At 47.1% G+C, this 71,235-nt stretch overlaps 2 protein-coding genes and 1 pseudogene across 6 annotated transcripts; 2 read left to right on the top strand and 1 right to left on the bottom strand.

Annotated features, from left to right (window-relative positions):
- Positions 1 to 16,744: 16,744 nt before the first annotated feature.
- On the top strand, positions 16,745 to 37,191 carry LOC123142339 (myosin-17). Of its 4 annotated transcripts, none has more exons than XR_006470569.1 (49): positions 16,745 to 17,243; positions 18,027 to 18,155; positions 18,534 to 18,677; positions 18,769 to 18,914; positions 19,024 to 19,180; positions 19,330 to 19,388; positions 23,610 to 23,769; positions 23,844 to 23,993; positions 24,071 to 24,207; positions 24,290 to 24,436; positions 24,514 to 24,615; positions 24,707 to 24,764; positions 24,860 to 24,961; positions 25,432 to 25,469; positions 25,604 to 25,730; positions 25,819 to 25,986; positions 26,561 to 26,692; positions 26,821 to 26,930; positions 27,038 to 27,098; positions 27,584 to 27,761; positions 27,869 to 28,074; positions 28,565 to 28,684; positions 28,779 to 28,877; positions 28,981 to 29,169; positions 29,419 to 29,558; positions 30,027 to 30,194; positions 30,351 to 30,518; positions 30,662 to 30,829; positions 31,432 to 31,599; positions 31,716 to 31,883; positions 32,053 to 32,199; positions 32,291 to 32,458; positions 32,582 to 32,749; positions 32,864 to 33,028; positions 33,779 to 33,946; positions 34,059 to 34,247; positions 34,350 to 34,470; positions 34,549 to 34,641; positions 34,726 to 34,809; positions 34,887 to 35,066; positions 35,243 to 35,581; positions 35,664 to 35,792; positions 35,911 to 35,981; positions 36,073 to 36,172; positions 36,251 to 36,300; positions 36,419 to 36,475; positions 36,558 to 36,638; positions 36,723 to 36,805; positions 36,915 to 36,932. XR_006470569.1 is itself a non-coding variant. In XM_044561299.1 (49 exons), the coding sequence occupies exons 1-49, from the start codon at positions 17,241 to 17,243 to the stop codon at positions 37,039 to 37,041; spliced, it is 6,429 nt and encodes a 2,142-aa protein (XP_044417234.1). In that variant the 5' UTR covers positions 16,746 to 17,240; the 3' UTR covers positions 37,042 to 37,191. The 4 variants fall into 4 exon arrangements, 3 of the variants coding, with proteins under 3 accessions (XP_044417234.1, XP_044417237.1, XP_044417240.1); XM_044561299.1 differs by having other exon boundaries at positions 16,746 to 17,243; positions 36,244 to 36,300; positions 36,915 to 37,191; XM_044561302.1 differs by having other exon boundaries at positions 16,746 to 17,243; positions 34,890 to 35,066; positions 36,244 to 36,300; positions 36,915 to 37,191.
- A 205-nt stretch (positions 37,192 to 37,396) lies between these two features.
- LOC123142367 (protein phosphatase 2C 50) lies at positions 37,397 to 40,254 on the bottom strand. Of its 2 annotated transcripts, XM_044561317.1 has the most exons (5): positions 40,076 to 40,254; positions 39,466 to 39,863; positions 39,006 to 39,344; positions 38,813 to 38,918; positions 37,397 to 37,914 (listed from the first exon to the last, which is right to left on the bottom strand). In XM_044561317.1, exons 2-5 carry the CDS (start codon positions 39,823 to 39,825, stop codon positions 37,574 to 37,576), a joined length of 1,146 nt encoding a protein of 381 aa, XP_044417252.1. In that variant the 5' UTR covers positions 39,826 to 39,863; positions 40,076 to 40,254; the 3' UTR covers positions 37,397 to 37,573. The 2 variants fall into 2 exon arrangements, with proteins under 2 accessions (XP_044417252.1, XP_044417248.1); XM_044561313.1 differs by lacking the exon at positions 40,076 to 40,254 and having other exon boundaries at positions 39,466 to 40,034.
- Positions 40,255 to 42,590: 2,336 nt separating this feature from the next.
- Positions 42,591 to 43,521, top strand: LOC123142385 (protein kinase PINOID-like; annotated as a pseudogene).
- Positions 43,522 to 71,235: the final 27,714 nt, after the last annotated feature.

Genomic DNA, 71,235 nt, shown 5'->3' on the forward strand with positions numbered 1-71,235 from the left:
GATCGAGCAGAAAGGATAACTTTGAGGTGGGTCGTACCCTACCATAATCTCTTCGTTTGTTCTCCACCATTAGTGGCTTTGGAGTGACTCTTTGTTGCATGTTGAGGGATAGTTATATGATCCAATTATGTTATTATTGTTGAGAGAAATTGCACTAGTGAAAGTATGAACCTTAGGCCTTGTTTCCTACCATTGCAATACCATTTATGCTCACTTTTACCACTTGTTACCTTGCTGTTTTTATATTTTCAGATTACAAAAACCTACATCTACCATCCATATTGCACTTGTATCACCATCTCTTCGCCGAACTAGTGCACCTATACAATTCACCATTGTATTGGGTGTGTTGGGGACACAAGAGACTCTTTGTTATTTGGTTGTAGGGTTGTTTGAGAGAGACCATCTTCATCCTACGCCTCCCACAGATTGATAAACCTTAGGTCATCCACTTGAGGGAAATTTGCTACTGTCCTACAAACCTCTACACTTGGAGGCCCAACAACGTCTACAAGAAGAAGGTTGGGTAGTAGACATCAATTCCCCCTTGATGTTATGAACACATGGTTACCTGAACTTTACTTGAGACCATTGTTTAAGTCGAGTCGGCCCTGAGGGGTACCCGCGAGTTGATGTGAAAGTCGGGCGGGCCCAGATTGCACCCACGAGATAATTACGAGGCACAACCGGGGCAGGCAGGCCGCCCCCAAGTGGGCTGGGCTAGCCCTTACCGTATTTCCTCAAGATGGGACGAAGGGGTCACATGATCGCGAGTCTGCTCGTCTCCGCGAGCTCCAAATACACTAAGGGTTTGGGTATTTGATCTGAGTTGGCCACTGGCCTATACGCACTAACCACCACGCGGGAATAGTTATGGGCACTCGACATCGTAGTATTAGACGAAGCTTTGTCAAACGTCCAGTTCAGCATTGCGGCACGGTCTGGTCGACGCCCTAGAGGAGGTGGCCTGGATCGCCCTGCGTGCAACGACCCAAAGTGCAATGGGCGATGGGCCCAAGACCCTGGAGGCTTAGGATGTAACCCGGCGGGGACTGATGGGGTTATGTACCTAGGGTAGGGTCATGGACCTGATCCAAGTAACTTACCCCAGGACATCCTAAGAAGAGGTCGCCTTCCAGTCGACCAACGAGGATTCACTCGACTGACCTGAAGGACTCGACCACGAAGACTCACTCGACCACCAGGAGGTCAAGAGGCACTCTGCACTGCAACGGCCTGTAATCAAGTAGACTTTATGATAGTAAAGGCACTTTATGTGGGGCGTTACCAGTAACGCCCCAGACTTAACTCACCTTAAACCCTCTCCTACGTGGGCTGGCTGGGGTCCTGGCGCACTCTATATAAGCCACCTCCCTCCACAGGCAGAAGGGTTCGGCACCTTGTAATTCATACATTCATAATCCACTCGACCGCCTCCGGGCTCCGAGACGTAGGGCTGTTACTTCTTCCGAGAAGGGCCTGAACTCGTACATCCTTTGTGCTTACAACCTCTCCATAGCTAGGACCTTGCCTCTCCATACCTACCCCCCACTCTACTGTCAAGCTTAGAACCACGACAGTTGGCGCCCACCGTGGGGCAGGTGTTTTAGCGATTTTGTGGAGAAGTTGCGATTCTTCCGAGTACTCTCATCATGGTGTCTGCTGGAGTTTTGGTCAAGGGTCAAGAGATCCGTCTCGGCACTCTCACCTTCATCGCCGACGACTCCGCATGGCTCCAGGAGGCTCCACTCGACGTAGATGCACTCCCCGTCCGCGGTGCGACGCATTTTCGCGCATGTGTCCGCGGCGTTCTGCTGCCGCAACCGTCGACCCAATATCGGTTGGCTCCTCCATCGTCCACCCTCCCGGTCTCCCGCCAGCGCAAGCGCTCAGGCCGGTCGAGGCTTCAGCGATGGGTGAGTCACGCGGTGGCTCGCCAGTCGGCCACTACACAAGTTGCGGCAATCGAGCCCAACGAATCTCTCTACGGCTTGTTCGATCAGTCGACTGGCTCCGGAGAGACTGCATCCGAGTGCGGAAGCAGTGATCCAGCGGCGGAAATCTTGATGGTCGACGGGCCCCACAGCCCTCCTGGCTTCGCCCGTGGTGGTGGAGCAGGTGACGGCGGTGACCCTGCACGGGACTACGAAGAGTACCAGCCCGAGCCACTCGACTCTCTGCAAAGAGAAGAGCTTCGCCGCAGGAACGAGGATCCCCTGCGTATTCCCATCGCAGGAGAAACCCCCGAGGCTCGTGCCTTGGAGGAGGCGCGTCTGGCCAATTTGGCCGAGCGCACTCGACTGGAGAACCTTCAGCGAGCACTCGACGAGCGCGCACGGCAACGAGTTCCCGACATCAGTCGACGTCAACTCTTCTCGCCGACTCAGGTATATCGAACCCCAATTCAGAATTTAGCAGCTGCGACCCGTATAGCAGAGTCCATTCAGCCTTCGCAGTCGGAAGCTGGCAGAGGTTTGCTGCAGATCAGGGATCTGCTCCGGGCAGCAGGAGATCAGAATTCAGCCGTGTCTCAGTCGCGCAACAGAATTCACAGTCGATCTGTCACTGTGAATACGGTTCAGTCGGCTCACAGCCCCAGATCGCCTCCGCGGCGCGAAGGGCGTGAGAATCGGCGAGATCAATATGGCGACAGACTCGACCGAGATGATAGGCGTCGAGTGCCCTATTCCCCTCCGAGGGGTGGGTCTTATGCTCCTCGGCAGCCAGATGATAGGCGTCAGTACAGTACAGGGCGTAGGGTTCCAGTTGACCCCAGAGAGCCAGGCTTCGACGCGCGATCCATTATCATGCAAGGGTTGGTCGACCGGAACAGAGCCCATCGAGGCGCACTCGACAGAGATGTACCCACGAACAGTCGAGTACATGTTTCTGGTCCTGAATGTTTCAGCAGAGCCATCAGAGCCGCAGTTATCCCCCCCAATTTCAGGTTGGCAACAGGAGTCAGCAAGTTTACTGGTGAGTCTAAGCCTGAAACTTGGCTTGAAGACTACTGAGTGGCAGTTCAGATCGGTGGTGGGAACGACGAGGTGGCCATGAAGCATTTGCCCCTCATGTTGGAAGGTTCTGCCAGGGCATGGTTGACTCAATTACCTCCTAGCAGCATTTACACTTGGGAAGATCTGTCCCGAGTGTTCGTCAGAACGTTTGAAGGGACTTGCAAGCGACCAGCAGGATTGATAGAGTTGCAAGTCTGCGTGCAGAAAACTAATGAGACTCTCAGAGAGTATATTCAGAGGTGGATCACTTTGCACCACACTGTGGAAAATGTCTCTGATCATCAGGCAGTATGCGCCTTCAAAGACGGCGTCAAGAACAGAGAACTGAGTTTGAAATTTGGTCGAACCGGTGACATGACCTTGAGTCGGATGATGGAGATTGCTACCAAGTACGCCAACGGCGAAGAAGAAGACCGACTCCGAAGCGGCAAGCACAAGCCGAGTCAGTCGGAAAAAGGAAACACCAGTCGGAAACAGAAGCGGAAGGCTGAACCGGCAGCTCCTGGAGAGGCTCTGGCCGTGACTCAAGGAAAGTTTAAGGGGAAGCCAAAAGGATCCTGGAACCCCAAGAAGGTAAAGGATAAAGAAGGGAACGACGTGATGGATATGCCGTGTCACATTCACACAAAGAAAGATGAAGAGGGGAATATCATTTACCCAAAGCACACCACTCGCCAATGTCGACTCCTGATCCAGCAGTTTCAGGGAAAACAGTCTAAGGACAAGGAGAAGGAGTCGGACAAGGCCGAAGACAAAGAGGACAGTGAGGGAGGATATCCGCATATCAACTCCACTCTGATGATCTTTGCAGATGTGGAAAGCAGAAGTCGACTGAAAGTGATTAACCGAGAGGTGAACATGGTTGCCCCAGCAAAGGCAAATTATCTGAAGTGGTCTCAAACACCCATCACATTCGACCAATCTGATCACCCGACTCATATTGCCACCCCTGGGAGGCAAGCTTTGGTGGTCGATCCAGTTGTCGAAGGCACTCGACTGACAAAGGTGCTGATGGATGGTGGAAGTGGGCTGAACTTATTGTATGCAGACACATTGAAAGGTATGGGCATTCCGATGTCCCGACTGAGCACTAGTAACATGAGCTTCCATGGAGTTATACCAGGGAAGAAGGCCGAGTCACTCGGCCAGATAGCTTTGGACGTGGTGTTTGGTGATTCGAAGCATTTTCGCAAAGAAAAGTTGACGTTTGAGGTCGTGGATTTTCAAAGTGCATATCATGCCATTTTGGGGAGACCAGCCTATGCACGGTTCATGGCTCGACCATGTTACGTGTACCTCAAATTGAAGATGCCCGGTCCCAAAGGTGTGATCACTGTCACCGGTGATAGGAAAAAGGCAGAGGAGTGCTTTCAGAAGGGCTCCAAGATTGCCGATTCCCAAGTGACAGCGGTCGAGTTCGAAGAATACAAGCAAAACGCAGATCCAAGTGACTTGCTGCGATCCAAGAAGCTCGCCACAGAGTCTGCATTCCAGTCGTCCGGTGAGACGAAGCCTGTTCACATTCACCCGACCGACCCCGAAGCAGCTCCGACCCGCATCTCCACAACACTCGACCCAAAATAGGAAGAAGCGCTCATCCAGTTCCTCCGTGAGAACTGGGACATTTTTGCATGGAAGCCCGCTGACATGCCAGGTGTTCCCAGGGGACTGGCTGAGCATCGCCTAAGAGTTGACTCGTCTGCAAAACCAGTCAAAGAGCATCTTCGGCGGTCCGCCGTCCAGAAGAGAAAGGCCATCGGTGAAGAAGTGGCTCGACTGTTGGCGGCAGGATTTATCCGAGAGATATACCACTCCGAGTGGCTCGCTAATGTCGTCATGGTTCCTAAGAAGGACAAGTCGCTCCGAATGTGCATTGATTTCAAGCACATCAACCGGGCCTGTCCGAAAGATCACTTTCCTCTCCCTCGCATAGATCAAATTGTTGACTCGACCGCGGGATGCGAGAGGTTGTCTTTTTTAGATGCTTACTCCGGGTACCACCAGATCCGTCTGTACGGGCCCGATGAGGTAAAAACAGCTTTCATCACTCCATTCGGGTGCTTCTGCTATATCACCATGCCATTCGGCCTCAAGAATGCCGGAGCCACATTTATGTGAATGATTCAGAAGTGTCTACTCACCCAAATCAGTCGGAATGTGGAAGCTTATATGGATGATATTGTTGTCAAGTCACGAAAAGGTTCCGACCTGCTCGCTGACCTCGCTGAAACATTTGCCAACCTCAGAAGGTATGATATCAAGCTCAATCCATCAAAGTGCACATTTGGAGTTCCTGGTGGCAAGTTACTCGGTTTTCTCGTTTCCGAACGGGGAATCGATGCTAACCCAGAGAAGATTGGCACTATTCTCCGAATGAAACGCCCTGTGCGAGTGCACGATGTCCAGAAGCTTACTGGATGCTTGGCCGCATTAAGTCGATTCATCTCACGACTCGGTGAAAAGGCACTGCCTCTTTACCGACTGATGAAGAAGGCTGACAAGTTCGAGTGGACTCCAGAAGCTGATGCAGCGTTTGCCGAGCTAAAAGCTTTGCTCTCCACCCAGCCGGTGCTTGCTGCTCCAATCAGCAAAGAGCCTCTGTTGCTCTACATCGCAGCCACAGGACAAGTCGTCAGTACTGTGCTAACGGTCGAGCGGGAAGAAGAAGGAAAAGCTCTCAAAGTTCAGCGCCCAGTGTATTATTTGTCTGAAGTCTTGACTCCATCCAAGCAGAGATATCCTCATTATCAGAAGCTTGTGTATGGAATATACATGACCACAAAGAAGGTTGCTCATTATTTCTCTGACCATTCCATCACAGTCGTCAGCGACGCTCCACTATCAGAGATTTTGCACAACAGAGATGCAACTGGTCGAGTGGCCAAATGGGCGATTGAACTTCTTCCCCTTGATATCAAGTTTGAGGCAAAGAAAGCCATTAAGTCCCAGGCGATAGCAGATTTCCTCGCCGAGTGGATTGAACAACAGCAGCCGACTGAAGTTCACTCGGAGCATTGGACCATGTTTTTCGATGGCTCTAAGATGTTGAAGGGTTCCGGTGCTGGGGTTGTCCTGGTTTCCCCCAGAGGAGATAAGCTAAGATATGTGCTCCAGATTCACTTTGATTCCTCCAACAATGAGGCAGAATATGAGGCCCTCCTATATGGGTTGCGCATCGCCATTTCACTCGGCGTCCGTCGCCTAATGGTCTATGGCGACTCGGATTTAGTGGTCAATCAGGTGATGAAAGAGTGGGACGTGAGAAGCCCAGCCATGACTGGATACTGCAGTGCAGTGAGGAAGCTGGAGAAGAAGTTCGAGGGGTTGGAGCTCCATCATATACCCCGACTGAAAAATCAAGCAGCTGATGATCTAGCAAAGATAGGTTCCAAGAGAGAAGCCATTCCGAGTGGTGTGTTCTTGGAGCATATACACACTCCGTCAGTCAAAGAAGATCCTTTCACCGAAGAAACTCCGCAGCCCAAGAGCGCCACAGATCCGACTGAAGTTGAAGTCCCAGCGGTGGTCGACTTGATCATGGAGGTTTTGGTGGCCATTCCCGACTGGACGATTCCGTATGTCGCATATATCTTGAGGAAAGAGCTTCCGGAGGATGAGGAAGAGGCTCGACAGATCGTCCGTTGATCTAAGGACTTTACCGTAATCAAAGGACAATTATACAGAGAAAGCGCGACCGGAGTCGGCCAGAAGTGCATAACACCAGAAGAAGGTCGACTCATCCTCAATGATATTCACTCGGGGACCTGTGGTCATCATGCGTCCTCTCGGACCATCGTGGCCAAAGCATACCGAGCCGGATTTTACTGGCCCAAGGCGAATGAGATGGCAAAAGAGATAGTAGATAAGTGCGAGGGATGTCAGTTCTACTCGAATATGTCGCACAAGCCTGCGTCAGCTTTGAAGACCATCCCACTCGTCTGGCCTTTTGCAGTTTGGGGGTTGGACATGGTCGGCCCTTTGAGAACAGGACGAAGTGGCTTCACGCATGTACTGGTGGCAGTCGACAAGTTCACCAAGTGGATCGAGGCTAAACCAATCAAGAGCCTTGACACCGGTACTGCTGTTAGCTTCATCAGGGAACTAATATTCAGATATGGAGTCCCGCACAGCATCATTACGGATAATGGGTCAAACTTTGACTCAGAGGAATTCAGAACCTTCTGCAACTCCCAGGGCACACGAGTCGACTACGCATCAGTCGCTCATCCGCAGTCGAATGGACAAGCAGAGCGAGCTAATGGGCTGATTCTTAAGGGATTGAAGCCTCGATTGATGCGTGATCTCAAACACGCAGCTGGAGCTTGGGTCGACGAACTTCCCTCAGTTCTTTGGGGACTGCGGACCACACCTAATCGGTCGACCGGAAGAACTCCATTCTTCTTGGTCTACGGAGCTGAAGCAGTCTTGCCGAGTGATCTTCTCCACAATGCTCCTCGAGTTGAAATCTACAACGAAGCAGAAGCTGAACAAGCGCGGCAGGACGCAGTCGACCTTTTAGAGGAAGAAAGGGAGATGGCTCTGATCCGGTCGACCATCTACCAACAAGATCTGCGCCGTTTCCACGCCCGAAATGTGAGAGGTCGAGCCTTCCAGGAAGGGGATTTGGTTCTCCGAGTGGATCAGCACAAACCACACAAGCTTGCTCCTTCTTGGGAAGGCCCCTTCATCGTCACCAAGGTTCTCCACAACGGGGCGTACCGTCTTTACAACGTCGAGCATAATATCGACGAGCCCCGAGCTTGGAACGTGGAGCTACTCCGCCCATTTTACACTTAAGTTTTATCACTCGGATGAGTTGCAATAAAGTACTTCTGTAGTTCATGGGTTTAGAAATAATAGTGTCATCACTTTTTATTTTTGTCCACATAAAAACTCCCCCTCAGTGGGTGACTTAGCCGCGAATCCGTTTCGCCTAAGTTTGTAAAAATCCTACCGAGTGGTGAGCCAGACTCTCACTCGGAGGCTTAGCTGCGAATCCGTTTCGCCTAAGTTTGTAAAAATCCCACCGAGTGGTAAGCCAGACTTTCACTCGGGGGCTTAGCTGCAGTCCAAGGACTCGCCTAAGTTTATCAAAATCCTACCGAGTGAAGAGCAACCCTCTCACTCGGGGGCTTAGCTGCAGCCATGCGCTCGCCTAAGTTATAAAAATCCTACCGAGTGAAGAGCAACCCTCTCACTCGGAGGCTTAGCTGCAGCCCCGTGCTCGCCTAAGTTATAAAAATCCTACCGAGTGAAGAGCAACCCTCTCACTCGGGGGCTTAGCAAAATCCTACCGAGTGGTAAGCCAGCCTTCCACTCGGAGGCTTAGCTGCAGCTTCGTGCTCGCCTAAGTTATAAAAATCCTACCGAGTGAAGAGCAACCCTCTCACTCGGGGGCTTAGCTGCAGTCCAAGCACTCGCCTAAGTTGTGAAAATCCTACCGAGTGAAGAGCAACCCTCTCACTCGGGGGCTTAGCTGCAGCCTCGTGCTCGCCTAAGTTGTGAAAATCCTACCGAGTGAAGAGCAACCCTCTCACTCGGGGGCTTAGCTGTAGTCCAAGCACTCGCCTAAGTTGTGAAAATCCTACCGAGTGGTAAGCCAGCCTTCCACTCGGAGGCTTAGCTGCAGCTTTGTGCTCGCCTAAGTTATAAAAATCCTACCGAGTGAAGAGCAACCCTCTCACTCGGGGGCTTAGCTGCAGTCCAAGCACTCGCCTAAGTTGTGAAAATCCTACCGAGTGAAGAGCAACCCTCTCACTCGGGGGCTTAGCTGCAGTCCAAGCACTCGCCTAAATTGTGAAAATCCTACCGAGTGAAGAGCAACCCTCTCACTCGGGGGCTTAGCTGCAGCCTCGTGCTCGCCTAAGTTATCAAAATCCTACCGAGTGGTAAGCCAGCCTTCCACTCGGAGGCTTAGCTGCAGCCTCGTGCTCGCCTAAGTTATAAAAATCCTACCGAGTGAAAAGCAACCCTCTCACTCGGGGGCTTAGCTGCAGTCCAAGCACTCGCCTAAGTTGTGAAAATCCTACCGAGTGAAGAGCAATCCTCTCACTCGGGGGCTTAGCTGCAGCCCTGTGCTCGCCTAAGTTGCAAAAATCCTACCGAGTGAAGAGCAACCCTCTCACTCGGGGGCTTAGCTGCAGCCCAGTGCTCGCCTAAGTGGACCAAAGAATAAGTCGATTGCAGTACAGGCACCTTGCTTTGAACCTGCAAAAGACATTCCGAGCCGAAGGCAATCATATTCAAGCGCTAAATTCAAGTTTGAATCGACATCTAAAGGAACCGAAAGTGCTCAGGTGTCAAGCCTGTTAAGGTTTGTCGGTTACAATTTCACTCGGCATACCGAGGCAAATTTAAAGCGTCGAGCCAGAAGAAGTTTTTTACCCCTCCTGTGGAGGGCTAGAAGGTGCAACAAATTCATCAAGGTCAATCCCGTCGGCGATCCGAGTGGCAGCTGCAAGGAAAGTTTCCATAAAGGATCTGAAGTCATGCTTCTTGGTATTGGCCACCCGAAGGGCCGCCAGCTTCTCTTCTCGCGCATCTTTGCAGTCGACTCGGGCCAGACACAGAGCGACATCTGCACCACACCGAGCCGAGGACTTCTTCCACTCCTGCACTCGACCAGGGATCGTGTTCAAGCGGGCCATCAGCGACTCAAGGTCATTCTGAAGTGTCTCCTCAGGCCAGAGCGTCGAGTCGATGCGAGATGTGGCGGCCTTCAGCCTTGCGAGATAGTCCACGACAGCTGCAACACGAGACTCCAGTCGGAAAACATCCATGGCAACTTCGTCGTTCACCGGAGAACTGACGGGGTCAAGGTTTGGCTCCAGTCGGCTGGTTTCTTCTTCAAAGTTTTGACAAAATTCTGCAAGGGTGGTCACTAAGTCAAGAGGATGGTCGAATGGAAAAATCACAATTGGAAATGTCTGCCAAGCATAGAGGTCTACCTTCAAGCATAAGAAATAGCTTCTTGGCAAGTCCACTCAGGAAGGCCTCCAGATCAGTTTTCTTCCCAGTCAATTTGCTGACTTGGTCGGTCAGTGCAGCTTTATCAGTTTTCAGTCGACTGACCTCCTTGTTGGCAATCCCAAGAGCAGTTTTCAGATTGGTATTGTCTTGTTCAAGCTTGGTGACTGAAGCTAACTTCTCGTCGGCAAGCTTGATCTTCTCAGCTAGCTCAAGGTCTTTCTTCTGCTGGGCCTCCCTTACCTTACCTACAAGTTACAGCAAGATCAGATTTTGAAACAAGCAAGGGGAAAAGCAGTCGTCAGGGTCTCACCAAACATACCTTCGGTCTCCTCCTTTGCCTTTGTCAGCTTCTCCTGAACCAGCTTCAAGCTCAGCTCGACTTGAGTATGCTTGTGTTCCAGCTCTGAGTAGCGAGCCACAAGATCACAAGAGTTCTGCGAAGAACCAATCGACTAAATGTCAAATATAATTCACTTCCGAGTGAAAAAAGGGAAAAACACACGTTTCTAAGACTACAGCCGAATACAAGCATTCGACCGTAGTCTCGGGGACTACACCCAGTGGGTGCACTCAGCGTGCCCCCACTAATCCTGTTGAAGACAAAGTCGACCAGTCGACCTCAAAAAAAAAGTGTGCGAGATGCATTCTCTAAGGCTGTGATCAACTGCAAGCAGTCGACCACAGTCTCGGGGACTACACCCAGTGGGTGCACTCAGCGTGCCCCCACCGGTTTGTGAAATCCAGTCGACCAGTCGACTGACAGAAAGATTGACATTATAAAGCCTAAGGCCGACTGCCAGCAGTCGGCCTTAGCCTTGGGGACTACACCCAGCGGGTGCACTCAGCGTGCCCCCGCTAACACGGAGTTTATTCGACACACCCAGTGGGTGACTGCTATAAATTCCGGAAAAGAAAAGTTTTTGGTAGCATATCCAACAGAACAAACAGCGGTCGACTGACCTGGACATTGCTTTGGAGGGCAGAACTGGCGTCATAAGCTGCCTGGCTCGCGTCCTGGATGGCCTTCAGCTGCTCCATCATGAGTCCCGCCTGGCGTATCGCCTCCTTCGCTGCGCCAGCTTGGTCCTCTGGGACGTGGTGCGTCGTGAAGAGGGAGGGCTGCTGAGCACTCGTCAGTGGATTTGCGAAGGACACCGTGTGTCGAGTGGTGTTCTCTTCCTCCACAGTCAGAGTCTCAGGCGCCGTCACATCCTGAGGCACCTTACTGGCGGGCGTTTTCCGACTCTTCCTGCGTGCCAGTGGTTCTTCATCCTCGTCGTCGTCAGGAAGATTGATAACAGTATTGGGCGGAGCTGCGAAGAAGAATCAGGATCAGGGGTCGCGAGTCAGTCGACTAAAAACGGTGTTAAGAATACAGTACCTGGGTTCGAAGTTGCCGCATCCTCCATCTCGTGGTCATCGGCCCGGGCCGAGGTCTCAGAAGTAGCAGCACTGCAACTCCAAAGGATCAGTCGACTAACTTCAGCGTCGACCAGAAATAAAGTTCGCACAGAATAAGAAAATATGAGCAGCACGGTTACCCTGATATGGTAGGGATGGACACCTTCATCTTCGGCAAGAGTTTGATCGGCTTCGACGAGGCCGCCCTGGGCTGCTTCGGCGCCTTTTCAGTCGGCGCTGGAGAGGTGGTCCTAGGGCGTTTGGTTGACTGCGTCGCAACCCCCTTGCCACGTTCAGTCGAAGGGTCGTGGACGAGCTTCGACCGCCTTTCCGAGCGCGGTGGCACGACCTCCTCCTCCTCCTCTTCCTCGTCCTCGACGTCGTCTTCATCATCGACATCATCATCATCGTCGTCATCGTCCTCTGCGACATCCGAGTCCCATTCCTCCTCTTCCTGGCTCTCGCCTCCGCTCGCCTCGCCCTCCTCAGTCGAAGCTTGTGCCCCATTGGGCATCGAGTACAGCTCGGTGAGGGCCTAACAAATGCCCAGACAAGAATCAGTCGACCAGTCGGCAGGATTAACAGGAATGAATACGACGAGGGCGCAGTGGAGAGCAGAGCAAGTGTACCTTGTTTGAGTCGCTGTTGTGGTCGAGTGGAGGAACCCTTCTGGCTCCGCGCGGGTTGTCCTTGTTTCCGGTGACGGCCGCCATCCATCTTTCCAGAGTGACATCGTCGACTGCTTCTGGATGGACTCTAGTCTCGTCTTCGGTCCCACAGTACAACCACATGCAGTGGCTCCGGAACTGGAGAGGCTGGATGCGACGCCTGAGGAAAACCTCCAAGAGGTCCATGCCTGTCACTCCCTCCCGAACCAACTGCACCACGCGCTCCATCAACATCTTCACGTCGGCTCTCTCCTCCGGAATCAGCTTCAGAGGGGAAGGCTTGCTCACTCGGTCCATGGTGAACGGAGGGATTCCACTCGACTGCCCTGGCGTCGACTGGACCTGGCAGTAGAACCAAGTCGACTGCCAGCCTCTAACGGACTCGGGAAAGGTCATGGGCGGGAAGGTGCTCTTATTCCTCACCTGAATCCCCAGGCCCCCGCACATTTGGACGACTCGGGTTCTCTCATCACCGGGGCTCGCCTTCTTCACAGTCTGAGATCGACACGTGAATATATGTTTGAACAAACCCCAGTGCGGTCGACAGCCCAAGAAACCCTCACACATGGACACGAACGCAGCAAGATAGGCAATGGAGTTTGGGGTAAAGTGGTGGAGCTGCGCTCCGAAGAAGTTCAAAAAGCCACAAAAGAAAACACTCGGCGGCAAGGAAAACCCGCGATCAACATGGGTGGCCAAAAGCACACACTCACCCTCTTCTGGCTGGGGCTGCCACTCCTTCCCCGGAAGCCTCGCAGCTCCGTGGGGGATCAAGCCCTCGTTGGCCATGTCGAGAATGTCATTCTCAGTGATGGTCGACTGGATCCAGTCTCCTTGGACCCAGCCTTTCGGCAGGCAGGATCTGGACGAGGACCCTCCGCGGCTGGTGGATCTCCCCTTCGCCTTCTCCGACACCGACGCCTTCTTTGCATGCTCCAGCGCCGCCGTCTTCTCCTTGGCCATGGTCACCGGCGAGATGCGCGAAGGGAAGTGGTGCGGGGACGAGAGCGAGCACGCTGAGCAGGAAGGAAGGAAGCAGAGAGAGGGGGAGAATGCTAAGGCGCAGCACAGAAATCCTCGCCGGGCACATTTATAAGGTCCCTTCCGAGTGGATGACAGGTGGGCCCGGTCTATCTAATCATATCTAGAACAGTTATGCAGACGGGATACGTGGCGAGAAAGGCGGCGCGGAGATCGAGGCGTCCATGCCCCGTCCCATCCGAACGCCGCGGTCCGCCCCGCTTCGCGCGCGCCCCAAAATTTCGTATCCCGCGGAATCCGCGAGCAACAAATCAGTCTGTCAGGCGCGGTGTTTCCGGCGATCCGTCGCTCGGAGATCGTCGAAGCCTGAAAGATCACTCGACGCAAAAACAGAATGGATCAAGTCGACTGAAGGTAAGTTGTTTCCTGTCGACAAGGGGATTCTTTGGTCCAGAACAGCGCACAACCGGAGCACAAAGATTAATCGGGAACGACATCAACTCCTTCTTCACTCGAAGCCTCAATCCATTCGGGGGCTAATGATGGGGTTATGTACCTAGGGTAGGGTCATGGACCTGATCCAAGTAACTTACCCCAGGACATCCTAAGAAGAGGTCGCCTTCCAGTCGACCAACGAGGATTCACTCGACTGACCTGAAGGACTCGACCACGAAGACTCACTCGACCACCAGGAGGTCAAGAGGCACTCTGCACTGCAACGGCCTGTAATCAAGTAGACTTTATGATAGTAAAGGCACTTTATGTGGGGCGTTACCAGTAACGCCCCAGACTTAACTCACCTTAAACCCTCTCCTACGTGGGCTGGCTGGGGTCCTGGCGCACTCTATATAAGCCACCCCCCCTCCACAGGCAGAAGGGTTCGGCACCTTGTAATTCATACATTCATAATCCACTCGACCGCATCCGGGCTCCGAGACGTAGGGCTGTTACTTCTTCCGAGAAGGGCCTGAACTCGTACATCCTTTGTGCTTACAACCTCTCCATAGCTAGGACCTTGCCTCTCCATACCTACCCCCCACTCTACTGTCAGGCTTAGAACCACGACAGGGACCTCTCGTTTCCCAACACGCTTGATTACTCTAAGCCTAGGTAGGGCTACGACGTGTTGATCTTCCGAGGCAGGGCATTGACCCAGAAAAGTGTGTCCGGCCAGAGTAATCAAGCGTCTTGGGTAATGTGGTGCACCCCTGCTGGGAAGATTATCTATTCGAATAGCCGTGTCCATGGTAATGGACATTCAGACTTGTATCCTGATCTATTACAACAAGAAATGGATACTTGAGATATGTGATGTGGCTCTGAGATTGCTTTCTTGCAGGGAGTCGAGGAAGGATCTCTGGGCGTTAACACTACAACATGTTTGTTAAATATAAACTGCTATTCTATACTCTTCTGAATGTTGCAAGATGCATGGAGCTGCTTGAAGGTGCTAGTCTTCGATAGGCTAGGCCTTCCCCTCTATTCTGGCATTCTGCAGTTCAGTCCACAGATGAAACCCTTCCATTTGATACCAATGCATATTTAGTATAGATCTGGTACTTGCGAGTACTTTGGATGAGTACTCATGGTTGCTTTGTTACCCTTTTTCCCCTTTCTTTCTTCTTTTCGGTTGTTGCAACCAAATGGTGGATCCCAGGAGCCAGAAGCCACCCCGTCGACTACTACTACTGCCCTCGAGGGTGTCTACTACTACATGGAGACCACCGACGACCAGGAGTAGTTAGGAGGTCCCAGGCAGGAGGCCTTGCCTCTTCGATCGTTGTTGCTTTTGTGTTTGCCTTCTTAAGGCCTACTTGTTTAACTTATGTCTATACTCGGATATTGTTGCTTCCGCTGACCCGCTTGTGTATCGAGCTTCTGTATTCGAGCCCTCGAGGCCCCTGGCTTGTAATATGAAGCTTGTATGTCTTTTATTTGTGTTTAGAGTTGTGTTGTGATATCTTCCCGTGAGTCCTTGATCTTGATCGTACACGTTTGTGTGTATGATTTGTGTATGATTGAATCGGTGGTGTCACACCTTGGAACAATGACGAGCAAATCCCCCCCCCCCCCCCCGGAGACCATCGTGGTGAGGCCTTATGTGCGGACAACCAAGTCTTCAACCATGATTCGACATAAAAGAGGAGAAAACCATGGCTATCAAGTTGGGTCTGCGTTAACTATCTACATTTTGGATACCACAATTTTAGTTGAACTTGACTTGGCTACGATGGTGAACACACTCAACTTATGATAGTGCAAATTTCTCTAGGAAGTGACAAAATTGCATACACATTTTTCATCTCATCAATATTCATTCTGACATTGTAAACGACTTCGTTTACTTGCAATGTGTTTGGTAACTTTTGGGAAGGAGAATGAGAATTTAGAGTCGGGAGTTGTGACTTGGAAATGGAATATATTATTTTATTCCTAATCCCTTGTCCGGTATTGGGTGAGTATTACATATGAATTTTTAAGAGGAGCGTTTATTCCCTCGTTTGATTATTGAGAAATGGGCACTTAGCCGAGAGATGGCAACATAAGTTATGATGAAGAGATGCGATGTTATGTGTAAATCAATTCCCACCCCCTCTCCTGTTAATAAAATGATGAAAATTGGCCTCTAAACCCATTTAAAGTCATATTCCTTCCAACCACTGTCTAATTACTCCTGACCAAAGAGGTTGTTAAGGAAATGGGGGTCATGTGGCATCTCTCGTTGTAGAAGGACAAAAACGTTATTGCGCGTGGTATAGCAGGTTTGACGCGCCATTTGGGTATCAACAATATGTGATTGCCTCCGACATCGTTCCTTGTATGTGACTTGATTTGTAAAGACTTTGTAATCTTGAAACAGGCTCGCGCCTCGATAAAGTAACAACCAAAGTACAAGGCCGAATGATACAAAATAAAGAGGTAGCCCTCTTACAAATCATATCTTGAGATGTCAGTACCATGCAGAGCCTATGCTGCCGAAGAAGAACAAGGGGATGTCAGAGTAGAATGCCACGCCTTGCCCTAGCACACCTAGATTCCACGACAACGTCCTGAAGAGGACGAACAACGCAGCGTCGCCGCTGCCGAGTCCGGAATGGACAAGGGTCTTCTTCCGGAGCCCGGACACAGGAGCTTTGCTACATCAACGAACAATTACAGGGTTGTTACAGGGTGAGGTTGAGTTGTCAAACTGTAATTGGATTAAGGGGGGTGGGAGGAAGGGACCCACCCACCCGAAAATCGGAGGAGGGGGGGCAAGATTAGTTAGTTGGAATGGTCTGTTGCAACTCCGTACTCAACCCGTGCGTGCAACATTTTTGCCGGACACAGAGAGGAGAACCACAACGACGTCTTTAGCAAGATAGCGGCCCCGCAGGCGTCGCTGTCATTGACGCCAAAGCGCGGAGATTTCGCTGAGCAGCTCACCCATGTCACACGGTATACCCAGGACAACACTGGGAGATTCAAAGACTTTGTAATCCACGGCTAAAAGTTCACAACAGCTTTCTCAGAGCTTAGAACAGTTTTTTTAGAATCTACAGCTCAACCAAATACAACCTATTGTTGCAAGATTTTTCTTTAGGTCTGTTATTAATCAATGCCAAACTGAAATCGTAGTTACTTGACCGTCGGATCTCATCTCAAGCTAAACGCAGCATTTCAAATTTGGTGCGTCCCGTTCCCTCGGGTCACACTGCTACAGTACACCATCGGCGCCATTCTCCCCCACCTGACCACCTCCCATGGATTTTGGCGAAGGCGCCATTGGTGGCGCTGCGGGTGGCGGGCGCGCCCAGAATCGCACGTTCGCCCGGGCGGCCAGACTCGTCCTCCTCCCCCTCCTCCTCCTCTCCCTCCCCCTTCCCCCACCCCATGGTGCCAAAAATAGATGGGCCTCGCCTCGCCTCTGGTCCGCGCCCCACGTTCCCGCTCCCCTCCCGGCTCCGGCTCCGGCTCGCCTCCCCCCGCCCGCCCGCGCGCTCACCGCCGGTGCCGGCATCGCGCGTCTCCCCGCACGCGCGCGCTCGATCCACGCGGAACGCACCGGGCTCGGGCTGTTCCCTCCGCCTCCGCGGCCGCGAGGCGACCGGCGAGCGGCCCAAGGGAGGGAGACACCGCCGCCGCCCCGCCTCCGGCCGCCGCCGCCGCCGCCGCCGACGGCTCGATTCGATCGTAGCATTCCGGCTCCCCCGCGCGTGACCCCATGGTGAGTTGTTTGCCCCGCTGCTGTCCGACGAATATCGGACGGTGAGATCCCCTTGTTTTGGTCTGGTTTGCACGGCGTGCGCGCGCCCCTCGCTTCCCGCAGTTTCGCATCGCCGTGAATGTGTTTATTGGGCTCGAATTGTGCGTTAATGGTGCGAGGAAAACTCAGTACATTCAGGTCAGCACGCGCGCGGCGGGCGTGTCCCATGCGGTCTGATGCACGCGAGACCGCTCTGATTATGTTTGCTAAGTATGGGCGATGATCGATTTTGTGTTGCTGTTTAGGATAACTCAAGTGTTTGATCTGTGGGGGACAGTTCAAAGCTGAAGGACGCAGAGTCTTGTGCTAAAATGCACTTTTAGTTAATTAGCTAGGTTCATTTTGCTCTACGAGTGTATGTCAGAAGAAGGCCTCTTGTTTTTACATGGGAAAATTGGCTGAATTTGATTAAGCAACCTTGCTTTTCTGGTTCCGTTGTGCGAGACAAATACTTATTTCTAGTCATTATCATGTTAGGCTGGGCTTAAGCATGCTGAAATCTAGTTTGTTAAATTATTGACAACGCTGTCTTCTACTCCTGACAACGCTGTTAGTGTACTAGATCGAGTGCGTTAGTTTCAGTTTCATCATTTGACAGGCCATTCTTAGGTTTACTGCACCTATCTGCTTTTCATAAACTATGTCCCTAATGATGTTTTGAGCCTTCTTGCCAATACATTTACCTATAAACTTGTAGAATTTTTTCTGACTTGTTTTTTTCTCTCCTACTCGCCACATGTGCAGGCTGGGACATTAAACATTGTTGTAGGCTCCCATGTATGGCTGGAGGATAAAGATTTAGCTTGGATTGATGGTGAGGTCTTCCGAATTGAAGGCCTAAATGCCCATGTACGCACTACTAACGGAAAGACGGTATGTGTGGGCGTGTGGTTGATGTCGGTTACAAACTACATGCATCAGTAATGGTTCTCTGTGTTGTCCAAATGTGCACTTTCCTTGTTCATGATGGGCTACATTTTTAGTTTTATTACCTAAGGCACTCGTTGATTTTTAGGTATTATAGCTGTTTTAGATATCCTTATACAACACTTGTACCTATAGTATATATTGGGCTAGATGCCTATGTATTCAGTAACAATTATAAGAGCTAGGAGTATAATACATACTATATCTGTACATACCTAAAACACCTAAATACATATCTTTAGTGTGCCCTTTAAATTGCAGTTTGGTATTATGATATATATTGATATGCTTCTGGTCCTGAAAACTTTAATTTCGCGAAACCAGGTTACTGCAAGCATATCAAACATTCACCCGAAGGACACAGAAATTCTACCTGATGGAATTGATGACATGACACGATTATCATACTTACATGAGCCTGGTGTTCTGGACAATCTCGCTGTCCGATATGCCAAAAATATTATTTATGTAAGTATTTGTTGTTCACTTGTATCATGAGAGAAATGTTCGAAAGTAAATGGGTTTAAATTTTCTTATGGACTTTTTGTTTGAGTTCCAGACCTATACTGGCAATATTTTGATTGCAATAAATCCATTCCAAAGGCTGCCTCATATTGCTGAACCCAGTACTATGGAGAAGTACAAAGGTGCAAATTTTGGTGAGCTTGATCCTCATGTATTTGCACTCGCTGACGTTTCTTACAGGTGAATGCCTATAGTAATGTTGATGGATAATTTCTTTAACATATATACTGCGTGGGCAGTACCAATATTGATGGTACCTCTTGTGACATTGTTTTGAATAAGGAAACAGGCAAATGATGAATGAGGAAAAGAGCAACTCCATTTTGGTGAGTGGTGAAAGTGGTGCTGGTAAAACTGAAACCACAAAGCTGCTTATGAGATATCTTGCATTTTTGGGTGGACGATCTAAAACTGGAGGGAGGACCGTTGAACAACAAGTTTTAGAAGTGAGTTAGGAACCATAATATTCTTACAGTTCTTGTTGCTTATGGTAGTATTCTTCCTGTTCAAAATACAGTGAAGGCGTTAAAAGTTATATGCCATATGTAGTTTCACCTGCAACTAATCTCCTGTATCTATTTTTGCTTCATCGCAGTCAAATCCAGTCCTCGAAGCATTTGGCAATGCAAAAACTGTTCGGAACAACAACTCAAGGTTTGTTTTTACATTGACAGTTTGAGTCTTGGGAAATAGAACAACAACAACAACAACAACAACAACAACAACAACAACAACAACAAAGCCATTAGTCCCAAACAAGTTGGGGTAGGCTAGAGGTGAAACCCATAAGATCTTGCGACCAACTCATGGTTCGGGCACATGGATAGCAAGCTTCCACGCACCCCTGTCCATAGCTAATTCTTTGGTGATACTCCAATCCTTCAGATCTCTCTTTACGGACTACTCCCATGTCAAATTCGGCCTACCCCGACCTCTTTTGACATTCTCCGCACGCTTTAGCCGTCCGTTCTGCACTAGAGCTTCTAGAGGCCTGCGCTGAATATGCCCAAACCATCTCAGACGATGTTGAACAAGCTTCTCTTCAATTGGTGCTACCCCAACTCGATCTCGTATATCATCATTCCGGACTCGATCCTTCCTCGTGTGGTCACACATCCATCTCAACATACGCATCTCCGCCACACCTAACTGTTGAACATGTCGCCTTTTAGTCCGCCAACACTCAGCGCCATACAACATTGCAGGTCAAACCGCCGTCCTGTAGAACTTGCCTTTTAGCTTTTGTGGCACTCTCTTGTCACAGAGAATGCCAGAAGCTTGGCGCCACTTCATCCATCCGGCTTTGATTCGATGGTTCACATCTTAATCAATACCCCCATCCTTCTGCAGCATTGACCCCAAATATCGAAAGGTGTCCTTCTGAGGCACCACATGCCCATCAAGTCTAACTTCCTCCTCCTCGCGCCTAGTAGTACTGAAACCGCACATCATGTACTCGGTTTTAGTTCTACTAAGCCTAAACCCTTTCGATTCCAAGGTTTGTCTCCATAACTCTAACTTCCTATTTACCCCGTCCGACTATTTACACCATGGGATATCTCCTTGTATATCCCTTGTGACCTCATCCATCACCAAGGCAAAAAGATAAGGGCTCATCGCTGACCTCTGGTGCAGTCCTATCTTAATCGGGAAGTCATCAATGCCGACATCACTTGTTCGAACACTTGTCACAACATTATTGTACATGTCCTTGATGAGGGTAATGTACTTCGCTGGGACTTTGTGTTTCTCCAAGGCCCACCAAATGACATTTCGCGGTATCTTATCATAGGCCTTCTCCAAGTCAATGAACACCATATGCAAGTCCTTTTGCTCCCTGTATCTCTCCATAAGTTGTCGTATCAAGAAAATTGCTTCCATGGTCGACCTCCCAGGCATGAAACCAAACTGATTTTTGGTCACGCTTGTCATTCTTCTTAAGCGGTGCTCAATGACTCTCTCCCATAGCTTCATTGTATGGCTCATTAGCTTAATTCCACGGTAATTAGTACAACTCTGAGCATCCCCCTTGTTCTTGAAGATTGGTACTAATACACTCCGTCCCCATTCTTCTGGCATCTTGTTTGCTCGAAAAATGAGGTTGAAAAGCTTGGTTAGCCATACTATCGCTATGTCCCCGAGGCCTTTCCACACCTCAATGGGGATACAATTAGGGTCCATCGCCTTGCCTCCTTTCATCCTTTTTAAAGCCTCCTTGACCTCAGACTCCTGGATCCGCCGCACAAAACGCACGCTGGTCTCATCAAAGGAGTCGTCCAGTTCAATGGTAGAACTCTCATTCTCCCCATTGAACAGCTTGTCAAAGTACTCCCGCCATCTATGCTTGATCTCCTCGTCCTTCACCAGGAGTTGGTCTGCTCCGTCCTTGATGCATTTGACTTGGACAACATCCCTCGTCTTCCTCTCGCGGATCTTGGCCATCTTGTAGACGTCCCTTTCGCCTTCCTTCGTGCCTAGCCGTTGGTAGAGGCCCTCATATGCCTGATCCCTTGCTTCATTGACAGCTCGCTTTGCGGTCTTCTTCGCCATCTTGTACTTCTCTATGTTGTCTGCACTCCTATCCAGGTATAGGCATCTAAAACAATCTTTCTTCTCCTTAATCGCCTTTTGGACATCATCATTCCACCACCAGGTATCCTTAGCTTCACTTCTCCTTCCCTTGGACACTCCAAACTCCTCTGAGGCCACCTTACGAATGCAAGTCGCCATCTTCATCCACACATTGTCCGCATCCCCTTCTTCCTCCCAAGGGCCCTCCTTAATGACCCTCTCCTTGAACGCCTGAGCTACCTCCCCCTTGAGCTTCCACCACTTCGTTCTAGCGACTTTGGCACGCTTATCCCGCTGGACACGGATCCGAAAGTGGAAGTCAGCAACCACCAGCTTATGCTGAGGGACAACACTCTCTCTAGGTATCACCTTACAATCTAGGCATGCACGCCTATCTTCTCTTCTTGAGAGGATGAAATCAATCTGGCTAGAGTGTTGGCCACTACTAAAAGTCACCAGATGTGATTCTCTCTTTTTAAAGAGGGTGTTAGCTACGATCATGTCGTAGGTTAGAGCAAAGCTCAAGACATCTCCTTGATTCCTGATGCCATAGCCAAAGCCCCCATGCACCCCTTCAAAACCAGTGTTAGATGTACCCACATGGCCATTGAGGTCTCCTCCTATGAAGAGCTTCTCGCCAATCGGTACACTCCTAACCATGTCCTCCAGGCCTTCCCAGAGCTCCCTCTTGGTGTTCTCATTGTGGCCTACTTGCGGGGCATACACGCTGATAACATTGAGAACTAAGAGCATCTCCAGCCGTTTGACCCCCCAGGGTGTCGAAAAAGAGCGGCCTGGGGGTGAGCCGGCGATAAACTCGGCGCTGGGGGCGGTTCGGCACCCAGCCGTTGCCCCCTAGGTCGCCCCCAGGCGCCGATTTTGGCCCAGTGTTCGGCCCAATTATGTCCAAAAAAAGCCCGATATCTGCATGAATCGGCCCATATTCGGCGCGGTTCGGCGTGTTTCGGCGTGAATTTTCGCATACAAATAGAAATCAATTTCCGGCGTGTGCGGGCGGAACGCCGGAAAAGGTGCCTGGACGGCGGCGAAGAGGCTGCCTCGGCGAAACCCCTTCTTTTTCCTGGCGGGAAATGGTCTACTTAGCTGCGGTGGGCGGTGGACGGCGCCGGGATCGGCAGGGTGGCGGCCGAGCGCGGGGGGTAGGAGGCGAATCTGGACGGGTGGCTTGACTTTTCGCCTGACAATGTGGCCCCAGGAAAGCTTTTCCCTTGCACCGGAGCCCCCGAGCGCCCCCCAGTGCGCCGGGTTCGGCCTGCGATCACCGGGCGCAAAAACGGGCCGAGCGGCGGGATTCGGCTTCCTGGGGGCGCGACTGGGGCGATTTTTCGGCGCCAGCGCGGAAAAAACGCCTGGGGAGGGCCTGTTGGGGGCGTGGCTGGAGATGCTCTAAATACCCAACTACTAGCTTGACCAGGATAATCCGGTCCCCACGTCTCTTGACGTCTACACTCCATCCTTGAGGCTCTTGTTGATCAAGATGCCTACGCCATTTCTGTTTGCAGCCGTCCCCGTGTACCACAACTTGAAGCCGGTATCCTTGACCTCCTTCGCCTTCTGACCCCTCCATTTGGTTTCTTGGACGCAAAGGATATCAACACTTCTCCTCACCGCTGCATCAACTAGCTCCCGAAGCTTCCCTGTCAGAGACCCTACGTTCTAGCTACCTAAGCGAATCCTCCTAGGCTCGGCTAGCTTCCTTAGCCTTCGCACTCGCCGAGTCAAATGCGAAGACCCTTGCTCATTTTCCACTACATCCGGGCGCCGATGTAGCGCGCCACTAAGGATGCGACGACCCGATCCTCACTCACTTGACACCGTATCCAGATCAAGATACGATGCGCCACCGGGGGGGGTGGTGGCCCGGCCCTTGCCCATTTGACACCACACCCGGGTTCAGATGTGGCGCGTCGTTGAGAGGGTTATGCCCCAACGAAAATCCTTTGGGTTTCATCTCCATAGGAGTGGCTGGGTTTTTACGTTGGCTTGCCAAGCCTATCACAACCCTCCTCCTTTACCCGGGCTTGGGACCGGCTATGTTGAGACAACATAGGAGGAGTTGTTTGAGTCTTGGGAGATAATTCGTTTAAAAGTTATCCAGTTTATGATATTCAATAACTCTTTATAAGCAAGGAACAATGCTAGCTGTTCCTAGCCCCCCCCCCCCCCCCCACACACACATTTCTCATGGATATAAATGTATTGTGATTCATGCATCATTTCTATCCCTTTTCACTCATACTATTTGCTTACTGACCTGTTTGCATTTTGGATAACATGGTGAAGTCGATTTGGAAAATTTGTTGAAATCCACTTTGACAAGAGTGGGAAGATATCTGGTGCAGCCATTAGGACATATTTGCTTGAGCGATCTCGTGTTTGCCAAATCAATAGCCCAGAGAGGAATTATCACTGTTTTTACTTCCTGTGTTCAGCACCATCGGAGGTATTTTTCTAACTCAATGTGACTGATCAGCTGAGTCTCTGCAACATTTTTTCATAAACAAACTCCAATGGCAGGACATTAAAAGGTATAAGCTGGGCGACCCTTCGTCGTTTCACTATCTCAACCAATCTTCCTGCATTAAAGTTGATGGAATGAGTGATGCTGAGGAGTATCTTGCAACAAGAAGTGCGATGAATACAGTTGGCATAACTGAGCAGGAACAGGTTTTTCCCTTCTGAATAATTGATATTCTATGTGGATGCCTATGTGACCTCTTCAATTAACATACTTTATAACGTAGGAGGCTACATTTCGGGTTGTTGCTGCTGTGCTTCACCTTGGGAACATCAATTTTGTTAAAGGGAGAGATGCAGATTCATCTGTAGTAAAGGATGAGAAAGCTAAGTTCCATCTGAATGCAGCAGCAGAGCTCTTGATGTATGCCTAATATCTACCCTGTTGTTCTATAATTATTATGCCCAACATTCATACTCTATACATTGTGGAATTCTTCTTACAGGTGTGACCGTGAGAAGCTGGAGAATGCACTGATAAAGAGGAAAATAAATACGCCAGAAGGAGTGATTACCACAACAGTTGATCCTAATTCTGCTACTGTTAGCAGGGATGGCTTAGCAAAACAAATATATTGCCGACTATTTGACTGGTAATGAATATGGCACTGTAATTCATTCTGGCTTACGTATCGGTCTTTGTGAGTACATATGGTTGTACCTTGTGCAGGCTTGTAAATAGGCTAAATGCGTCGATAGGACAAGATGCACAGTCAGCACGTTTGATTGGGGTGCTTGATATATATGGTTTTGAAAGTTTTAAGACTAACAGGTAAATTCTTAGCAAAAGACTGATTCCAATATATTCCATTGAAGACCATTTATAGAAGTCTCGTGATGTTATAATTCTCTGATGGAAACAGCTTTGAGCAATTATGCATCAATTTCACCAACGAAAAACTGCAACAGCATTTTAATCAGGTACATGTGGAAGTGGAACGCATGCTTGGAAGTTATGATGGTAGACTTATCTTTGCTTCTAGTGTTTGGTAAATTAGGTAGTGTTGTCTTTGCAGAATGTCTTCAAAATGGAGCAGGAAGAGTATAATCGAGAGCAGATCGACTGGAGTTACATAGAATTCGTTGACAATCAAGATGTGCTGGACTTGATTGAGAGGGTATGTTCATATATGTCATTTGTTTTATTTAGGGTGCTTAAGTAGCCTTTATATCATGTGTTGCAGTCTTGTAATGGTTGTTGTCAGCAAGCTAAAATACTAGTTTTAAGATGTATTCATCAAGTAGTCTGATACTGTTTGACTTATAGATTGGCTATTTGGTGTTTAGTCAATTAATGTGGGCATAAACATATATTTTTTGCTTACCAAGTGTCAGTTTAAGTACCCAAATAATCGAACATTGCCTACTGTACTCTTATTTCGAGGCTTGGAGATGTTGCATGTTGGAGTTATTCAGAGTTGTTAACTTGTTATGATAAGCTGGTTACATAAGCACCAGTAGTTTTGTGCAAGATAAGTGGTTTAGAAATAGCCCTGATGTGTTGTGTCAGCGGGTAATGTATTTTTGTATGTTTCACAGTTGTGTGTCCCATTACCTCAATGTTCGCATCTCCCTCTTTCATTTTCAGAAACCTGGTGGAATTATTGCACTTCTTGATGAAGCTTGGTAAGTTTGAAGTATTCTTGTTGCACTACATGCAACCAGCAGCTTGTAAATAGTCGAGCATCATTACTTGTTTCTATTTCTCAACTAATGCTTCTAACTGTGGTCCTTTTGTTTGTTTGTCCTGTATGCATTAGTATGTTTCCGAAATGCACGCATGAATCATTTTCTCAGAAGCTGTATGAGAAGTTCAAGAACAACAAAAGGTTTAGCAAACCAAAGCTTTCTCGTACTGCATTTACAATTCAACATTACGCAGGAGAAGTAAGCATTTCTTGGAACACATTACTCTTTGCTTCTGCATTTAATTGAATATACTCCTTTCAGTTTCCTGAGTTTTTTTTTTTTGCAGGTAACCTATCAGTCCGATCATTTCCTGGACAAAAACAGAGATTATGTAGTGGTAGAACATGAAGAATTGCTTAATGCTTCCAAGTGCTCCTTTGTATCAGGGTTATTCCCATCAGCACCAGAGGAGAACACAAAATCGTCAAAGTCATCAATCGCTAATCGATTTAAGGTGTGATTCTGCTAGCTGTTTCCTATGTACATGTTTCCTCATTGTTCTTTAGGCACTAAGTTTAGGGTAAAGTCCTATTTTAATCCTCGAAGTTTTGTGCACCTAGAATTCTTTGATAGTTTCTTACACTTTATATGCAGACTGTATAATGGGGGTATATCACTATATATTTGTAGCTTGGACAATCATACAACTACCTTAGTTTGCGCATCAAATCAAGATGCAAATATTTAAAGAGGTGGCTGTACTTCTCAATTTAGTCTACCTCCTTTCTGTCACCATAAAAAATCAAGAACGGTTGTTCTATAACTTGACTATGAATTTAATTGCAGGTATAAAGAATATTTTTATCATCTTGGGTTTTGCAAAAAATAAATAACAGATGTACTGAATATGTGAGCAAATACATATGCATGTCCCAAAAAGGATGAATTAAGTACATTTTATGAAGTGAATGAGTATTACTTGGTAGACATAATGAAGCGATCAAGACCATTGCTCCATTGTGCTTATGTTTTTTCATGTAAAATCTTTGGTATGATTTTGACATCTGATTATTCCATGAAATTCTTAGGGGCAACTCCACGAACTAATGGAGACTTTGAGTTCTACAGAACCTCATTACATTAGATGTGTTAAGCCCAATAATCTTCTTAAGCCTGCTACTTTTGAGAACATCAATGTTCTGCAGCAACTTCGATGTTCGGTAAGGAAGCCATTGATCACAAAGTTTCCACATAGCTTTTTTGTTTCTTAAACATGTGTCATTTTGTATTAGAAGACCATAGAAGCTCAGTACCACTATATACTCCTTATGATTCTTCACCCTTTCAGGGTGTTCTTGAAGCTATCAGAATAAGCTGTGCTGGATACCCTACACGAAAATTATTTCATGATTTTCTTCAACGGTTTCGGATCCTTGCTCCTGAAATTTTGAAAGAAAGGTGTGTAAGTTGTTTGATAAATAGCAGTAATAATGAATGTTCCCCTATGCCTCTAATTATATCACTTGTGGCCTGCTTTTATAACTATTTTTATGATATCTTGATAGAAACGATGACAAAGTAATCTGCCGAAAGATTTTGGACAAAACAGAACTCCAAGGTTATCAGGTGAAGCATGCTTCTACCATAATGAATCCCTTTTCATGTATTCTGTACATCACATTTTTCTTTGATCTGCATCTTGCCAAAAAGAGGGAACTAAAAAGGAGATGCTTGTTTTCAGTTGAATACTAGTTACCACGTGTGACAGAGGTGATGAATGATGGGGAAATGTCTAGTGAAAACCATCACCATATTTTAAACCTGAAAGCTTTTTTAGTAGGTGATCCTAAATAATCTCTCTGAAAAAATTTCATGAAGATTTAGACCATTTGGCAGTAAAACTTAAGAACTACTTAGATATTCTCCTGGTAAGAATGCAAGGTGAGAGTACACATATGCAGTGTATAGCTAATGTGTACACCTTTTCGCTCATGTTTTTTTAATGATACTGCATGTAAGGAATATATGTATGCATCATTTTCAGAGGGTATATAATACACAGTTTAATCATGATCTTTGTCACAATATTTCAAATAATTTCTGTTTTACAGATTGGAAGAACTAAGGTGTTCCTAAGAGCGGGTCAGATGGCTGAACTGGATGCTAGAAGAACTGAAGTGCGGAGTAAAGCAGCTAGAGTTATTCAGAGTAGATATCACACTCATGTTGCTCGTCAGAAATTCCTTGCAATACGCGACACATCTGTATCTTTTCAATCTATTGTTAGAGGTACGGTCACACCATATGACATCTAGAGGGAGACAGTTCTGACCGCAGTATTGCACTGGTGGATGTGTGGAACACATACTTACAAAGAGTTCCATTCTCCTTTGCAGTAATATTGGCTTGTAAGCGGCGTGCATTCCTGAGAAATCAAGTTGCGGCGTTGAAAGTACAGAAAAGTGTCCGCTGGTACCTTGCTTTCAAGTCTTATTCTACAATGCGATGTGCAGCCATTACATTGCAGGCAGGATTGAGGGCTTTTGGTGCTTACAAAGAATATGTTCACAGAAAACAAAGGAAAGCTTCTATCCATATCCAGGTAGACTATTGATTCATGCTCTCTCTTTTTTATTTAAGGGGAACGTTGGTAGGTTTTTTTCAAGCCATTTTACACATCTATGTTACGATAGACCAATTAATAATCGGTCCCTTACTATGGGTAAAAGTTAAGAATCAGTCTCCTTACATCTTACTCCCTCTGTCCACGAATAAGTATACGTTTGACATTCAAAAAAATTCCACAAAAGAGTGTACTTCTATCTTTCCAATGCACTTTAAAATAGAAAAAATGCTTCTCTCTCATCACACGGTAATCAAGACCAATAACATTCAACACATGGTCTCCTCACTTTCTACATGCACTTAGCTCATTGGGAGTGGGGTAATTAAAGAGGAGAGGGATGGTGGCTTGCACCTTCCCAATCTGTCCTAAAATTTCTATATGTACAGTTATTCATGGATGGAGGAAGTATAAGCTTTCTCTGTTCATCTCTTGGTTGTACCATCGGTCTGATAATTGTTACCTGCAGGCTCGGTGGCGTTGCCACAGAGATAATTCAAATTATCTTAAGCTGAAGAGATCAGTGTTGATTTATCAGTGTGCATGGCGAAGACGTATCGCTAGAAGAGAACTCAGAAAGCTTAAAATGGTACTCAAGCTGTCATACCATTTTCATTTATTTGTTTATGCTGATTTCATACTTACCTTTACAGCTTTTTATTTGTGTTGCATAATTTCTGTAGGCTGCAAGAGATACAGAAAATCTGAAGGTGGAGAAGGAGAAACTTGAGGAACACGTGGAAGAGCTAACAAGCCGTTTAGGTTTGGAAATGAAACTGAGGGTAAATGCTGCCCCTTGAATCAAGGCATATTTAGATACGGAAATAGGATGCCATCGTGCTGATTCTCTGGTCACACTTTATTGACACACATGTCTATTTTCAGGCTGACTTAGAGAACAGCAAAGCAGGAGAAATCTCCAAATTACAGGCTGCCCTTCGTGAGATGGAGCATCGAGTAGAAGAAGCCACAGCAGTGCAGGAAAGTGAATCAGCCAAAAGGGCTGTTGAAGAAGCTCTAGCTCAAGAAAGAGAAAAAATCACTATATTGACTAATGAAGTTGAGGGGATCAAGGTACTTCTCCCTAGGCTCAACTTATGTATCATTGCAACAGTACAAAATTGGAAAGGTTTAAGTCTTGCATCATTCATCGTTTCAATGGAATGAAATGCAGTTGCAGTAGTTGTTTCAGGTTAAAAGGATGAAGAAAACCTGTGTATATGACTATAAAATATATTCCTGTTTCAATAGAGTACAGTGTTCAAGTAACTTATTCAGTTATGTCATCATATCTGATTGGATGATGGTTGTGCCCTTGGACAGGTACTACTATCAAGAGAACGAGAAGAAAACACTGCAACAAAGAATGATCTTGCTATTGCTCAGGAAAGATGTGAAGACCTGAATGGAAAAATCGAGGTTGCAGATGAAAACATCAAGCAGCTTAGAGATACTGTGAAAAGGTTAGTTGTTTGGTGACTACTAGATCTTAGTAGACTAAGTAGCAGGTTCTTTTGGTTCCGAATAAAGCTGGTTGAAAGAAAAGAGTCGGGTGCATATGCTTCATACACATGGATGGATGGTAACGTACTCATGCATATTATCAGGAAATGGGTACACAAAGTTCAATCTGGGTTATTACAAGATCATGTTTCTCCAGACATATCTTTAGTAAAGCAATAACAAAAGAAGATCCTTTTAAGACCCCCAGCTGCAGTTATTCACAAATAAGAGCCATGTGTATATTCTTCATGAGGAAGTTGTAAAAGGCCTGTGGTTTCTCCCACATGTTTACATGCTGGCGTTTGACACCTTTTAAGTCTACAAAAGTAGTTTTTTGTACAATAGGAAGTTACCATAACCAAGTAAATCCACTTTCATCCAGTCCTACTATGTGGAATAACAACTTGCTCCCCTTCTGTTGGATACAGATTTGAAGAGAATGTGACAGAGCTAGAATCTTCACTGATGACGGAGAAGCAACACAACGAGGCAACCAGAGGGGAACTTGGTGAAGCACACCAGAGAATTGAAGAACTACTGAGACAAGTTGCAGATGCTGATGGAAAATCCACCGTACTTCAGTCTACTGTGCAAAGGTCATATTCGTTTTGCATGACATATAATCCTTGTCCAACAGCCACAGTCTTATAACTGACCAACTTTCAGTACTGTTATTGGTGTGATATTTCTTGGCTACCAGGTGGTTAATTCATTATCTTATAGCCGCCGTCTTTTCTTCTTCATTAGCACAGGCTGGAAGAAAGTCTAACAGAGAGAGAGGGTACTTTGCTTCTAGAAAGGCAAGAAAGTGAGGCAATCAAGAAATCACTCGCTGAAGCTCGTGGAGAAAATGAAGAATTAGTCCATAAAACTGAAGTTGCTGAAAAGGACATTGCTAGGTTTCAAAACAACATCGAAAGGTCTATTGCCTAATTCCTTGGATTGCTGTTTCCTATGCTTGATTGCACTCGAAAACCAGCTTCAAGTCTTAACTCACAATTTAGACTATCATAATCCTAATAATATGAATGCTGATTATTCTTGTCAACTGACAATTTGACAGACTTGAAGAAGCTGCAAGAACATTTGAGACTTCATTGCTGGCTGAAAAACAGCACAGTGCTGCAATCATGTCACAGTTAGCTGAAACAAAGGAGGAAATTGAAGAACTGCAAAAGAAGTTTACAGATGCCAATAGGACAAATGACACGCTTCAAGATTCTTTGAAGAGGTTTAACTCTCACGTCGCATTAATTATTCAATGTAATCATACTTCTACTATTATACAGGCATCAGTTGATGTTCCAGTTAACAATATACTGTATCACTCACATTCATCCAAGCTCTAATATTCATGTTTGTTTTTGCAAATATACAATCTTTTTGGTGAACAAAATAGCAATAAAATGACGCAACAAGGAAAATAATGAACATTTTATGGGCAAGGTAGTCAGCATCTCAATATTAGTTCCAGTTAACAACCTGACTATTAATCATAATATCATATATTCTTAACATTATGATGCTTCTAGTTTGTTCCTACTTATATATATTCTTGGAAAAAAAGGCTTAAAATTAAGACATGATTTTAAAGATGGAAAAGAACAGCCATGGCCCTGAATCCTTAGTTTGTATAATATAGAGGACAGTGAACCTGTTTGTTCAGGAAATCCTAGAGGATTGGTCATTGCTTGGGATAGGGTGATATGTATGTCTACGTAACTTTCTGTCTGTCAGATCTATAGCAATATGGCATCACCCATTTTTTACCTTTACTCCCGCCCCCAGTAGTACGAGCTAACCGCCGTTAACATTTTTCTTTACTGGATATAGGCTTGAAGAAACTGCAGCCGCAAGGGATGCCTTGCACGTAGCAGAAAAGAAAGAGCATGGTCAAACCAAAGAAGCGCTTTCTAAATCTCAGGAGAGAAATTCGGAATTGCTCAAGAAAGTTGATGAGTCTGAGAAAACTATAAATAAGCTGATGGAGAATGTCAAGAGGTTCTCGTCTTACTTCCATTATGCATTATTAGCAGCTGATCTTAGCTTTGTGAAAACTATAAGATTATCTCCCCAACTTGAGCTAATACGCATTTCATTTTTTACAATGAATGTAGACTTGAGAAACATGCAACATCAAGGGAGTCATTGCTGTTAAAGACAAAGCAAAATCAGGATGGCACAACAAAAGCACTAGCTGAAGCTGAAAAGAGAAACCAAGAGTTAATGAAAAGCTCTGAGGATTCAGATAAGAAAATTAGTCTGCTTGAGGATTCAGTGAACAGGTTTGATTTCATTCCTTTACAAATATTTATAACCGTTAAACAGCCTTGCAACTATTTCGTGTCCAACTAGTCTTTTGCCAGTTTCTCTGATTACCCCTCATCACAATACATCGTTATTGCATATGACCATATTAAGTGACCAACAGTATTTTTCTTTTTTTGTGCATAGACTAGAAGAATGTATTGCAGAGAAAGACTCTCTATTGGCAACAGAAAGACAAGAAAACAATGCTACCAAGGAAGAACTAGCCAATGCCCAGAAAAAAACAAAGGAATTAGTAAATGAGTTACAACATTGCCAAGAAATCAGCAAGAGGTCTGACACTTCTCTTCGGTGGATACATGTCCCATATTTTCTCAATATTTTTATTCATTGTGATAGGAAATTCTCATTTTGATGTTCTCAGGCTTGAACAAGATGGTACTGCCAAAGATGCTTTACTGATATCAGAAAAACAAACACATGAGGCGACCAAGAAAACTCTGACTGAAACTCTGGGGAGAAATGAAGAGTTAATCAAGAAAATTCAGGATTCTGATAAACATAGTCTTCAGCTTCAGCTAACTATTGAGAGGTTGATAATCATTCTTTGCAGTATGTTCTTATTTAAGAAACTTTCTGAGATCCTATCAAGTAAATCATTCATCTTATGCTCTATCCCTCTTAATTAACTACATAGCTCTTTCAATGATTACAGGCTTCAAGAAAATGCATCTGCAAAGGAGGCTTTACTCTTGAGAGAACGAGAGCAAAACAATGCAACCATGAAGGTGCAAGAAGAAAGTCAAGAAAAAAATTCGCAATTACTAAAGAAATTTGAGGATGTTGACAAGAAAATTGACCTTCTACAAGGCACCATACAGCGGTACTTTATGCACCTATGTTTTTTAAGCTGTGTTTCGATATGTCGATGCATACTACATCTTCGTATATGTGATGCTGATATTTGTGATGCCATTTCTTTGTTGGTTCAATTCAGGCTTGGCGACCATACAGAGAAAGACACGTTGCTGCTATCTGAGAGACAAGAGAAGGATGAATTGAAGAAAGCACTCACTGAGACTGAATACAAAAATGAAGAATTAACGATAAAAATTGGTGAAACCAACAAAAAAATTGAGCATCTGCAAAACAGTATACATATGTATGTACCTTTGATTAGGTTTATGTGGTACAAGTGCATCATCTTAGTTTTTCATTGTTGGGACCTACCTGTCAGTGTCTCATTGTTCTCATCAAGGGGTAACAGAGTGACACGTCTGCTGCTACCTCTGCACCCAACATGTGCTCTCTACCTGGGCAGGCGGTACAGGTGTCCTTAGTTGACACCTTTTTTTCTGCTAGCTTGTGTACTGCATGCCCATGTAGAGAACCCTAGCCATGTCAGATGCTGACGTGGCAGCAGCTGTGTCACTTCTTTACACCTAGATGAGAGCAATGAGGCACTGACATGTGGGCTCTATCACTTAAACTAACTGGAAACCAAAAATATGGAGTTGTGCAATACATCGTGACTTCATGTGGAGTTCTATGAAATTGTTTCCTAAATTTGTATTTTGTGATGGTTTATACTCCCTCCGTACCGAAATACTTGTAGTTGGGGGAACTTGTACTAGTTTCCGTCAGCTACAAGTATTTCGGTACAGAGGTAGTACTCCCTCCGTTCCTAAATATAAGTCTTTGTAGATATTTCACTATGGACCACATACGGATGTATATAGATGCATTTTAGAGTGTAGTTCATTCATTTTACTCCGTATGTGGTCCATAGTGGAATGTCTCCAAAGACTTATATTTAGGAACGGAGGGAGTACAACATATGTAGATTTTGCAAAATTAACTCCATTGGTTGTTAAACCCATGAGATTAAACAGTTGTTTCTGGCCGAAAACAGGCTTGAACAAGACATAGTGGCGAAAGATGCTTCTTTGGAAGCTGAAAAACAAGAAAATGACGCAATTAGGAAATCTCTTGTTGAAGCTCAGGAGAGAAATGATGAGCTATTTATGAAAATTAGAGACGGTGAATACAAGGCCCACCAGCTCCAAGATACTGTGCAAAAGTTGGTATTTTAACTTACTATCTGGCTTTCTACAGTTTTGTGCACTAAGTACAATTCCATCATTATCAGTCATCATGTTGTCCTTTTGGAGACTAACGTCTTCACCGATTAGGCTTCAAGTAGATGCCATATCAAGACTGTCTTCCTTCGTACTGGAGAAACAAGAAAGTGATGCTGTGAAGAAAGCACTTACTGAGGCTCGTGGAAGAAATGAAGATCTAATAAGGAGAAATGAAGACCTCCTTGATAGAAATGATGACCTTATCAAGAAAGTCGAAGAGCTTCAGGAGACCGTACAAAGGTATTCCTTTACAATATTTTTCTCATTTTTGGTAATTCATATGTCCAAATCATGCGCTCCTTTGTGATTACTTTTGATGGAACAACTGTATCCACAACACAGGCTAGAAGGAAAATCATCTAACTTAGAGGCAGAAAACCAAACTCTTCGTCAGCATTCGATTGTGTCGACTCCATCTACCGCCAAATCTCAAGCTTCATACTCTAAAATCAGTATGATCCATGTAATGTGCCTTCAATAGAGCTTACATTCGCATGACTGTTGAATGTTCTCATCTGATTTATTAGATGCATTTCAACAGAGAAGTCAAGAAAATGGTCATATTTTAAATGGCAACGTACCATATGCTGAAATGAGGTCCTCGTTTGGTACAGCAGAAACAAGACCCTATATGGTAGTTTAACCAAGCACACGCCAGTTTTTTATTTTTATATTGTTTGATTGAGCAGTCATGACTTTTGTCGAAATAATATGGCAGGGTAGTGCCCCTGATTTGACTATCCACAGGGACTATGATACTGGGGAGAAAATGCAAAGGGTACTACTTAGTGAAGCATATCAGGTAGGCTGGTTGATACTTGCTTACCTGCCCACCCCTTCCCATTTGCTAAAATGCTTTTTTGCCCTTCTAAACATCAGCAGCCCCAGGATGATCAGAAGTTATTACTTAAGTACATTACCCAACATCTTGGATTCTCTGGGAGCAAACCTGTTGCTGCTCTTCTTATATACCAATATCTTCTTCATTCGAGATCGTTTGAAGTCACAAAGACAGGTGTCTTTGACAGTATCCTACAGGCTATAAACTCAGCAACAGAGGTTTGTAGCACTCTGTTAATTATGTTTAATTACGCTATATAATGGTACTTGAGTAGCATCTATCCTGCGCCTTGTAGCATGATACGAGACAGCTTTATGCAGCCAATTTGCCAGTACCTGAAATCCAGAATCACTACATTTGCTCTTATATTAACTGACATTCCTCTTACTTCAAGGCTCAACATGACACGAGAAGCTTGGCCTATTGGTTATCCAACTTATCGACATTATCAGTTCTCCTGCAACGCTCTTTTAGAACTGCTAGGACAGCAACCTCAGTTCCATATAGACGAAAAATGTCGTATGATAGGATTTATCAAGCTAATCAAGCATCTGGGCTTGCTTATTTAAGTGGTCAATTATTGGATGAACCTGGTGCATCGCACCAAATTGATGCAAAATATCCAGCTTTGCTCTTCAAGCAGCAGCTTGTGGATCTGATTGAAAAGGTGTACGGGTTGCTAAGTGACAAACTGAAGAAGGAGCTAAATCCATTGCTTGAGCTGTGCATTCAGGTACTGCCTCTCTTGAGAAAAAGTAATCATCAGCTGTGAAACTTTGTTTGTTGAGAACCCTGTAATTATTGTAAATATTTAGGATCCAAGAACTTCTCAAGCAAAGGCCTCAGTGTCATCTGCTGGCTTGGGCCAACACAACCAACTCACACATTGGCTGGGCATCGTGAAAATCCTCAACAGCTACTTGTATCTGCTAATAGCCAACCATGTACGTGCTAAGTTATTACAAAAATCAGTGCATTATTCTTTTTTATCGATACAGTGCAGTATCAATTTGCGAAGTTATGAATTATGAGTGCAAGTCCACACTCAATCTCAATGTGCAGGTTCCAACAATTTTGGTCCACAAGTTGCTAACCCAAATATTTTCTATGGTGAACGTCCAATTATTTAACAGGTATAAGCGTATGTTTGCCCCCCACTACCAACTTGTTCAAACTTCAAAGGATAAGCTGTTCTAACTTACCTTCCTCTCCTTTCAAAAACAGACTCCTTCTGCGTCGTGAGTGCTGTTCATTTAGCAACGGAGAACATATTAGAGCCGGATTAGCTCAACTAAAACATTGGTGCAATGATGTTGCTCAAGAGGTTGCTCACTATCTTGTATTTATTGTTATGGAGGCTATTTTCAGATGCTGTTAGCTTATGTTTCAGTACAGCCTGCAGATTCAGCTTGGGAAGCACTGAGGCACATAAGACAGGCTGCCGATTTCCTGGTGTGTATTTCATATTTTTTTCATCTTAAGATAAGAAAACCTCGGTGGCTCTCAAGACAAACTGAATTGTAAGTAAGTTGAATTCCTGACATATTTTCCTGCTCTTTTTGTTCATCAGGTCATGTCCCGAAAACCAATGAGGACATGGAGAGAGATACGCAATGAAATTTGTCCGGTAAGTGCTTTTTGCTATGAGCAAGGATCTTGTTTTGTTAATCCTCCACTTTGTATGTTTGATCGTTTTACTCTCTTTCCAGGCTCTCAGCTTACAGCAGCTAGAGAGAATAGTTGGTATGTACTGGGACGATATGAATGGCACAAACGTGCTTTCAGCAGAGGTATGTTGATAGGCTGAATCGGCGTAATCAAAACTGTTTGCTGTTCGAAGTGTTAACTTGAGCATTGTTCCCTTCTGTTTGCAGTTCACATCAAGCATGAGAGTAACCTTGCATGAAGAATCAAATAGCCTCTCCAGCTTTTCAGTCCTTCTGGATGATGATTCCAGGTATGTACCACGACCAAAAAAGAAGACCCATGGATTCCATTGTTCGCGCCCCTTTGGAACAACAACCGTTGCTCCTTTTTCACCTCTGTTTGCATTTCTCTCTTTGCAGCATACCCTTTTCGCTCGACGACATCGCAAAGTCGATGCCGAACATCGAGGACACGGTGGAGAGCGACCTGATGCCCTTTATTCGTGAAAACCAGAGCCTTGCACTTATATTGCAAAGGAGGGACTGAGTAGTTCGCCGGCCTTCGGCGAACGAGGAGTGCCTCGCTCTAGGGTGTGTATATTCTCGTAGCACAGTAGTAGAAGATAGGATGCCATTTTAATGGTGTTTTCACCGAGAATTTCTAGGCTTCTAAAGCTGTTAATAATTGTTTGGTCAAGCAGTGGTGCGTCTCTTCTCAGGGCATGTTGCCTACAGCACCCTCTTCTCCATTCTTTGGGTTGGAGTAGAAGCTGTAATTCACCAAAGGTGATAGAAACATGTTAAATCTTACTGTCATCCCAGCCGCTTGGCTATATACAAGTTCACTTGCTGTACACTGACGGCAAGGGACACAACATGCCAGGGCTCAAGGCTGAACTGACTGACTGGATAATATTTCAACCATATGAACAGAAAACAGGGGATACAATTAATTAATCTTTATAACCCACTAGGTCGAAAATCCATCTATCATATACATGTACAATTCTTGAAACCCAACGAAAAAGGTGGGTCAAGTCTCATTAGAAGACCAACTGCTAGTATGAATTCAAGTCATGTTAGGAATTATTCTTGGGTTTCCTCCGGGGTTTCAAGTCGACCACGATTACAGTGATATTGTCCTGGCTTCCTTTCTTCAATGCAAGCCTCGTCAGATAGTCTGCAGCTGCCTGCGCGGCAGGGTCGGTGGATCCATCACCTCCATCTGACGACGATGTTGTGACGCTGTTGTTCTTGTGCCACTGTTGGATTTGCCGGCGTGCGACCTTGCACGCCTCTTCGTTCGACACGACGTCCCAGAGCCCGTCGCTGGCCAGAATGAGGCAGTCGTCATCTTTAGCCCGAGGAACAACCGTAACTTCTGGTTTTGAGATGATGTATGGCTTCAAGTATCGGTCACCTGCATCATCAGCAATTTCCAGTTCAAGTTAGCAGAGATTGCAATAAGTATGGACAAATGTTATCCAATGCACAGATAAATCAGCTTAGCTATCATAAGTTCAACTAAATCCCTATGATGTTGTCCAAGTATTTTATATGTACATCAGATTTGAGTGGCACAAGAGATGTGAATAAAATTGAGGCAGTCAGCACTTATAACATGAAAACAGCCAAAAGAATAGAGGGGCCGTTTGGATGGCGCCCGGGCCGCCACGCCAAATCGCGGACAAGCCAAAAAGATGGCGATGAAATTCACCGCCACGGATCTGCCCTGGCGTTGGCGCAGAAAACAAACTAGCGACCAAAATTTTGGCGTAGGCTAGAAATTTTGGCTCCCAACCAAACAGACACGCACACTGGCGGTCAACGCCCATATTTTGGCAAGGCGAGCGGCTGTCATCCAAACAGCCCGAGAGACTTCAGGTTTCCATAAATGAGGAATCTTAAAATCAAGGGAAAAAAGTGCTACGAGTTAAGTGTGCATTTTGCCACTGCCTAGTGCGTATCTCAATTAAGCGCACACAAGCATGATTACATGCTAGGCGTTCTGTTGTCGCCTAGCGGCTAGCGCCTACTGCTTAAAATGGTACCAAGTAACGACTAGCGCCTAATGCTTAAAATGGTACCAAGTAACGACTAACGAGAAATAACTCCTCAAGCACAGCTACTTTCCTGGATTTCAAACAAACCAGCAGCGCGCGAAGACATTTACCACTATCACACCGGGCCAAGCAATTTTGCGTCATACTTTGATGTTGCTATGATTACAGTTTCAAACTCAACGGGTGGTCCTAAATATGACGCGTGTCATATGAAAAATAGCAACACATTGTACAAGATAAATTATAGCTGCATACCAATGGATCGTGACATAGCAAGTATGCCGGACACTCGGTGTCCATTCCATTGGATGACCTTGCCTCCCGCAGCCTCAATCCTGGCGCGCTCATCCTTCCTGTCAGGCTGAAACAACAAGGCATAATCAGATTAATAAACCCCAAATCATGGATGCTGTGGCCAATACCATGATGCTCACAAAACCATATCTACCTTCTGATCAATTGAGAGAGCAACAGGCTCCTTCCCGCGCGAGAGCACGATGCGAGAATCGCCGCAATTGGCGACCACTACATGAGAGGAGCACACTACCACTGCAACCGCCGTGGAGCCTACGTTCTCCGCGGCGATCGGGTCTGACCGGGGCTCTCCGTCGACGAGCCTGCTTGCAAGCCCTGACACCTCGTCGTCCACTGTCTGGAAACACCTGGTGAAGAGGTCGTCCCAGTGCTCCTTCATGTCCACATCGCTCATCTCCCCCAGATCGCTGGGGGGCTTCCTCAGCTCCTTGCTCAGCACGACGTGGAGCCTCTCCCGGCAGTAGTTGGACACCTGCGCGACGACAAGGGAATCCACAGATCGTCAGATCACGGGGCTAGCTCGGGTGGGGCCGCCCGGGGCGGCGACGAATCCAAGGGGAGGGGAGGGGGGTTCCAGACCCGGGCGTGCATACCTCGGAGCCGCCGTGGCCGTCGAAGACGGCGAAGAGGTGGGAGGGCAGGCGGAGCGCGTCGGCGTCGAGCCCGAGCCCTTCGAGGTCGCGGCGCCGGGCGAGCAGGCGCACGGGCACGTCGGCGAAGCGGGGCACGGCGGCGCAGGCGTCCTCCATCTCCCCGCCGCGCCCCGGCGTGGCGACGCAGCCCCACACCGGCTCGCAGTCCATGAGGTAGACGCTCCTCTTGCCCCCCGCCACGAGCGCCGCCCGGCCGTCCCCGAGATCCAGCCGCTCGACCCCGCCGCCCGCCGCCGCCGCGCTCTCCGGATCGCGCGGCGCCGGCTCGTCCTCCCCGCAGATCGCCGCCGCCGCCGCCATCTCGGCCGACGCTAAAGAACCTCCGCCCGCCTCGCGAACTGAAAAAAGAACCAGTCAGCAGCCGACTCGCCGACGCGCCGCAGCCAGAGACACGCGCCGGAGGGGTACGGGAGGGAGGTAGCTATAGGTGGGGGGAGGAGTGGTGGGTGGAGCGGAGGAGGGTGGGGGGGAGGAGGGAGGATGACGGTGTGGAGCGCGCGCGCGTGTCCGGGGAGGGGAAAGGGAGGTGGGGGGAGGGGGCGCGCCGTACCGGGCAGGTCTTCTTCTCCTCCCTTCGCTCGACTCTTCCGGTGTGTCTGCTGCCGGAGGGGTCCGCGTGGCCGTGGCCGCTCCCGATATTATGTCTTGTCGCCCCGGGACACGGCTTCTGCTACCCTCACGCCACCCCCCGTACACTTGTTCACACCCGTGCTGATTTGTCACTTGCTTTTCCTTTCAACAACATACATTTGTCACTCGCTTTGTTTTCAAGAACGTACATCTGTCACTTGCCTTTTATGCTCGAGGGGAAAATGGATGGTGTTATTAAGAAGGCACACATGGGCTAGTTTGGGGATGCCTTGGTACATCGTGTGCTCTGCCTCTGCTCGTGAAATTTCACCATGTCGGTACTCCCTCCGTTCGGGTTTGTAAGGCATCAGAGCAAAATGGCCTCCGTTCCGTGCCCTTTGCACGGGCGCATTGTACTGGGCAATTGGTCGGTATGGTACTGTGGCCTGAAGCGGCGGCTTGCTCCCGGCGGTGCATGGGCCATGCAGGCGCGACGTGCGAAAATTATACACGTGGGCATTAGCACGTGCGGGGTGACCGGTGTAGTGTGCGACCAAAACGACATTTATTCTCTTCCGCACGTATTGTCCGTTTCGAAACTCAAATTCTCGACGACTGTTCTCTTGTTGCGTGTTGGCTCTGTGTTTTTTGCCCTCTAGGTCGAACCCGACAGACCCTTTCGAAGGGAGTAATCGTCGCAAAAAAAAAACCCATCGAAATAGTCTTGCATATTACAATTAACATCTGCCATTCCGAGGCGCGCTGGGTTAAAACTGTTTTATGATTTTGAGAAGCGGTGGGTGTCGTATGAAAAGTGGTGGGGGGAGGAGGGAGGATGATGGCGTGGAGCGCGCGGGCGAGGAGGGAGTAGGAAGGATGATGGTGGGTAATAAAAAAAATTATTTGAAGCAGGAAGAATAAATTATTATTTTTTTCGAGGGAGAGAGAATAAATTATTTGAGGCATGGATTTTAAATGAAAAAAAACCCAGGGATGCTGAAAATAAATTGGAACGTATCCTCCGATGGTGATACTATCCCGGCGGCCTTTTCGGGATGGGCGACACGAGCAGACAAAATTAATTGAACAGTAGGCTGCGGGGGACCTCAAGCCTGTGGCTGTGGAGCACACCACCACGTGTCCGTTGCCGTTGATTTTCTTTCCGAGGTAAAAGCACCCCAGGTACCCTAACTTGCACAACATGTGATATTTTAGTCCTAAACTTGTAAAAATCAACCCCACCATACCCCAACTTGCACTGCATGTGACGTTTTAGTCCCAGGCCAATGACAGAACGACATGTGGCAGCCAGGTGGCTGGCCCGGTCGTCGCACGCAGTTTTGCAAAACGCCCCCTGCCATTTTCTCTAATCAACCCGCAGTATAGCACACCTGTCCAGTCTGTCACGGCTCTCCTTCGACTGCACCCCGTCGGCCGCCATGGCGGCGGCGGCCACCGTGTGCTCGCCGCGCCCGTCCGCGGCGCTCCGGCCGCACCGGTCCGGCGACGTGGAGTGGGCGGCCATCCGCGCGCTCTCGGCCTCCTCCCCTGCGACCCCGCTCGGGCCCAGGGTCTCGTGGCGCTCTGTGCGCTCCGCCCCCTCGCAGGCCACCACGTTACAGATCTGCCGGCCGAGGTACACCTCAGACATGACCTGGTCCGTGCCGGCGGCGGCAGGAGCAACAGCTGCCCCCCGATGAGACTTCGGATGGGCCGCCGGAGCTGCCGCCCTCGAGGGAATCGAACATGGTGGAGTAGTAGTGCAGCGAGTCCAGGAATCGAACATGGTGGAGTAGTAGTAGTGCTCGGTGAAGCGGTCCAGGAATGTGCCGGAGTTGTGGTTCCCCTCCTGCTCCACCACGGTGACGATCCTCGGCCGCACGGCGCGCACGGTGCCCAGGACCTTCTCCATGGCGCCGGGCTGGGCGAGCAGCCGGTGCATCTCGAAGACTGAGTTGACGGAGATTACCTCGGGCTCCTCGTTCGAGTCCTCCGGCTGCAGCATGAACGGCTCCAGGTCCGCCAGCGTGGCGGCGCCGAGGCCGCGGTACTGGAAGTCGACGCGGATGGTGTACGCGAACTGGGCGAGCTTCCAGCCCATCTGCTGCAAGGCGTCGGTCTCGTCCGGCTGCGGGGGGCCGACGCCGGTGAGGCGGAACGAGGGGGTGCCGCCGGGACGGAGGGCTAGGGCCTGGAGAAGGGCGGGCCACTGCATCCCCTGCTTGAAGGTGGTGGACCGGCGCGCCGTGGCCAAGAAGCACAAGCTGGAGCGGGCGGCCGCCGAGAAGCGCATCCTGCGGCTGCTCGACCACCCGTTCCTCCCCACGCTCTTCGCCGACTTCGACGCCGCCCCGCGCTTCTCCTGCGTTGTCGTGGAGTTCTGCCCCGGCGGCGACCTCCACTCCCTCCGCCACCGCATGCCCTCCCGCCACTTCCCGCTCTCCTCCGCCCGGTTCTACGCGGCCGAGGTGCTCCTGGCGCTCTAGTACCTGCACATGATGGGCATCGTCTACCGGCTACCGCGACCTCAAGCCAGCCGTCGCCGAGGAGGAGGAACAGGAGGAGCCGTGCAGCGCGTCCTGCTTCCCGATACGTTTCAAGCGGCGGAGGCATCGTCGCCGGTGCGCGGCGTGCCGGCGTCTCCCCTGCGGTTTGTGGCGGAGCCGGTGTCTGCGCGGTCGTGCTCATTCGTCGGCACGCACGAGTACGTGGCTCCGGAGGTGGCAGGCGGCGGCGCGCACGGCGCCGCCGTGGACTGGTAGGCCTACGGCGTGTTCCTCTACGAGCTCCTCCACGGCCGCACCCCGTTCGCCGGCGCCACTAGGACACGCTAGCTCTGCAACATCGTCCGTGCCGCTCACCTTCCCCTCCTCCTCCGTCACCGGCTGCCACGCCGACACCACCGCGGCGCGGGACCTCATCACGCGCCTGCTCACCAAGGACCCCGCCGCTCGCCTCGGGTCCCGCCACGGCGCCGCCGACGTGAACGCCCGCCCCTTCTTCAAGAACCTCAACTTCGCGCTCCTCCGGTCATTGCGTCCGCCCGTCGTCCCCAGCGCTCCGCTGCACCGGTCGCAGTCGTGCAAGATGCCGGCGTCGCGCAAGGCTGACACGAAGCGCTTCGACCTCTTCTGACCGGCCGGCCGACGTGTAGCCTCCCTGAGTCAACACCGGCGGCTGGATACAAACTCTCCTCCAGCCATCTCGTGGCGCCGGGCGCAACGTTAACCCCTTGATAATTACTACTACTCTTAGCTAGCCTACGGGACAATGCATGCAGTAGTATTAGCTGCCAGTGCACCGTTGTACAATCAACTGTTAATTACGCTTCTTAGTGCTGTTAATCTTCCATGTGTCAGTGCTTGTCTTGTGCTCTGACAGTTATCGAGGTTACACTTGTCAGCAACAGCTAAACCCTCGGCTTAATCACTCCATTTTCTACTTAAGGACGTGTGTGTGGTTTAGTGAATCATGTCGTGGCTTTGACACTGATTATTGATCAAGGAGTACACTGATTAGTTTTGTAGGTGGGTTAATGATGTGGTAGTGCCATCGAGAAAAGCATCACATGGGTGTTGGAGCTGTCTGGTTACAGATTTAATTCAGGTGTGCTATACTGCAGGTTGATTAGAGAAAATGACAGGGGGGATTTTGCAAAACTGCGTGCGAGACCGGGCCAGACACCTGGCTGCCACATGTCGTTCTGTCATTGGACTGGGACTAAAACATCACATGCAGTGCAAGTTGGGATATGGTGGGGTTGATTTTTGTAAGTTTGGGACTAAAATGTCACATGTTGTGCAAGTTAGGGTACCTGTGGTGCTTTTACCTCTTTCTTTCCCTCCCTCGCAGTTTCCTCTCTTTCCGGCCGGCGGCCCCACCCATCCATCCGTCCCGACACGTTGCCGTCCAGGTCCGTCGCCTTTCTAGGCAAGCGGGGCCCGCGCGCCCCAGCTGGGCCAATGGGGCGGCGCCACTTGCCCGGACGCGGCGCGGGTGGGCAGGCGAAACTGCCTGGCCGCGTGCGTACGGATGCCCGGCCCGATCCATGCGGCCGCGCCATGTGTCGCCCGCCCGTGGGAGACTGCCAGGATAGCGTTTGCGCGTCCCAGGTTGCACGCAGCCGGGGTATCCATCTATCTAAAAAACCGGAGAGGTTCATCGGAATTGTTTAGCGCAGAGCGGGACACGTCGTGGTGCTACGTGAATGGCGTGAGGCGTGAGACGAGAAGGACGTGTTACGCGTACTACGGAGGAATGGATCGCGATGGCAAGGCGAAAAGGTGGTTTCAAGTGTACATCCATCCGCCACAGGTGGGGTTCTCGTCGTTAAAGATGGGTGTGCTTTTCTCCTTTGTGCGTATACGTACGTGGGTGGACGGGCGTTGGTCCGGTCGGGTCGAGCGAGGAGGGTTCGAGACGGATTTGATCGATCAGGCCCGGCGTAGGTGCCCGACCGGATCGGCGGACGGGCGTGGGCGGGCACATGCGGGCGCGGGCGCGTGGGGGCGTGTACCGGCAGCGACGTGACGGGCGAGGCCGGCGCGTGGCGACGGACGTGCCCGACAGGGGAACCGGACGCCGTTCCTTCGATCCGTCGAACCCAGCTGGGCTTCTATGCTAGCACGACGCCGCGCGTGCGACCAGGCCACCAGGCGCGGCGTGGGCGAGGGCGGGGGAGGAGAGCTAGCAGATGCGTAGTGGGATTTGCGTGCGTGCGTGCGTGCGGAGATGAACTTGCGGTGAACAGAACTAAAAAATATATTGTATTGTAGAACGACACACGCAACAACATCGACAGCACACGACTTCTCCAACGACAACTCTAGTAAGGAAACGACACGCAAGCATCGTAGTTGCAGGTTCTAGCGATGAAGGGCGGATCGTGGATTTTCACCAAGAGAGAACTTGTGAGCAATCTCCAAGACAATGCCTTCAGTAAGAAATGCGCCATTGCAAGATGCGACTAGCAAAGGTCATACCTAGCTGGAGTTTTCACCACCGGAGCTCGAAACCTGGTATTTGAAAAGAGCCAAAGTCACCTTTTGTGTTGCTACAACCACTTGGCGAAGAAAATGATTGATGTTGTTGGGAGGGGCACAACGGCGCCATGGTCATGGAAAATTGAAATCTCAACCGTCTCCTGACATGTATGTCCGTCTACAGCCGGCCGCGCACATCTTCTTGATGTACATTAGCACACAACTGAAGACATGCTTGTGAAGACGAACTGGCGCACAACCTGAGAGTCGGACCACGCCCCGCATGCTTCACAACCACTACCGTGAAGATGGGAGATCCCTCACCATCGTTTTCGTTTATTAATGGTGTCCACCGCCACGGCGGAAGGAGGATACCTGGTGGGGAAAGCCGCCGGCGGCACTACAGGCAGCCCCTCACGTTGCCTCGGGAGCAACATAAGGTACCATCCGATTTTTATAGGAGATATTCATCTCTGCGGTTGTACCTCTAGGCCCCAGAAATCTACCCTAGGATTGAGCTTGACTTGTGATGTGTGAGGTGGTTTACTCGTGTTGTTGTATAGATGGATGTAATTACATCGATAAAAGAATAATTGCATGTCATAAAAATTACTCCCCCATAACTTCAAATGCAATGATAAAGTGCTCACCGCAGAGACCAGCAAAATCTAAACAGTACTCCCTTCGTCGGAAAATAATTCTATGAGACCAGGTCTCACGGATTAGCAGGTGAGACCGATTCTGATGGATGCCACGTGACATTCACAAATCACAAAGCATCTACCCCACCCCCACCTGAAATCAGGGGATGAGAGAGATTAGATGCTTTGTGATTTATGAATGCCACGTGTCATCCATCAGAGCGGGTCTCACCTGCTAACGATGAGACCTGGTCTCATATAATTTTTTTTTCCTTCGTCTGAAAAAGGTTGTCCCAAATTTGTCTCTTAAAGAATATATCTAGTACTAACTTTGTGCTAGATACATCATCTGAGGACAAGTTTTTTTGGGACGGAGGAAGTATGTTGGTAAGGCGCTAGCCGGCCGCCGTGCCGTGCGTGGACGGAGGCACCTGGAAACCAAGCAGGTTCGATAATTTGGTTCTTGGGGACAGGTGGCCCAGGCCGATAATTGACAGGAGTATTATTTGTGAATGAGTTGTGATTGATTGTCCCGGCCCGCCGGCCGAAACAGATGGATTACTTCGCTTGCGACTCGTGTAACGTAGCTGTCACCTCGTTCTGATTTCCCTATCAGACGCTTGAAACCCACACACGTGTGCCGACCTACAGGAGCTTGAGCTTACGTGCTTCCTTGCGTGGGTAGCAAGAAGCCAGAAATCACTCAATTATCAGCTAGCAGCTGGGATCCATTAGCACATGAGAGAGACAAGTGAATCTCTCGGCGCTGCATGCCGAAATGTGCGATGATATGCCCCGCGCGGCAACCAAGCTGATGAGGAAGTGAGAGTCGATGACGATGGAGTAGTAAAATGACTTCTGTATTCTGGCTCACGATGCTCTAGTTAGATTAGACAATCTATAGCATGGCGTCCCAAACCCGCTTCAAACGCTCGGACATACGGCCCGGTCATTGACCGATCGTGAAAAAACAACCTAGCCGGACGCTGTAAATCGTCCTCAAACGTCTGGGTTGTTGGACGCCCCTTATACCTCGCCCAAATGTAGGGTGGATATGACGCGGCTCGGGCGCATCCGTCACGTTGGTTTGGTCTAGCCTGACCCACTCGTACCCCACAAATATCCCTATCTAGAAAACGTAGTCCGCAGTCAATCCGAACTTAACTTCACTTCCCTCTCCGTTCACTCCACTTCTGATTCCATATGATGACCGGCGACCGAAGCACCGCTGGCTCGGATGGAAATCCGACGGCTCCGACGACGACTGGGCGAGCCTGTTGCATGAAGCGAAGCCCGGCGATGTGGAGGAGGTTGCCCTCTACATTGCGTTGAGGCGGTCGTGACTCGACCCAGGTGAATCTGGCAGTGGCGGATCAACTTCGTCAGCGCCCGACACCCGTCGACACAGCGTTGACGACGTCGCCGGCCCGTCCTGCCCGGTGCGCCGCTCCAGCAGCTCCGCTCCGCTCCTTAAGGTAAGCCGCCCACCCTCTGCTCCGGAATTGGTATCTGGCCACCGTTGGGTCCTCGTGACCGCGCCGGAGCCGGCGCGCACGAGGACGCCCCGGGGTGGTCACGAGGACGCCCGAGTCCGAGGCACGAGAAGCCCAGTGCGAGCGGCAGCGAGCTCGGGAGAGGGCGGCGACTGGGGAGGCGCTGACCGCGTGCCTGTCGATCCCGAGTCCGCGCTCCTTGTGTCGGTCCACTGTCGCTCTCTCACGACGGCTCCACCTCCGGCTCTGATGACGACACAACTCCGCACGTCAACGCCTACGTGGAGGAAGGGCACGGCCACGCCGACACCCGGAAGGGGAAGTGACCAACGAGGACATGGTGATTCCTCCGCTCTTCCCCATTTTTATTTATGTTTTATCTATGTTCTAAGTATTTATAGTATGCATTTGCACAGTACGCCGATGAACTTCGATGGACTATGATCCTTTTGTCCGGCGATGCAATGGTGATCCGGCATGTTGATCGTGTTTATACGTAGCGTTGCATGAGTTGGAGGTTTCGGATATGAGGGATGCAGATGTGGAAGCTAACATATGAGGCCTGCCCGGTTAGTGTCCACGAACGCGCCCGGATGCGTCCGCGGGCGTTTGAGGGGCCGGATTTGCCAAGTCCCTCTGAGATGCTCTTAGAGCATCTATAGTCAGACTCCTTATACTGATCGGAAGGATGGTCGAGACAGTGACTGGTCAGTTTTGCCCGACCAAACCGTACTTAAACTATCCCTGCCCATATATGGGGTGGATATGAGGCGGGCCGTGTTGGGAACCGTTGCATGGAAAACAGTTTTTTCTATGCACACGCAATGATCTATCCATGGAGATGCATAGCAACCATGGGGGGAGTATGTCTTCGTACCCTCGTAGACCGTAAGCGAAAGTGTTCCACAACACGGTTGATGTAGTCGAACTTCTTCGCGCTTCAACCGAACGCACGGCACCTCCGCGTTCTGCACACGTTCAGCTCGGTGACGTCCCTCGCCTTCTTGATCCAGCAAGATGTCGAGGTAGTAGATGAGTTCCTTCAGCACGACGGCATGGTGACGGTGATGACGAAGTGATCTCCGCAGGGCTTCTCCTAAGCACTACGCAAATATGACTAGGAGTATAAACGATGGAGGGGGGGCGCCGCACACGGCTAGACAATTGTCTGGTGTGTGCTAGGCACCCCCTCCTCGTATATATAGGTGGGAGGGAGAGGGGAGAGGCCAAGGGGCGCCCCAAGTAGGTTTGAATCCTACTTGAGCTCCTGCCCTTGGCCGCCCCCCTGCCATGCTTGTCGGATGGAGAAGGAAAGAGGGGGGGGGGAGGAGGGAAGGAAGGGGGAATCCTATTCCACTCTTTCCTTTCCCTTCCCCTCTTTCCTTCTCCTCCTATGCCAGCCCATATGGGGGGCGCACCAGCCCCTTGTGGCTGGTGCATTTCCCCTCTTGGCCCATACGACCCATATCTTTTGCCGGGGGTGCCCAGAACCCCTTCCGATGACCCGATAAGTACCCGGTACCCCCCGAAACACTTCTAGTGTTCGAATACAATCGTCATATATATCAATCTTTACCTATCGACCATTTCGAGACTCCTCGTCATGTACATGATCTCATCCGGGACTCCAAACAGCATTCGGTCACCAAATTACATAACTCATATAGTACTATATCATCATCGAACGTTAAGCGTGCGGACCCTATGGGTTCGAGAACTATGTAGACATGACCGAGACACCTCTCCGGTCAATAACCAATAGCGGAACCTGGATGCCCATATTGGCTCCTACATATTATACGAAGATCTTTATCGGTCGAACTGTTATGACAACATACGTAATTCCCTTTCTCCATCGTATGTTACTTGCCCGAGATTCAATCGTCGGTATCTCCATACCTAGTTCAATCTCGTTACCGACAAGTCTCTTTACTTGTTCCGTAATACATTAGCTCATGACTAGATCCTTAGTCGTTTGCTTGCAAGCTTATGATGTGTATTGCCGAGAGGGCCCAGAGATACCTCTCTGATACTCGGAGTGACAAATCCTAATATCGATCTATGCCAACTCAACAAACACCTTCAGAGATACCTATAGAGCTGAAGGAAATATGCCCTAGAGGCAATAATAAAGTTATTATTTATTTCCTTATATCATGATGAATGTTTATTATTCATGCTAGAATTGTATTAACCGGAAACATGATACATGTGTGAATACATAGACAAACTAAGTGTCACTAGTATGCCTCTACTTGCCTAGCTCGTTTATCAAAGATGGTTATGTTTCCTAGCCATGGACAAAAGAGTTGTCATTTGATTAACGAGATCACATCATTGGGATAATGATGTGATTGACTTGACCCATTCCGTTAGCTTAGCACTTGATCGTTTAGTATGTTGCTATTGCTTTCTTCACGACTTATACATGTTCCTATGACTATGAGATTATGCAACTCCCGTTTACCAGAAGAACACTTTGTGTGCTACCAAACACCACAACGTAACTGGGTGATTATAAAGGAGCTCTACAGGTGTTTTCGAAGGTACATGTTGAGTTGGCGTATTTCAAGATTAGGATTTGTCACTCCGATTTTCGGAGAGGTATCTCTGGGCCCTCTCGGTAATGCACATCACTATAAGCCTTGCAAGCAATGTGACTAATGAGTTAGTTGCGGGATGATGCATTACATAACGAGTAAAGAGACTTGCCGGTAACGAGATTGAACTAGGTATTAAGATACCGACGATCAAATCTCGGGCAAGTAACATACCGATGACAAAGGGAACAATGTATGTTGTTATGCGGTTTGACCGATAAAAGATCTTCGTAGAATATGTGGGAGCCAATATGGGCATCCAGGTTCCGCTATTGGTTATTGACCGGAAACGTGTCTCGGTCATGTCTACATTGTTCTCGAACCAGTAGGGTCCGCACGCTTAAAGTTAGATGACAATTATATTATGAGTTTATATGTTTTGATGTACTGAAGGTAGTTCAGAGTCCTGGATGTGATCACGGACATGACGAGGAGTCTCGAAATGGTCGAGACATGAAGATTGATATATTGGACGACTATATTCGGACACCGGAATGGTTCTAGGGGTTATTGGATATATACTGGAGTACCGGGGGGTTATCGAACCCCCCGGGGGGGTTAATGGGCCTCATGGGCCCAAAGTGGAGAAGAGGAGGGGCGGCCAGGGCAGGCCGCGCGCCCCCTCCCCCTCTAGTCAGAATAGGACAAGGAGGGGTGGGGGCGCCCCCCTTTCCTTCCTCCCCTCTCTCCCTTCCTTTCCCCTCTCCTACTTGGACAAGGAAAGGAGGGAGTCCTACTCCCGGTGGGAGTAGGACTCCTCCTGGCGCGCTCCTCCTGGCCGGCCGCCCCTCCCCCTTGCTCCTTTATATACGGGGGCAGGGGGGCACCTCTAGACACAACAATTGATCATTGATCTCTTAGCCGTGTGTGGTGCCCCCCTCCACCATAATCCACCTCGATAATATGTAGCGGTGCTTAGGCGAAGCCCTGCGTCGGTAGAACATCATGATCGTCACCACGCCGTCATGCTGACGGAACTCTCCCTCGACACTCGACTGGATTGGAGTTCGAGGGATGTCATCGAGTTGTACGTGTGCAAGAACTCGGAGGTGCCGTGCTTTCAGTGCTTGATCGGTCGGGCCGTGAAGACGTACGACTACATCAACCGCATTGTGCTAACGCTTCCTTATGGTCTACGAGGGTACGTGGACACACTCTCCCCTCTCGTTGCTATGCATCACCATGATCTTGCGTGTGCGTAGGAAAATTTTGAAATTACTACGTTTCCCAACAGTGGCATCCGAGCCTAGGTTTTATGCGTTGATGTTATATGCACGAGTAGAACACAAGTGAGTTGTGGGCGATACAAGTCATACTGCTTACCAGCATGTCATACTTTGGTTCAGCGATATTGTTGGATGAAGCGGCTGTTGGGGAACGTAGCAGAAATTCAAAAATTTTCCTACGTAACACCAAGATCTATCTATGGAGAGACCAGCAACGAGTAGAAAGAGAGTGCATCTACATACCCTTGTAGATCGCTAAGCGGAAGCGTTCAAGTGAACGGGGTTGATGGAGTCGTACTCGTCGTGATTCAGATCACCGATGATCCTAGTGCCGAACGGACGGCACCTCCGCGTTCAACACACGTACAGCCCGTTGACGTCTCCCACGCCTTGATCCAGCAAGGGGAGAGGGAGAGGTTGAGGAAGACTCCATCCAACAGCAGCACAACGGCGTGGTGGTGATGGAGGAGCGTGGCAATCCTGCAGGGCTTCGCCGAGCACCTACGGGAGAGGAGATGTGTCACGGGAGGGAGAGGGAGGCAACCAAAGGCCTTAGGTCTGATTGCTCCTCCTTTTCCCCACTATATATAGGGCCAAGGGAGAGGGGGAGGGCGCAGCCTTGCCCCCTCCTCCAAGGAAGGGTGCGGCTAAGGGTGGGGAGGAGTCCATCCTCCCCAAGGCACCTCGGAGGTGCCTTCCCCCTTTAGGACTCTCCCCTTTTTCCTTCTCTTGGCGCATGGGCCTCTTGGGGCTGGTGCCCTTGGCCCATGTAGGCCAAGGCGCACCCCCTACAGCCCATGTGGCCCCCCGGGGCAGGTGGCCCCACCCGGTGGGCCCCCGGGACCCTTCCGGTGGTCCCGGTACAATACCGATGACCCCGAAACTTGTCCCGATTGCCGAAACAGGACTTCCTATATATAAATCTTTACCTCCGGACCATTCCGGAACTCCTCGTGACGTCCGGGATCTCATCCGGGACTCCGAACAACATTCGGTAACCACATACAAGCTTCCTTTATAACCCTAGCGTCATCGAACCTTAAGTGTGTAGACCCTACGGGTTCGGGAGACATGCAGACATGACCGAGATGTTCTCCGGTCAATAACCAACAGCGGGATCTGGATACCCATGATGGCTCCCACATGTTCCACGATGATCTCATCGGATGAAACACGATGTCAAGGACTTAATCAATCCCGTATTCAATTCCCTTTGTCTAGCGGTATTTTACTTGCCCGAGATTCGATCGTCGGTATCCAATACCTTGTTCAATCTCGTTATCGGCAAGTCACTTTACTCGTTCCGTAACACATCATCCCGTGATCAAATCCTTGGTCACATTGCGCATATGATGATGTCCTACCGAGTGGGCCCAGAGATACCTCTCCGTTTACACGGAGTGACAAATCCCAGTCTCGATCCGCATAAAACAATAGATACTTTCGGAGATACCTGTAGTGCACCTTTATAGTCACCCAGTTACGTTGTGACGTTTGATACACCCAAAGCACTCCTACGGTATCCAGGAGTTACACGATCTCATGGTCAAAGGAAGAGATACTTGACATTGGCAAAGCTCTAGCAAATGAACTACTCGATCTTTTGTGCTAGTCTTAGGATTGGGTCTTGTCCATCACATCATTCTCCTAATGATGTGATCCCGTTATCAACGACATCCAATGTCCATAGCCAGGAAACCATGACTATCTGTTGATCACAACGAGCTAGTCAACTAGAGGCTCACTAGGGACATATTGTGGTCTATGTATTCACACGTGTATTACGATTTCCGGATAATACAGTTATAGCATGAATAAAAGACAATTATCATGAACAAGGAAATATAATAATAACACTTTTATTATTGCCTCTAGGGCATATTTCCAACAGTCTCCCACTTGCACTAGAGTCAATAATCTAGTTCACATCGCCATGTGATTAACACTCACAGGTCACATCGCCATGTGACTAATACCCAAGAGTTTACTAGAGTCAGTAGTCTAGTTCACATCACTATGTGATTAACACTCAATGAGTTTTATGTTTGATCATGTTGCTTGTGAGAGAGGTTTTAGTCAACGGGTCTGAACCTTTCAGATCCGTGTGTGCTTTACAAATCTCTATGTCATCTCCTAGATGCAGCTACCACGCTCTATTTGGAGCTATTCCAAACAACTGTTCTACTTGGAGCTATTCTAAATTATTGCTCCATTATATGTATCCGGTCTCTCTACTCAGAGCTATCCGGATAGGTGTTAAGCTTGCATCGACGTAACCTTTACGACGAACTCTTTTACCACCTCCATAATCGAGAAAATTCCTTAGTCCACTAGTTACTAAGGATAACTTTGACCGCTGTCCTATGATCCATTCATGGATCACTCTTGTACCCCTTGACTGACTCATGGCAAGGCACACTTTCAGGTGCGGTACACAGCATAGCATACTGAAGAGCCTACGTCTTAAGCATAGGGGACGACCTTCGTCCTTTCTCTCTATTCTGCCGTGGTCGAGCTTTAAGTCTTAACTTCGTACCTTACAACTCAGGCAAGAACTCCTTCTTTGACTGGTCCATCTTGAACACCTTCAAGATCATGTCAAGGTATGTGCTCATTTGAAAGTATTATTAAGCATTTTGATCTATCCTTATAGATCTTGATGCTCAATGTTCAAGTAGCTTAATCCAGGTTTTCCATTGAAAAACACCTTTCAAATAACCCTATATGCTTTCTAGAAATTCTACATCATTTCTGATCAAATTCAAACATATACTCATCAGAAATTCTATAGTGCTCCCACTCACTTCTTTGGAAATACAAGTTTCTCATAAACTTTGTACAAACCCAAAATCTTTGATCATCATCAAAGCATTCATTCCAACTCCGAGATGCTCACTCCAGTCCTTAAAAGGATCGCTGGAGCTAGCATACCTTTTAGCATCCTTAGGATCGACAAAACTTTTCTGATTGTATTGCATACAACCTTTCCTTACGAAAACTAGTAAGGAAACTTGTCTTGACATCCATCTGCCAGATTTCATAAATGCAGCTAATGCTAACATGATTCCGACGGACTTTAAGCATCGCTACGGATGAGAAAAACTCATCGTAGTCAACTCCTTGAACTTGTGAAAAACTTTTCGCCACAAGTCGAGCTTCATGGATGGTGACATTACCATCCGCGTCCGTCTTCTTCTTAAAAGATCCATTTATCTCAATGGATTGCCGATCATCGGGCAAGTCCATCAAAGTCCATGCTTTGTTCTGATATATGGATACTATCTCGGATTTCATGGCTTCTAACCATTTGTCGGAATTCGGGCCCACCATCGCTTCTCCATAGCTCGTAGGTTCATTGTTGTCTAGCAACATGACCTTCAAGACAGGATCACCTTACCACTCCTAAGTAGTACGTGTCCTTGTCGTCCTACGAGGTTCGGTAGTGACTTGATCCGAAGTTTCATGATCAATATCATAAGCTTCCACTTCAATTGGTGTAGGTGCCACAGGAACAACTTCCTGTGCCCTGCCACACACTAGTTGAAGAGACGGTTCAATAACCTCATCAAGTCTCCACCATCCTCCCACTCAATTCTTTCGAGAGAAACCTTTCCTCGAGAAAGGACCCGATTCAAGAAACAATCCATATTGCTTTCGGATCTGAATTAGGAGGTATACCCAACTGTTTTGGGTTTCCTATGAAGATGCATTTTATCCGCTTTGGGTTCGAGCTTAATCCTGAAACCTTTTCTTATAAGCGTCGCAGCCCCAAACTTTTAAGAAACGACAACTTAGGTTTCTCTAAACCATAATTCATACGGTGTCATCTCATCGGAATTACGTGGTGCCCTATTTAAAGTGAATGTGGTTGTCTCTAATGCCTAACCCATGAACGATAGTGGTAATTCGATAAGAGACATCATGGTACGCACCATATCCAATAGGGTGCAACTATGATGTTCGGACACACCATCACACTATGGTGTTCCAGGCGGTATTAATTGCGAAACAATTTCCACAATGTCTTAATTGTGTGCCAAAACTCGTAACTCAGATATTCATCTCTATGATCATATCATAGACATTTTATCCTCTTGTCACAATGATCTGCTACTTCACTCTGAAATTACTTGAACCATTCAATAATTCAGACTTGTGTTTCATCAAGTAAATATTCTCAACATCTACTCGAATCATCTGTGAAGTAAGAACATAACGATATTCACTGCATGCCTCAGCACTCATTGGACTGCACACATCAAAATGTGTTACTTCCAACAAGTTGCTATCTTGTTCCATCTTACTGAAACCGAGGCTTTTCAGTCATCTTGCCTATGTGGTATGATTTGCATATCTCAAGTGATTCAAAATCAAGTGAGTCAAACGATCCATTTGCATGGAGTTTCTTCATGCATATACACCAATAGACATGGTTCGCATGTCTCAAACTTTTCAAAAACGAGTGAGTCCAAAGATCCATCAACATGGAGCTTCTTCATGCGTTTTATACCATTATGACTTACATGGCAGTGCCACAAGTAAGTGGTACTATCATTACTATCTTATATCTTTTGGCATGAAAATGTGTATCACTACGATCGAGATTCAATAAACCATTCCTTTAGGTGCATGACCATCGAAGGTATTATTCAAATAAATAGAGTAACCATTATTCTCCTTAAATGAATAACCGTATTGCGATAGACATAATCCAATCATGTCTATGCTCAACGCAAACACCAAATGATAATTATTCTGGTTTAATACTAATCTTGATGGTAGAGGGAGCGTGCGATGTTTGATCACATCAAACTTGGAAACACTTCCAACACATATCGTCAGCTCACCTTTAGCTAGTCTCCGTTTTATTCCGTAGCTTTTATTTCGAGTTACTAACACTTAGCAACCGAACCGGTATCTAATACCCTGGTGCTACTAGGAGTACTAGTAAAGTACACATTAACACAATGTATATCCAATATACTTCTATCGACCTTGCCAGCCTTCTCATCTACCAAGTATCTAGGGTAATCCTGCTCCAGTGGTTGTTCCCCTTATTACAGAAGCACTTAGTCTCGGGTTTGGGTTCAACCTCGGGTTTCTTCATTGGTGCAGCAGCTGATTTGCCGTTTCATGAAGTATCCCTTCTTCCCTTGCCCTTCTTGAAACTAGTGGTTTCACCAACCATCAACAATTGATGCTCCTTCTTGATTTCTACTTTCGCGATGTCAAACAACGCGAATACCTCAAGGATCATCATCTCTATCCTTGATATGTTATAGTTCATCACGAAGCTCTAGCAGCTTGGTGGTAATGACTTCGGAGAAACTATCACTATTTCATCTGGAAGATCAACTCCCACTTGATTCAAGTGATTGTTGTACTCAGACAATCTGAGCACAAGCTCAACGATTGAGCTTTTCTCCCTTAGTTTGCAGGCTAAGAAAATCGTCGGAGGTCTCATACCTCTTGACGTGGGCACGAGCCTGAAATCTTAATTTCAGCCCTCGAAACATCTCATATGTTCCGCGACATTTCGAAAACGTCTTTGGTGCCTATACTCTAAACCATTTAACTGAACTATCACGTAGTTATCAAAACGTGTATGTTCGATGTTCGAAACATCCACAAACGACGTTTGGGGTTCAGCACATTGAGCGGTGCATTAAGGACATGAGCTTTCTACTGATCGCATAATTGCTACTATCAACTTTCAACTATATTTTCTCTAGGAACATATCTAAACAGTAGAACTATAGCGTGAGCTACGACATAATTTGCAAAAGGTCTTTTGACTATGTTCAGGATAATTAAGTTCATCTTATGAACTCCCACTCAGATAGACATCCCTCTAGTCATCTAAGTGATTACATGATCCGAGTCAAACTAGGCCGTGTCCGATCATCACGTGAGACGGACTAGTCATCATCGGTGAACATCTTCATGTTGATCGTATCTACTATACGACTCATGCTCGACCTTTCGGTCTCCGTGTTCCGAGGCCATGTCTGTACATGCTAGGCTCGTCAAGTTAACCCTAAGTGTTTTCGCTGTGTAAAACTGTCTTACACCCGTTGTATGTGAACGTAAGAATCTATCACACCCGATCATCACGTGGTGCTTCGAAACGACGAACTGTAGCAACGGTGCACAGTTAGGGGAGAACACTTCTTGAAATTTTAATGAGGGATCATCTTATTTACTACCGTCGTTCTAAGCAAACAAGATGCATAAACATGATAAACATCACATGCAATCAATAGAGTAGTGACATGATATGGCCAATATCATATAGCTCCTTTGATCTTCATCTTCGGGGCTCCATGATCATCTTGTCACCGGCATGACACCATGATCTCCATCATCATGATCTCCATCATCGTGTCTTCATGAAGTTGTCACGCCAACGACTACTTCTACTTCTATGACTAACGCGTTTAGCAATAAAGTAAAGTAGTTTACATGGCGTTCTTCAATGACACGCAGGTCATACAAAAAATAAAGACAACTCCTATGGCTCCTGCCGGTTGTCATACTCATCGACATGCAAGTCGTGAATCCTATTACAAGAACATGATCAATCTCATACATCACATATATCATTCATCACATCCTTTTGGCCATATCACATCACATAGCATACCCTGCAAAAACAAGTTAGACGTCCTCTAATTGTTGTTGCATGTTTTACGTGGCTGCTATGGGTTTCTAGCAAGAACGTTTCTTACCTACGCATGAACCACAACGTGATATGCCAATTGCTATTTACCCTTCATAAGGACCCTTTTCATCGAATCCGATCCGACTAAAGTGGGAGAGACAGACACCCGCCAGCCACCTTATGCAACTAGTGCATGTTTGTCGGTGGAACCGGTCTCACGTAAGCGTACGTGTAAGGTTCGGTCCGGGCCGCTTCATCCCACGATGCCGCCGAATCAAGATAAGACTAGTAACGGCAAGCATATTGAACAATATCGACGCCCACAACTACTTTGTGTTCTACTCGTGCAAAGAATCTACGCAATAGACCTAGCTCATGATGCCACTGTTGGGGAACGTAGCAGAAATTCAAAAATTTCCTACGTAACACCAAGATCTATCTATGGAGAGACCAGCAACGAGTAGAAAGGAGAGTGCATCTACATACCCTTGTAGATCGCTAAGCGGAAGCGTTCAAGTGAACGGGGTTGATGGAGTCGTACTCGTCGTGATTCAGATCACCGATGATCCTAGTGCCGAACGGACGGCACCTCCGCGTTCAACACACGTACAGCCCGGTGACGTCTCCCACGCCTTGATCCAGCAAGGAGAGAGGGAGAGGTTGAGGAAGACTCCATCCAACAGCAGCACAACGGCGTGGTGGTGATGGAGGAGCGTGGCAATCCTGCAGGGCTTCGCCGAGCACCTACGGGAGAGGAGATGTGTCACGGGAGGGAGAGGGAGGCAACCAAAGGCCTTAGGTCTGATTGCTCCTCCTTTTCCCCACTATATATAGGGCCAAGGGAGAGGGGGAGGGCGCAGCCTTGCCCCCTCCTCCAAGGAAGGGGTGCGGCTAAGGATGGGGAGGAGTCCATCCTCCCCAAGGCACCTCGGAGGTGCCTTCCCCCTTTAGGACTCTCCCTTTTCCTTTCTCTTGGCGCATGGGCCTCTTGGGGCTGGTGCCCTTGGCCCATGTAGGCCAAGGCGCACCCCCTACAGCCCATGTGGCCCCCCGGGGCAGGTGGCCCCACCCGGTGGGCCCCCGGGACCCTTCCGGTGGTCCCGGTACAATACCGATGACCCCGAAACTTGTCCCGATGGCCGAAACAGGACTTCCTATATATAAATCTTTACCTCCGGACCATTCCGGAACTCCTCGTGACGTCCGGGATCTCATCCGGGACTCCGAACAACATTCGGTAACCACATACAAGCTTCCTTTATAACCCTAGCGTCATCGAACCTTAAGTGTGTAGACCCTACGGGTTCGGGAGACATGCAGACATGACCGAGATGTTCTCCGGTCAATAACCAACAGCGGGATCTGGATACCCATGATGGCTCCCACATGTTCCACGATGATCTCATCGGATGAACACGATGTCAAGGACTTAATCAATCCCGTATTCAATTCCCTTTGTCTAGCGGTATTTTACTTGCCCGAGATTCGATCGTCGGTATCCAATACCTTGTTCAATCTCGTTATCGGCAAGTCACTTTACTCGTTCCGTAACACATCATCCCGTGATCAAATCCTTGGTCACATTGCGCATATGATGATGTCCTACCGAGTGGGCCCAGAGATACCTCTCCGTTTACACGGAGTGACAAATCCCAGTCTCGATCCGCATAAAACAATAGATACTTTCGGAGATACCTGTAGTGCACCTTTATAGTCACCCAGTTACGTTGTGACGTTTGATACACCCAAAGCACTCCTACGGTATCCAGGAGTTACACGATCTCATGGTCAAAGGAAGAGATACTTGACATTGGCAAAGCTCTAGCAAATGAACTACTCGATCTTTTGTGCTAGTCTTAGGATTGGGTCTTGTCCATCACATCATTCTCCTAATGATGTGATCCCGTTATCAACGACATCCAATGTCCATAGCCAGGAAACCATGACTATCTGTTGATCACAACGAGCTAGTCAACTAGAGGCTCACTAGGGACATATTGTGGTCTATGTATTCACACGTGTATTACGATTTCCGGATAATACAGTTATAGCATGAATAAAAGACTATTATCATGAACAAAGAAATATAATAATAACACTTTTATTATTGCCTCTAGGGCATATTTCCAACAGCGGCCCGGACCGACATTACGCGTACGCTTACGCGAGACTGGTTCTACCGACGTGCTTTGCACATAGGTTGCTGGTGGCTGTCAGTTTCTCCAACTTTAGTTGAACCGAGTGTGGCTACGCCCGGTCCTTGAGAAGGTTAAAACAGCACTAACTTGACGAACTATCATTGTGGTTTTGATGCGTAGGTAAGAACGGTTCTTGCTCAGCACGTAGCAGCCACGTAAAACTTGCAACAACAAAGTAGAAGATGTCTAACTTGTTTTTGTAGGGCATGTTGTGATGTGATATGGTCAAGACGTGATGCTATATTTTATTGTATGAGATGATCATGTTTTGTAACCGAGTTATCGGCAACTAGCAGGAGCCATATGGTTGTCGCTTTATTGTATGCAATGCAGTCGCCCTGTAAATTGCTTTACTTTATCACTAAGCGGTAGCGATAGTCGTAGAAGCAATAGGTGGCGAAACGACAACGATGCTACGATGGAGAGCAAGGTGTCGCGCCGATGACGATGGTGATCATGACGGTGCTTCGAAGATGGAGATCACAAGCACAAGATGATGATGGCCATATCCTATCACTTATATTGATTGCATGTGATGTTTATCCTTTATGCATCTTATTTTGCTTTGATTGACGGTAGCATTATAATATGATCTCTCACTAAATTTCAAGGTATAAGTGTTCTCCCTGAGTATGCACCGTTGCGAAAGTTCTTCGTGCTGAGACACCACATGATGATCGGGTGTGATAGGCTCTACGTTCAAATACAACGGGTGTAAAACAGTTGCACACGCGGAATACTCAGGTTAAACTGACGAGCCTAGCATATACAGATATGGCCTCGTAACACTGAGATCGAAAGGTCGAGCGTGAATCATATAGTAGATATGATCAACATAGTGATGTTCACCATTGAAAACTACTCCATCTCACGTGATGATCGGACATGGTTTAGTTGATTTGGATCACGTGATCGCTTAGATGATTAAAGGGGTGTCTATCTAAGTGGGAGTTCTTAAGTAATATGATCAATTGAACTTAAATTTATCATGAACTTAGTACCTGATAGTATTTTGCTTGTCTATGTTTGCTGTAGATAGATGGCTCGTGCTATTGTTCCGTTGATTTTTAATGCGTTCCTTGAGGAAGCTAAGTTGAAGATGGTAGCAATTACACGGACTGGGTCCATAACTTGAGGATTATCCTCATTGCTGCACAGAAGAGTTACGTCCTGGAAGCACCGCTAGGTGTACCACATGCGCCAGCTACTGCAGACATTATGAATGCCTGGCAGTTGCGTGTTGATGACTACTCTATAGTTCAATATGCCATGCTTTACGGCTTAGAACCGGGACTTCAACGACGTTTTGAATGTCATGGACCATACGAGATGTTCTAGGAGTTGAAGTTAATATTTCAAGCAAATACCCGGATTGAGAGATATGAAGTATCCAATAAGTTCTATAGCTGCAAGATGGAAGAGAATAGTTCTGTCAGTGAACATATACTCAAAATGTCTGGTATAATAATCACTTAATTCAACTGGGAGTTAATCTTCCCGATGATAATGTCATTGACAGAATTCTTCAATCACTGTCACCAAGCTACAAGAGCTTTGTGATGAACTATAATATGCAAGGGATGAACAAGACTACTCCTGAGCTCTTCGCAATGCTAAAGGCTGCGGAGGTAGAAATCAAAAAGGAGCATCAAGTGTTCATGGTCAACAAGACCACCGATTTCAAGAAAAGGAGTAAAGGGAAGAAGAAGGGGAACTCCAAGAAGAACGGCAAACAAGTTGCTGCTCAAGAGAAGAAACCCAAGTCTGGACCTAAACCTGAGAATGAGTGCTTCTACTGCAAGCAGACTGGTCACTAGAAGCGGAACTGCCCCAAGTTTTGGCGGATAAGAAGGATGGCAAGGTGAACAAAGGTATATGTGATATACATGTTATTGATGTGTACCTTACTAATGCTCGCAGTAGCACCTGGGTATTTGATACTGGTTCTGTTGCTAATATTTGCAACTCGAAACAGGGACTGTGGATTAAGAGAAGATTGGCTAAGGACGAGGTGACAATGCGCGTGGGAAATGGTTCCAAAGTTGATATGATCGCAGTCGGCACGCTACCTCTACATCTACCTTTGGGATTAGTTTTAGACCTGAATAATTGTTATTTGTTGCCAGTGTTAAGCATGAACATTATATCTGGATCTTGTTTGATGCGAGACAGTTATTCATTTAAATCAGATAATAATAGTTGTTCTATTTATATGAGTAATATCTTTTATGGTCATGCACCCTTGAAGAGTGGTCTATTTTTATTGAATCTCGATAGTAGTGATACACATATTCATAGTGTTGAAACCAAAAGATGCAAAGTTGATAATGATAGTGCAAATTATTTGTGGCACTATCGTTTGGGTCATATTGGTGTAAAGCGCATGAAGAAACTCCATACTAATGGACTTCTGGAATCACTTGATTATGAATCACTTGGTACTTGCGAACCATGCCTCATGGGCAAGATGACTAAAACGCCGTTCTCCGGAACTATGGAGCCAACAACAGATTTATTGGAAATCATACATACCGATGTATGCTGTCCAATGAACATTGAGGCTCGCGGCAGCTATCGTTACTTTCTCACCTTCACAGATGATTTGAGCAGATATGGGTATATCTACTTAATGAAACATAAGTCTGAGAAGTTCAAAGAATTTCAGAGTGAAGTGGAAAATCATCATAACAAGAAAATAAAGTTTCTACGATCTGATCGTGGAGGAGAATATTTTAGTTACGAGTTTGGTTTACATTTGAAACAATGCGGAATAGTTTTGCAACTCACACCACCTGGAACACCACAATGTAATGGTGTGTCCGAACGTCGTAATCGTACTTTACTAGATATGGTGCGATCTATGATGTCTCTTACTGATTTACCGCTATCGTTTTGGGGTTATGCTTTAGAGATGCCCGCATTCACATTAAATAGGGCACCATCAAAATCCGTTGGGATGACGCCTTATGAACTGTGGTTTGGCAAGAAACCAAAGTTGTCGTGTCTTAAAATTTGGGGCTGTGATGCTTATGTAAAGAAACTTCAACCAGATAAGCTCGAACCCAAATCGGAGAAATGTGTCTTCATAGGATACCCAAAGGAGACTATTGGGTACACCTTCTATCACAGATCTGAAGGCAAGACTTTTGTTGCTAAATTTGGATCCTTTCTAGAGAAGGAGTTTCTCTCGAAAGAAGTGAGTGGGAGGAAAGTAGAACTTGATGAGGTAACTGTACCTGCTCCCTTATTGGAAAGTAGTTCATCATAGAAACCGGTTCCTGTGACAACTACACCAATTAGTGAGGAAGCTAATGATATTGATCATGAAACTTCAGATCAAGTTACTACCGAACCTCATAGGTCAACCAGAGTAAGATCCACACCAGAGTGGTACGGTAATCCTGTTCTGGAAGTCATGTTACTTAACCATGACAAACCTACGAACTATGAGGAAGCGATGATGAGCCCAGATTCCGCAAAATGGCTTGAGGCCATGAAATCTGAGATAGGATCTATGTATGAGAACAAAGTGTGGACTTTGGTTGACTTGCCCGATGATCGGCAGGCCATTGAGAATAAATGGACCTTCAAGAAGACAGACACTGATGGTAATGTGACTGTCCACAAAGCTCGACTTGTTGCGAAAGGTTTTCGACAAGTTCAAGGGGTTGACTACGATGAGACTTTCTCACCCGTAGCGATGCTTAAGTCTGTCCGAATCATGTTAGCAATTGCCGCATTTTATGATTATGAAATTTGGCAAATGGATGTCAAAACTGCATTCCTGAATGGATTTCTGGAAGAAGAGTTGTATATGATGCAACCAGAAGGTTTTGTCGATCCAAAGGATGCTAACAAAGTGTGCAAGCTCCAGCGATCCATTTATGGACTGGTGCAAGCGTCCCGGAGTTGGAATAAACGCTTTGATAGTATGATCAAAGCATATGGTTTTATACAAACTTTTGGAGAAGCATGTATTTACAAGAAAGTGAGTGGGAGCTCTATAGCATTTCTGATTTTATATGTGGACGACATATTATTAATTGGAAATGATATAGAATTTTTGGATAGCATAAAAGGATACTTGAATAAAAAAATTCAATGAAAGACCTCGGTGAGCTGCTTACATATTGGGCATCAAGATCTATAGAGATAGATCAAGACGCTTAATTGGACTTTCACAAAGTACATACCTTGATAAAGTTTTGAAAAAGTTCAAAATGGATCAAGCAAAGAAAGCGTTCTTGCCTGTAATACAAGGTTTGAAATTGAGTCAGAGTCAATGCCTGACCACTACAGAAGATAGAGAGAAAATGAAAGAAGTTCCCTATGCTTCAGCCATAGGCTCTATCATGTATGCAATGCTGTGTACCAGACCTGATGTATTCTTAGTAATAAGTTTAGCAGGGAGGTACCAAAGTAATCCAGGAGTGGATCACTGGACAACGGTCAAGAATATCCTGAAATACCTGAAAAGGACTAAGGATATGTTTCTTGTTTATGGAGGTGACAAAGAGCTAGTCGTAAGTGGTTATGTCGACGCAAGCTTTGACACTGATCCGGACGATTCTAAATCGCAAACCGGATACGTGTTTATATTGAACGGTGGAGCTGTTAGTTGGTGCAGTTCTAAACAAAGCATCGTAGCGGGATCTACATGTGAAGCGGAGTACATAGCCGCTTCGGAAGCAGCAAATGAAGGAGTCTGGATGAAGGAGTTCATATCCGATCTAGGTGTCATACCTAGTGCACCGGGTCCAATGAAAATCTTCTGTGACAATACTGGTGCAATTGCCTTGGCAAAGGAATCCAGATATCACAAGAAGACCAAGCACATCAAGAGATGCTTCAATTCCATCCGGGACCAAGTCCAGGTGGGAGACATAGAGATTTGCAAGATACATACGGATCTGAATGTTGCAGACCCGTTGACTAAGCCTCTTCCATGAGCAAAACATGATCAGCACCAAGGCTCAATGGGTGTTAGAATTAATCTAGATTATTGACTCTAGTGCAAGTAGGAGACTGAAGGAAATATGCCCTAGAGACAATAATAAAGTTATTATTTATTTCCTTATATCATGATGAATGTTTATTATTCATGCTAGAATTGTATTAACCGGAAACATGATACATGTGTGAATACATAGACAAACTAAGTGTCACTAGTATGCCTCTACTTGACTAGCTCGTTTATCAAAAATGGTTATGTTTCCTAGCCATGGACAAAAGAGTTGTCATTTGATTAACGGGATCACATCATTGGGATAATGATGTGATTGACTTGACCCATTCCGTTAGCTTAGCACTTGATCGTTTAGTATGTTGCTATTGCTTTCTTCACGACTTATACATGTTCCTATGACTATGAGATTATGCAACTCCCGTTTACCGTAAGAACACTTTGAATGCTACCAAACGTCACAACGTAACTGGGTGATTATAGAGGAGCTCTACAGGTGTTTCCGAAGGTACATGTTGAGTTGGCGTATTTAAAGATTAGGATTTGTCACTCCGATTGTCGAAGAGGTATCTCTGGGCCCTCTCGGTAATGCACATCACTATAAGCCTTGCAAGCAATGTGAGTAATGAGTTAGTTGCGGGATGATGCATTACATAACGAGTAAAGAGACTTGCCGGTAACGAGATTGAAATAGGTATTAAGATACCGACGATCAAATCTCGGGCAAGTAACATACCGATGACAAAGGGAACAACGTGTGTTGTTATGCGGTTTGACCGATAAAAGATCTTCGTAGAATATTTGGGAGCCAATATGAGCATCTAGGTTCCGCTATTGGTTATTGACCGGAAACGTGTCTCGGTCATGTCTACATTGTTCTCGAACCCGTAGGGTCCGCACGCTTAAAGTTAGATGACAGTTATATTATGAGTTTATATGTTTTGATGTACCGAAGGTAGTTCAAAGTCCCGAATGTGATCACGGACATGACGAGGAGTCTCAAAATGGTTGAGACATGAAGATTGATATATTGGACGACTATATTCGGACACTGGAATGGTTCCGGGGGTTATCGGATATATACCGGAGTACCGGGGGGGTTACCAGACCCCCGGGGGGGGTTAATGGGCCTCATGGGCCCAAAGTGGAGAAGAGGAGGGGCGGCCAGGGCAGGCCGCGCCCCCTCCCCCTTTAGTCCGAATAGGACAAGGGGGGGGGGGGAGCGCCCCCCTTTCCTTCCCCCTCTCCTGAAGGAAATATGCCCTAGAGGCAATAATAAAGTTATTATTTATTTTCTTACATCATGATAAATGTTTATTATTCATGCTAGAATTGTATTAACCAGAAACATGATACATGTGTGAATACATAGACAAACTGAGTGTCACTAGTATGCCCCTAGTTGACTAGCTCATTTATCAAAGATGGTTATGTTTCCTAGCCATGGACAAAAGAGTTGTCATTTGATTAACGGGATCACATCATTAGGATAATGATGTGATTGACTTGACCCATTCCGTTAGCTTAGCACTTGATCGTTTAGTATGTTGCTACTACTTTCTTCATGACTTATACATGTTCCTATGACTATGAGATTATGCAACTCCCGTTTACCGGCGGAACACTTTGTGTGCTACCAAATGTCACAACGTAACTGGGTGATTATAAAGGTGCTCTACAGGTGTCTCAGAAGGTACTTGTTGAGTTGGCGTATTTCGATATTAGGATTTGTCACTCCGATTGTCGGAGAGGTATGTCTGGGCCCTCTCGGTAATGCACATCACTATAAGCCTTGCAAGCAATGTGACTAATGAGTTAGTTGCGAGATGATGTATTACGGAACGAGTAAAGAGACTTGTCGGTAACGAGATTGAACTAGGTATTGGATGCCGACGATCAAATCTCGGGCAAGTAACATACCGATGACAAAGGGAACAACGTATGTTGTTATGCGGTTTGACCGATAAAGATCTTCGTAGAATATGTAGGAGCCAATATGAGCATCCAGGTTCCGCTATTGGTTATTGACCGGAAACGTGTCTCAGTCATGTCTACATAGTTCTCGAACCCGTAGGATCCGCACGCTTAAAGTTAGATGACCATTATATTATGAGTTTATGTGTTTTGATGTACCGAAGGAGTTCGGAGTCCTGGATGAGATCGCGGACATGACGAGGAGTCTCTAAATGGTCGAGACGTAAAGATCGATATATTGGACGACTATATTCAGATTTCGAAAAGGTTCCGAGTGATTCGGGTATTTTTCGGAGTACCGGAGAGTTATGGGAATTCGTATTGGGCCTTAATGGGCCATACGGGAAAGAAGAGAAAGGCCCCAAAAGGTGGCCGCACCCCTCCCCATGGACTAGTCTGAATTGGACTAGGGAGGGGGGCGCCCCCTTCCTTCCTTCTCCTTCTCCCTTCCCTTTCTCCTACTCCAACTTGGAAGGGGGGGGGGGATCCTACTCCCGGTGGGACTAGGACTCCCCTATGGCGCGCCTCTACCTGGTCGGCCGCCCCCTCCCCCTTGACCCTTTATATACGGGGGCAGGGGGGCACCTCTAGGCACAACAACAATTGATCATTGATCTCTTAGTCGTGTGCGGTGCCCCCCTCCACCATAGTCCTCCTCGATAATATTGTAGCAGTGCTTAGGCGAAGCCCTACAACGGTAGAACATCAAGATCGTCATCACGCCGTCATGCTGACGGAACTCTCCCTCGACACTTGGCTGGATCGGAGTTCGAGGGACGTCATCGAGCTGAACGTGTGCTAGAACTCGGAGGTGCCGTAGTTTCAGTGCTTGATCGGTCGGGCCGTGAAGACTTACGACTACAACAACCGCGTTGTTCTAACGCTTTCGCTTTCGGTCTACGAGGATACGTGGACACACTCTCCTCGCTCGTTGCTAGGCATCACCATGATCTTGCGTGTGTGTAGATTTTTTTTTGAAATTACTACTTTCCCCAAAAGTGGCATCCGAGCCTGGTTTTATGCGTAGATGTTATATGCACGAGTATAACACAAGTGAGTTGTGGGCGATACAAGTCATACTGCTTACCAGCATGTCATACTTTATTTCGGCGGTATTGTTGGATGAAGCGACCCGGACCGACATTACGCGTATGCTTACGCGAGACTGGTTCTACCGACGTGCTTCACACACAGGTGGCTGGCGGGTGTCAGTTTTTCCCACTTTAGTTGAACCGAGTATGGCTATGCCCGGTCCTTGAGAAGGTTAAAACAACACTAACTTGACGAACTATCACTGTGGTTTTGATGCGTAGGTAAGAACGGTTCTTGCTCAGCCCGTAGCAGCCACGTAAAACTTGCAACAACAAAGTAGAGGATGTCTAACTTGTTTTTGCAGGGCATGTTGTGATGTGATATGGTCAAGACGTGATGCTATATTTTATTGTATGAGATGATCATGTTTTGTAACCGAGTTATCGGCAACTGGCAGGAGCCATATGGTTGTCGCTTTATTGTATGCAATGCAATCACCCTGTAATTGCTTTACTTTATCACTAAGCAGTAACGATAGTCGTAGAAGCAATAGGTGGCGAAATGACAATGATGCTACGATGGAGATCAAGGTGTCGCGCCGGTGACGATGGTGATCATGACGGTGCTTCGGAGATGAAGATCACAAGCACAAGATGATGATGGCCATATCATAGCACTTATATTGATTGCATGTGATGTTTATCCTTTATGCATCTTATTTTGCTTTGTTTGACGGTAGCATTATAAGATGACCTCTCACTAAATTTCAAGGTATAAGTGTTCTCCCTGAGTATGCACCGTTGCGAAAGTTCTTCGTGCTGAGACACCACGTGATGATCGGGTGTGATAGGCTCTACATTCAAATACAACGGGTGCAAAACAGTGGCACACGCGGAATACTCAGGTTAAACTTGACGAGCCTAGCATATACATATATGGCCTCGGAACACGGAGACCGAAAGGTCGAATGTGAATCATATAGTAGATATGATCAACATAGTGATGTTCATCATTGAAAACTACTCCATTTCACGTGATGATCAGAAATGGTTTAGTTGATTTGGATCATGTGATCACTTAGATGACTAGAGGGATGTCTATTTAAGTGGGAGTTATTAACGTAATATGATTGATTGAACTTTAATTTATCATGAACTTAGTCCTGGTAGTATTTTGCAAATTATGTTGTAGATCAATAGCTCGCGTTGTTGATTCCTATGTTTTTGCTTCCCTATGTTTTTATATGTGTTCCTAGAGAAAACTATGTTTAAAGATGATAGTAGCAATGATGCGGACTTGGTCCGTGATATGAGGTTTATCCTCATTGTTGCACAGAAGAATTATGTCCTTGATGCACCGCTAGGTGACAGACCTATTGCAGGAGCAGATGCAGACGTTATGAACGTTTGGCTAGCTCAATATGATGACTACTTGATAGTTTTGTGCACCATGCTTTATGGCTTAGAACCGGGACTACAAAAACATTTTTGAAACGTCACGGAACATATGAGATGTTCCATGAGATGAAATTGATATTTCATACTTATGCCCGTGTCAAGAGGTATGAGACCTCTGACAAATACTTCGCCTAAAAGATGGAGGAGAATTGCTCAACTAGTGAGCAAGTACTTAGATTGTCTGAGTACTACAATCACTTGAATCAAGTGGGAATTAATCTTCCAGATAAGATAGTGATTGGCAGAGTTCTCTAGTCACCATCAGCAAGTTACTAGAACTTCGTTATGAACTATAATGCAAGGGATGACGAAAATGATTCCCAAGCTCTTCGTGATGTTGAAATTGACGAAGGTAGAAATCAAGAAAAGAGCATCAAGTGTTGATGATTGACAAGACCACTAGTTTCAAGAAAAGGGCAAAGGGAAAGAAAGGAAACTTCAAGCAGAATGGCAAGCAAGTTGTCACTCCCGCGAAGAAGCCCAAAGCTGGACCAAAGCCTGAAACTGAGTGATTATACTGCAAATGAAATGGTTACTAGAAGCAGAAATGCCCTGAATATTTGGTGGATAAGAAGGATGGCAAAGTGAACAAGGGTATATTTGATATACAGGTTATTGATGTGTACCTTACTAGTGTTTATAGTAGCCCATGAGTATTTGATACTTGTTCGGTTGCTAATATTAGTAACTCGAAACAGGAGTTATAGAATAAACATAGACTAGTTGAGGGTGAAGTGAGGATGTGTGTTGGAAGTGGTTCCAAGATTGATATGATCATCACCGCACACACCCTATACTTTTGGGATTAGTGTTAAACCTAAATAAATGTTATTTGGCATTTGCGTTGAGCATAAATATGATTTGATCATGTCTATTGTAATACATTTATTCATTTAAAGTCAAGAGAATAATTGTTGTTCTGTTTACATGAATAAAACCTTCGATGGTCATACACCCAATGAAAATAGTTTGTTGGATCTCGATCGTAGTGATACACATATTCATAATATTGATGCCAAAAGATGCAAAGTTGATAATGATAGTGCAACTTATTTGTGGCACTGCCGTTTGGGTCATATCAGTGTAAAGCGCATGAAGAAACTTCATTAAGATGGACTTTTGGAATCACTTGGTTATGAATCATTTGATGCTTGCGAATCGTGCCTTTTGGGCAAGATGAGTAAAACTCCGTCTTCGGAACAATGGAACGAGCTACTGACTTGTTGGAAATAATACATACCAATGTATGTGGTCCAATGAGTGTTGATGCTCGTGGCAGGTATCGTTATTTTCTGACCTTCACAGATGATTTGAGTAGATATGAGTATATCTTCTTAATGAAACATAAGTCTGAAACATTTGAAAAGTTCAAAGAATTTCAGAGTGAAGTGGAAAATCATCGTAACAAGAAAATAAAGTTTCAGTGATTTGATCGAGGAGACAAATATTTGAGTTACGAGTTTGGTCTTCAATTAAAACAATGTGGAATAGTTTCACAAACTCACGCCACATGGAACACCACAGCGTAATGGTGTGTCCGAACGTCGTAATCGCACTTTATTGGATATGGTGAGATCTATGATGTATCTTACCGACTAACCACTATCATTTTGGGGTTATGCATTAGGGACAGCTGCATTCACTTTAAATAGGGCACCATCAAAATTCGTTGAGACGATGCCTTATGAACTGTGGTTTGGCAAGAAAACCAAAGTTCTCGTTTCTTAAAGTTTGGGGCTGCGATGCTTATGTGAAAAAGTTTCAACCTGATAAGCTCGAACCTAAATCGGAGAAGTGCGTCTTCATAGAATACCCAAAGGAAACTGTTGGGTACACCTTCTATCACAGATCCGAAGGCAAAATCTTTGTTGCTAAAAATTGGATCCTTTCTAGAGTAGGAGTTTCTCTTGAAA

This window comes from Triticum aestivum, chromosome 1B (genome assembly GCF_018294505.1).
Source record: "Triticum aestivum cultivar Chinese Spring chromosome 1B, IWGSC CS RefSeq v2.1, whole genome shotgun sequence".
NCBI classification, from domain to species: domain Eukaryota; kingdom Viridiplantae; phylum Streptophyta; class Magnoliopsida; order Poales; family Poaceae; genus Triticum; species Triticum aestivum.

What these genes read in the sequence shown, in the direction of transcription:
- LOC123142339 (XM_044561299.1), top strand. An exon ending in CTCGCTGACGTTTCTTACAG is followed by an intron (nt 18,915 to 19,023) that starts GTGAATGCCTAT and finishes ATAAGGAAACAG; the next exon opens with GCAAATGATGAATGAGGAAA. An exon ending in CTTAGAGATACTGTGAAAAG is followed by an intron (nt 29,559 to 30,026) that starts GTTAGTTGTTTG and finishes TGTTGGATACAG; the next exon opens with ATTTGAAGAGAATGTGACAG.
- LOC123142367 (XM_044561317.1), bottom strand. Translation starts at nt 39,825, where the DNA reads ATGGCGGCGGCGGCGGCGATCTGCGGGGAGGACGAGCCGGCGCCGCGC. An exon ending in CTCTCTCAATTGATCAGAAG is followed by an intron (nt 38,919 to 39,005) that starts GTAGATATGGTT and finishes TTGTTGTTTCAG; the next exon opens with CCTGACAGGAAGGATGAGCG. An exon ending in TGCTATGTCACGATCCATTG is followed by an intron (nt 37,915 to 38,812) that starts GTATGCAGCTAT and finishes CTGATGATGCAG; the next exon opens with GTGACCGATACTTGAAGCCA.